The following is a 72,089-nucleotide window of genomic DNA, read 5'->3' as shown; positions in this document are numbered from 1 at the left end:
TTTATGGAGAAGCGTAAGAATTATTTATACTAAATATAATGTCATTTTCGTTGTATTACTATATATTTGGCCAATTATAATTTGAAGCATTAATTTAAATGCAATAATATTTTTCTTTATGTTTTCTATTTACATTCGCATACCTTAAAAATGAAATACGCTCGTGATGGCGAAGCTCAAGACCCAAACTACTGGCGGTTAGGGATTAATTAATAAATGTAATATTATTCTTAATAGCCAGTAACTGCAAAACACAAAGTTCAAATTTCAAACTATCCATAGAACAAGTATACTGAACCCTCAATAAGTATATCCAACCCACACTTGGCCGTATTTTCACTAACCGTTTTTAAAGCAGATAGGTAATGACGTACTTTTAAACAAAAACCCAGGCTGTGGTCAAAGCCAAAAAATCCTCGCAAAATGGACGTTTAAAATCTGTTAAAGGGAAGGCAACTGAGTGGAAAATCAAGCCGGTGTAGCGGCCATTTTTCACCAAAACACGGCTTTTGGTGACGATTTTGTAATTATTCTGGTAAGTGGGATTTCTGGTTCTGAACTTGAGTTGTTTCTGGTTAATTTAATTATAATCAAGTATTTATTTATAATACGAAATTTGGTTTATACTTAATTAATAAAATGTTTTAAAAAATAATAAAAAAGGTTTTAAATAAACGGTATATTCTATACTAATAAAGCTGAAGTGTTTGTTTGTTTCAACGCACTAATCTTGAAACCGTTTTTTCTATTCCACGAACGTGGTAATCTTTAAAGCGAATTTAATTTTTGTCACCAATAGGAAGTTACTTTACTCCTGACTGTTATTATTATAGGCTACTTTTTATCCCTGAAAAACTTTTTTATGCAGCCGAAAATCCAGTATCAAATAAAATCATCTATATATATAAAAATGAATCTCTATTTCCCTTGGTTATTGCATCACACGTGAACGGGTGGACCGATTTCACTATTTTTTTTTGTTGTGTTTGTTATTGTCAGGAGAAGATTCTTATGAAAGAAAAAATTGCGCGGAAAATTTGAAAATTTTACGAAAATATTAATTTTATATAACTGTCAATTCTTTGAAATAACTGTTAGCGATTGACAGAATGCGAGCTGCAAATTCATTGTTAAGACGGGACTACGTCTGTCGGTTCAACTAGTTAATAATAATATGGTTTCACCTTGCGCTTATTAAAACAAAAATGAATTAAAACGTATTTTTTTTTGTTATATATTATTAGTTATTTTATCCTAATTTGTTTTATATTTTATGTTTTAATACTTTAGTACATCATATTTCCAATCCATTTTATTACTTAATATTGACCGCCCGCTCGTTTCGTTCCTAGTTATTTTAAAATCATCCAAAGGTTTTCTGGAAGAAATCACCTATATCAATGAGACCGCCATTTGTACTTCCTGTTTGTTCATTATCTCTGTTGTATATTTACCTTTCTATACGATTTGATGTACAATAAAGATTTTAAATAAATAAATACAACGTAGAGAAGTGTTGCATAAAATTTTTTATTCCACTTTCGAACGTACCTTCTTCAACCTAACTTAGAAACCTACCGTGAACAAAATATTCTTAAAAAAGGTCCATAATGAAGACTCTCACGTACCATTTCAAGTGTTTTGTTTCTCGAATGTGTAATGCAGGGACAGTACGGCGTCATAAAGTCGTAAATGAATTATAAAGTTACTGTTGTACCTTCTTCAAGGGCGTAGGTACCGCCATATCAGCCGTATCAATGATATAGGGCCCCCGAACTTTAGTGGCCCCTATTGGCCCATACCTACATTAAACTAAGCAGGCTCCCAAATATTCGCACTGCCCTGGAGGGCCCTAAATTTTTTTGATATGGGGCTCCTCTATGGCAAGCCAATCTACTGACCTTGGATTTATATGAATTTTAAAAATGTATGTTAATATTTTTATCGGCTTCATAGGATAAATACACCTATTTAAACAAAAAAGACCTTTATATTCACGGTATTAGAGGTTATGTTGCATCAGCTTGTGTTTATAAATAGACATAGGATTTTCTGAAATGATGGTTTGACTTTTATTAGACGTTAAAAATATAAGTTATTCTAACATAAACATAGTTGGAACATTATATTTTGGTTCATTCCGTCGTATATAGTTAATTTTTATTTATAAATAATTTATTTCACGTTTAGCCACAAAACGTTAAACCAGTGGCAAAACCAGATTCCTGTCGGCTTCCTTTTATGTAGAATTTATTATCAGAATGATTTGCAGACCGCATTTATGCATATAAGAATCTATTGTTTTGTCGGATTCTCTAACGCAAAATTTCACCCTTCACAACTGTAAATTACTTGAATCAACAACATTTTACTACTGGTTTGTTACTATAACAAAAATGTAGTTCATCAAGAGACAATTCTTATGGTACACCATCAAGTAAGCAGTAAACGAATATTGTACTTTAAAAATAATAAATCCCTGGATGTTGAAGTAAAATATCCCTCGTAAGTTGTTTTCCAACCTTCATAAGATTCCGTTTTTATTGTTATACATTTAATATTCTACCGATCTGTTTTCTGGCACCTTATGATTTTTTTATAACGTTAAAGGTCTTGCCTCGTGTTTTATTAAACACGCGAGCTTGTACAATTATATTGTAGGGTTTCTGCCAGCCTGTCGGAGATTTGAAATCACGAAAGATTTTTTGGGGACGGATTTAGTGTTATACTGGGGTCAAGTCAATGTTAAGAATGAAAGCTGCAAATAATTATGATAGTTATTGGCTTCACCTTTTACAATATGATTAATTTAATATTCTATGTATAAATTATATGACGCATGGAATATGATAAAACAAAGTACAACAAGCAAATAACCTATTTATAAAGCTGAAGAGTTTGTTTGTTTGTTTGAACGCAATAGTCTCAGGAACTACTAAACCAATATAAAGAGTCCCTAATAGGAAGCTACATTACTCCTGAGTGCTGCTTTTTATTCCGACAAAACTTTTTCATGCGGCCGGAGCCGTAAGCAACACCTAGTAACTTATAAAATTTTAATGTCATTAACAAATCATTTTCTGAGCATACCGAAAGTATATATTATACTAGCGACCCGCCCCGGCTTCGCACGGGTGCAATTCTGATACTAAATACACTACAGAAAAACTGTGAACGTTGTATATAAAAACATAGCGGCCCGCTCTGGCTTCGCACGGGTATAACATAACAAAATAACAGTATTTCTCCACTATTTAATGGATGTTATTATACATATAAACCTTCCTCTTGAATCACTCTATCTATTAAAAACCGCATCAAAATCCGTTGCGTAGTTTTAAAGATTTAAGCATGCTAAGGGACATAGGGACAGAAAAAGCGACTTTGTTTTATACTATGTAGTGATATATATAATATCATTTATTCATTGAATAAAATTTTTTGGGCTAAAAAATGTGACATAGGGCTTTATTGCATACAAAAAATATTAAAAACATCAAAAAAAAGTTCTGCGCTTGACCAAAAGTTGCATAAAATTTAAAGGTTTCAATTATTTACCCCATAAACAGAATCGGCCCCTGATTTAACGCAAACATAACATTACGTGGTTATTACATTTTAGTTTTCGTTACAAAGTCACGGTCAACAAACCACGCAACGTTTCTATTGTTTCTAATTATGATTTGATCGCCATAATTGGGCAATTTTGTGTTTAAATTGATATTATATTATAGAACAACTAATATAAATATTGGGTAGGTATAGAAAGTCTGTCTAAATAGCATAACTTTGTCTTTCAAAGTACAACAGGATCTAGATTTTTCTAACATTGACCGAATCTTCAATATATGGCTTTATCATAAAAGAGAAAACCTAACGTTGCGAAGGCTGAAATTTTACGAAACGGAACTCGACACGATGAATAACAACTAATATGCATAAATAAATTCTACAAATTGTTCTAATCATAATTCATTTTTTCATAAATTGCGAAAGTGAAGCCGATAGTAATCGGGTTATACCGACCCTTCGCAATTGAAATCTTAACAAAATCCTTTCTACATACTTTAAAGTATATCATGACCCACACAAATTAATGCTATAAATAATACATACCATTGTGTTATAAAGCTTGTGCCAATGGTGTAAATAGGTGTGGATCTGTTCACGTCCAAACTTGTCTCAGTAGAATTCATTCCGAAAGCTGCTCTTATTGTCTACGTTACTGATTCTCACTGCATCTGCAAAGAAGTGAGAAGTGAGACAATGGTACAACTACTTAGGCTAATAAACCTAGGTGATTAGATCAGGCCGCTCTTAGCGTGTTACAGGGCTTGTTTCACTTAGTTGGATCATTATTTACCATTATCGGCGTATGGATACGTAAATAGATTTGTAGTGGAATTTAATTATAAATTAATTGTTACAATCATGGTATTATGGTGTGGCAAAATAATATATACACTATCAACTAATTGGCGAGAAATAATATTATAAAATTAACCGATCTTTTAGCAACTTTGCTTTCAGTTCTATAGTGGAGTAAAAGATTTGTGTTAAACTTAATAAAATTACAGCCGCCATGTGTGTCTAGTTAGATCTGGATTTAACTAAGAAGGTTATATAAAAAGTAATTACTGTTAGTTCTAATTCCTAATGTATCTCAAGAGTCGTATAAAAAACTGATTAAATTCAATAAAAAGAAAATTAAGAATTCATTCACAATTCTTTTTATTTTATCTCGAAATTAATTATGTAAAGATATAGACAAGGAGTTCGAAACAATAATTGTCCATTTCCCTCCATACCAATAGTGGATAAACGTATCTTCATTCGTATAATAATATCAGCCCTGTATTATATACTTGCCCACTGCTGAGCACGGGCCTCCTCTACTACTGAGAGGGATTAGGCCTTAGTCCACCACGCTGGCCTAGTGCGGATTGGTAGACTTCACACACCTTCGAAATTCCTATAGAGAACTTCTCAGATGTGCAGGTTTCCTCACGATGTTTTCCTTCACCGTTAAAGCGAACGATAAATTCACAAAGAATACACACATGATTTTTTAGAAAAGTCAGAGGTGTGTGCCCTTGGGATTTGAACCTGCGGAAATTCGTCTTGGCAGACCGTTCCACACCCAACTAGGCTCTCGCCGCGTGTTCATTCATATATACAGTAATAATAGTTCTAAACTCACCAGATAAGGCCTCCGTGGTCGGTATCCCGCGCCATGAGTTCAGCTTGTTTCATCTGAAAATCAGACTGCGTTTGATCTCTAACGTCTGTGTTTAATTGGATTTCAATTTATACAAATTATATTCACGCATCGTTTGATGTTTAGATTTTAGTTAACATTTATTTTTAATATTTGTTATTGATATGATTAATTAGTTTGGAATATTACAGGTTTCAGGAGTTCGTACACAGTTTTTGGTACTTCGTGGTGTTTGCATGATTATGAACTTCAATTAATAGTTTACGATTTTCAGCTACAACTGACAAACCACTATATACAAAATTTACCAGTGTTTTTGAATTTCATACTATCCATAGTAATTTTGTAGATTCTGATAAATAATTCTACTACTTAGTGAGTAAGTGCACGATATAACAATGCATGTATTCGAAAGCTTTTAATATAATTTGCATTAAAACTCAAAAATGGACGTTTTGTTCTTTACAAAGTTTGAATCAAGGTTACAATAGCCGATATTGAAACCAATAAGAAGACAAGGACATTTCGCACACGCGGCCGAGTATAGATATTTTTCCCTTCAAGTTATTGTTATTGCGATGCTGCTTCAGTGATCAGGCGCGCTCGGATGGAAACCAGCACTAGGTACGCTTTGGTTATTTTATATATACACTCTTTTTTATATCGGCTACGATTTTCGAAAATAGAATATGAAAATAGCCTATTCTTTTTTATAAATTTTAAAATAATAATAATATCAGCCCTGTATTATACCTATACTGTCCCACTGTTGGGCACGGGCCTCCTCTACTACTGAGAGGGATTAGGCCTTAGTCCACCACGCTGGCCTAGTGCGGATTGGTAGACTTCACACACTCTCGAAAATTCCTAATAGAGAATTTCTTAGGTGTGCAGGTTTCCTCACGATGTTTTCCTTCACTGTTAAAGCAAACGATTATTCACAAAGAATACACACATTTTTTTTTGAAAAGTCAGAGGTGTGCCCTTGGGATTTGAACCTGCGGACATTCGTCTCGGTAGTCCGTTCCACAACCAACTAGCTAATTTTAAAATACGAACTAATTTTTGAAAGTTGAATTTAAGAAAAATGCTGGGGACAAGAAAATTGTAGTAATAGTAAATAACTAATTTCTTCAACCATATTACTTTGATGAGTGTGCAGGAATATGTTTCCCTTCAATTTATTGTTTACTACGATGCTGCATCAGTAATCGAGCGCGCTCGGTTGGAAGCCGCCTCTAGGTATGCTTTGCTTCTTTTATAAACACAGTTTGTCTTTTTTTTATATAAGCATCGATTTTTAAAAATGGAATATGAAGAGTGTAGTCTAATGAATCTAGAAAAAGGATGATAGATACTAGGAGAAGGGTAAAAATGTGTAGCCATAGCCATGTGTGGGAGCCATATTTCTTGATGTATTTTTTATACGAGCATAGTAGTGTCCCCACTACATCTAATGGTAAGTGGAGTAGGCTCCAGAGTGTTAACTGACGAGAGCTAATAATTATCCTATACCATTAGACGGATGCCGGCTTATTTGAAACGCAATTTGATTTATTAATATTAGTGATTATGTTCAAATATTAATGTATTCATTAGAATATACAAATCAAATGGGTTCATATGAAAGGTTGGTATTTCTAAAACCTGTATTACATTAAAAACTTTATTCCTCAAGAGCGCACAACGGTTTCTGATTCCCGGAAAAATCTCTTACACGGTCCCTACCACGACCAAAAGTACTTATTAATATGTTCCAAATGGTTACATAATTAGGACGTATTGGAAAATTTAAACCTTAATATAATATTAAGACGGTTTGTTGTTAATAAAATATTTCTGAAATGTTGAACAGCAATTTGATATTCCCGAAACAGGGATTTGTCATCAAAATCCCTTTTCGGAAGCAATTAAAACTATTTTTGGTAACGTAACTGCCGAACAATAATTTGAAAGCTTGATTAATTATACTGAATCAATATTTATTACTCTTCCCTTCAATTGGACTGAGATTAGTTTTGATTTCATTATAATTACTTTTGCTTACAGCGGCAGCTATTTAATAATCAGTTGAGATGAAAATTATCTATCTATAATGCTCAGGAGAAATAAGTTTAGAAATTGTAAATATCAGAATTAGTCCATTTGATGATCTTATATTGCATTGGTTTTTTCGGTTGTTGTCTATCAAAGGGAACGAAGAGCAAGATCTTGCTATGTGATTGAGGTTTCCAGGTGTTTTATTATAGTTTCGACTTAAAATTCCGAAAAGTAATTCCTACATCCATACACAACAATAAGCTTAATAAACAAACAATACTTTATTAAAATTAAACTAATTTTCGGATTCTATCGCGGTTTTAGTATTTTTTATTTTCTCCCGACGTTTCGAAGACTTTGCAGCCTTCATGGTCACGGGGGGGACTGACGTGTTGTTCATCCGTAAAGTCAAAGTTACAATATCTACCTAAATTTTACAATTATACAACTTTTTAAAATTTTAGCTGTTGGTGGTCCGATCTACGCAGAATGAGCTTACAGTGTCTTGAAGTCTGGCAGCCAAAAAAATAGTTTAATTTCAATGTCTAACATTCGCGTAAACGTAAGAAATCATTAAACAATACTTTAGTATAAAATTCGAGATGTTTCTTAGAGTTTGGACTTACATTCAAATCATTATTGACATGCATACCAGTATGGATGTCTCGAAACTACCTGCTGAAATATGAACGAAACAATACAAGCGGACAAGTTATTCAATACACCTGCATAATTCTGTCGGCAGTGACCTTCGGGGGCTCTTTATTTCGAGTCGCTTGCGGTCGATTACACATTTTGCGATTGCGTGGGGACGCGGTGCCTTCAAGCTAAAAATACGTTGTGAAGGCAAAACCTATCATTAGGAGATAATTTCTTTGAACCGATTTGCTCAAGTTAAACCGAGCTTTATGGATTTCCATGAGGCTTTGTGGATATAAAATGATTATTTTAAAATTATACAAAAGGAAGAATTACTAGTGTGCTATTATGATATGTTTTCTAAATAGGTATAAGATTTAAATTACATTAAATTAAAAATGGTTGGTTGTCATTTTATAATAGGTCAAAGCCGTAGTCTAAAACAAAAGCCTTTGTCCATCCATCCACAAGATCGTTTGAAGAACGAAGATGTTTATCAAGTCTTCCTAACTTTCTGTTCGTATGTTCAAATAAAAACAATTGAAATTCATAATGATGTTTCCAGTTATTATTTGCCTCTAGATGCTATGAATATATCTTATCTAACTAATAAAAAATACGAATGATTGTGAAAACGTTTGGATGTCTGTTAGAATAAAATACTTTTTTTATATGCTTTTGTGACGAGCAAAAAGATTTAAGTGTATTAAATTTGTAATTACCTATATCATGTAATTTTGCTTGTTACAAATAAATATTTTCTTTCTTTGATATGTGCACGACAAAGTGACGTCACTGCACCTGATGGTAAGAAGAGTGGGGTCCAATAGAATTTTGACTGACGAGAAATAATCATCTCTCGTCAGTCAACATTCTATTGGACCCCATTTCACTTACCATCAGGTGCAGTAAGATCACTTTGCTGTGCACATATGAAAAAATCTGTAACCTGACGAATCTTCATTGCCATCTTGAATTAGTATAGCGTAGGTATAAGTAGGTATAACGTATTGCTTTTGCAAAGTTCCTGCTCTTGAGGAAGTCGGACCACCGATCCAGTCAAGCAGTCCTACTTCACCTGAGTCGTACGGTTGAGTGGCCTTATCTAATACCGATAACACTCAAAGTAGATCTGCAACATGTATTCTCTAATAGAGGTACTTGCAACGTACCTGTGGAAAAAGTATATTACTTCGTTAGATTAGTGAAAATACAAAGACGGAATACTCAGTACAAAATTCAAATCATTACAGCGTTTTAACCAAAATGTAGGCTATTTTGTTCCGAAATGTGCTGTAAATGGAAAGCTTTATTATTTCAACTTTCCTGATTAACAATGTCTCAAAGAAACGCCATTAGGCTCTCATAAATCATTGAAGGTTGCATAATGACAATCACTAAGAGATATTGTATAAATTATTCAATCGGAGCTGAGGGTGTCTATTCCAAAAACTGAAAACTTCAAATGAAATCCGAATGATCAAAAACCTAATCTCAAACAGTTTTAGATTTACTTTTCAACTTCGTTCCCTCATAAACAAAATTATGTGTCATCGATTTATGCGTCATCGCCACAAATTCTAGCGAACGCTAAACCGATCTTCGGAATAACCACCCAGGTAATTCTAGAATCTTCGCTTTGAATTTAAATGATTATGAAATATTAATTGTAGATCCGGGCAGCTCATTAGCTTTGACGAATCTTCGGAGTCGCTGGCGCGTGAATATCACAATGGTGGTTTGCTTCAAAAGATCGGTCGAGGCGTTCGTCCTTTAATATTTAAACATTAATGAATTCTTTAACGTTGTCCATGGTAACAAGGCTGTCTGGAGATTATTTTAGTATGCTAGTGAATTTCATTTTCTAGGATACAATGGTTGGAAGCTTGCACAAGCCTTTTTTTTGGTTTCGCGTAGAAAGTCTCTTACTAAAGCTTGCACAAGCCTGGCGTCTTGTTATACATTTAATTGAATCAGAACCCAAAAGAAAGTCTGCTAGACTTCAAGACACTGTGAGCGCATTCTACGTAAATCATAGATCAGCAATTTCTTTTTAATTTATTGTATAATTGTACAATACAGATAGATTTTATAACCATAATTTTTCGGACAAACGATAACTCAGTCCACCCCGCCACCATGAAGGCTGCAGTCTTCGAAACGTGGGACGAAAGTTAGAACACAAAACCGCCATAAAATCTGTAAATTAGTTTATTTCAATAACTAACATTCCCCTAATATAAAATATCATCAACGATCTTCACAAACATCCACATTAATAATAGATAAAAACCGTCGCAGAAATAAAACGCATAGACAAAAAAACCTTGATCGAAGAATACATCACAGCACAACCTAATCACCATAACAGACTTAAAATTCCAATCATTCATCAAAAACTGAAAGTTGTTAAGCACACAACATTATCTGAAATAAGACGGCTTGAGTTAGCAATAATATTTGATATTGGCAAAAGTTCCAGCAAGTTAAATTAGTTGGGCAAGAATTTTTAATGAGGTGCTGCAGTGGTTCGGAGATAATAACGATAAGAGCGGAGTTTAACAAGTATCTAGGATCATACAGCGTTTATATTATGGAATATTACTTGTTAATGGAAAATGTAATGTAGTTTTAAATTTTTTTGAACGAGACGTTCGTTTTTAATACGTTTGCTTATCTAAGTACAAAAAAAAGATTATCAATTCCACGCGTATTTTTTAAAATTTATGAATCGACATTGATTTTTATATGAAAGAATGTGCATCCAGATTGGTCACACAGATTTTTTCATAATAGGTACAGTAGTTACATAGATTTGCAGCTATAAACAAACTAATAAACTTTTTCCTTTTAATTATATAAGCATAGATTAGGAAAGGTACTTCCCACTTATAGGCCGATAATTTGCTATAGGATACTTTTTGTTCCGGGAAAGGTTTCCACGCGGGAAAAATATAGAAGGAAAAATAAAAGGACTTAAAATTCATACCAAGCAGCGTCTCGGTAACGTGTGGTGTCAAAAGTGTCTTGGCTGTCCGCCGTGCCGACACACCACGTGTAGCGCCTAGTCGCAGTTAATCTTACTTCAAGCTGGATTTTGCTATAAATTTCTTAAAGGTGACAAAATGTAGTAGCAGCGATATAGTGCAGGAATTTTGTTTGCTAATCAATTTACACACGACCGTCTTTTTAATTCGTTTGTACTTTAATCTACTAACTTTTATTAGATGCTTGAGAATCAAGAATAATGTCACTGTTTGTGCAGAAACATACAAAATATTACTATAGCTCACAATGCCCAAGTAAGTACAATACTCAGATTATGATGTTGATATTAAGACCTGAAACAATCCACTGTATCATATACTGCTTTATTAATAGTGTAATTACCCCATTTGTGTGTGAATTAATTAAATTACAGTACATACAAGTGTAATCAACACAAAACCCAAGATTAGCTTCACATCAGCGCCTATCCTGTTAATATCGCAACTCGCTTTACATGCAAATTTAGAAGGTTAACAATTAAGGAGTACTTAAATATTAGTATTGGGAAACGGGGATGTGATATCAGCATTTTGTGTCGCGTTTTGGGATCGGCCTGTATAACCGGTTTCGTGCAGCCGGCAAAATTGTGTCGACTGGCGAGAGATAATCATGTCGTCAATACTCTATCTGGAAGCTACTACGTTTACCATTAAATTTAGTGGAGTCCTATTGCTATGATAAGTAACAAAATGATTAAGGTGACGACTATTATATACTATTATTAATTTGAGATTGAATTCTTAGCTTAGTAACTAAACAAGTGATATTTGAAAGAGATTTTTTAAACCTTTTTTTGTAAAGGCACAATCACGGTATGCTTGTGTTAATTCTATAAGGTAGTGACAGAAAACCAGTGTCAACAAAGAAGATTGCTAGTGGTCCATTAAACATTCTCCTTTTCAAATCCCCAATTTCTTTAAAGGGTGACAACTCACCCACAATTTGCCGATCGGCGAGGCTCTTTATTGATGTTAACGATCTTTCATCACCAGAGACGTAACATTCTTTTGCTTACCTAGTGTTAAGAATTTCAAGTTATTTACCACACTTTTGGATTTTTTTTAACATGGCGAAATCAGTTTACGACTGTTTGTCGGACTCGCCGGTTTAAAACATATCACCAACTAAAGCCCCGCCATCAGTGGCCAAAGGTGAAATTTCCTAAAAGGGCACCCGATGCAACATATAGGTACTAATATGCATAAATGCGGTTTGCAAATCCTTCTGATAGTAATTAGAATCTATACAAATTCTACATAATGGACAGTTGGCAGGAATCGAATTCTATGGACCTTTTGCCACTGCCCGCCATACTAGTCTTTCTTTCTTATATCAAAGGTGGTGATATACCTATAAACAGGTAATGAATGCTTTCGTACTAGTAAAACAATTACTGTCAATGTATCTTATTGACTAACCGTTTTAAATGAAACCATACTAGAACAAACAACGAATATTTCCACTTTTATCACCATTGTAAAATAAATCTAGTAAAAACCAAAAGCTAAAACGCAGCCATTTTTTGTAGGATAGCAGGCGTTTCAAATGGATGCAAATCGCGTAAGGGACCTTTCATACTGTCGGGGTGCGATCGTGCGTTTTAGAAATACCACTTTAATGGATGAATAGAGAATGCCTATGAATGAATGAATATCTCCTGGCCGAATTTCGACTACACCCACCAATTTTAACAAAGATCTTCCAGGTACGCAAAAGATGATATAATATTATATAAAAGTTTTTGCCCAATACATTGGTGCACTCTCTGTTCCTTCACCCTCATAGTCCGGTGAGACGGCAATCCGACATGATGAGAGAGAGATCAGGCGCATAACCAACGGCTTTACGTGATTTCGAGGCACGTGGGTATTACACCATTAACTTCCTAACTCCGCGCTGTGAATGAGTAATTTTTAAGATAGGAAAACTCAGCTACAATTATATTTGAACCGATCCGGGATACGAACCCAGCACCTCAGCGCGGTAGTCATACATACCGCGTACGCATTTCGCTGAGGCATTCGAAAATGCACGTATTCTAATAGAATATATTTAGTAATATACTAACTAATCTTAGTATCATACCAAAACAAATGATTTTTTCTAGTGTACTGATTCCAATGACATTGGTCAGTCCAATTTTAAGTAATATGCGATTGAAAATAATATGAAAAGTCTCAGAGTGGGGATGGCAGTTGCCCATTCTCATACAGGCTATAAATTAATGTTTTGGGTGCTAACAATTCTGTTTATATACAGTTAAACTAGTTGACATTATACGAGCAAAGTAAACAGCAAGCACGATGATACGAACAGAAAGAACGTTGCGTTTATTAGCTTCAATCGTTAACGCGCGACATTAATTCACCAGTGTAACCACTCCTTTAAATTGTTAAATGGATTTGAAATATCGCAATTTATTTTAGAAAGAACTTTATTCGATTTCAAATGTTGCTATTTTAAGCGATTGCAAAGTGCTCTGTAATTAAGTTATTCAAAAGGCTTTCCGAATGTAGGCATTTTTTGTCAGGTTAGGTCGAAATAGAAAATGACACCTCTGGTATTATTTATAGATAATACCTATTCATGAATAACTAAAAAAAATATTTTAGTAGCTTTTGCTAGCTTCGTCATGGAAAAAATCCATCCCGGAATAAAAGTCATATGCACTTTTCTCGGATAGAAGTAGCCTGTATGAAGTCTAGGACCGAGTCTATTTGTGGCCCAAAATTTCATTCAAATCTAACAAGTTTCTGCTTTTACGTCTAAGAAACATCAAAACATTCGGATGCTGGCTGCGAAATTTAGACGGTAATGTTTGTATGGCACAACCCCGTTTACCTTTGTTAGACCCCATGTTATAGGGGATTTTATTCCATTCACCGGGCACATTTCTAAATTCCGAATTAATATTAAGTAGAAAAACCGACTAATTTTAACCAACCCTAAATTCGAACCTACACCAAAAACTACGCCACCGAGGCTCAAGGCTGCCCTTAAAAGCTATAATTGACAATCATTACACACGCGACATATTCTCTTCCATACATTTTGATATAACATAGGTGAATAATAAAAAAAATATAAATACGTTCTCTATGATTGCTAAGATAAGGCTTAATTTCTTCTAACACACGACTCTTACACGGCTCACGTAAATTCCGCCGCACCGCGACATACAATCATACAAATGCATACAGTCGAAACTAATAATATTAATCCGTCGCGTAATAAAGTCGGTTCGACTCCCAGCGAGTTAATTAAAGCCGATTCGCTATTGAAAGGCCAAGTTAGATTTTCTGCTGCACAATGGGGAATTAAGTTCCACCCATTAATATCGGCCAATATTGGCTTATTGTTCCTCAAAGGGTTTGGTTATAGCTAATATAAGTCAATTTATTCCTATTAATGATAAAATCACCGTATATACATGTATAAGGTCGAATTTCATTTACTGTTGTTTCGAAACATGCGTAGTCAGTAAAGAATATTTTATTTAATAAGGCAAATAAAAATTACAACAATCATGGACTTAATCAAGTCTGACTTTTTTATAATGTCAAATTTACTTTATGTTTGTTGTTTTTTATATTGTTAGATATTTGCATTAATCTACAAGTTTGATATATTGTGGGTCAGCAGACTACATTTATTTTTATTATTTTATTTGTACTAGACATTATGATACTGATTACTGAATAACCAAAGGGGTTGAATAAAGTGTATTGTACAGACTGGAGACTGGACATTGGTGTATAAATATTGTACAAACTACATTCGTTTGGACTATAAGTAGTCAAAAGAAGATAACAAAAAAGTTTTTCATGTAGCTATCTGTTTAAAAAAACGTATTATTTATTTCTGCCGCTATGCAGGGTGCATTATCATATTCCTATTTAAAAAAACATTATAAAAATCAATATTGAAATCGTTAAATGTTTACAAGAATATCATTTAATTTTTATTACTAAGACTTTTAGTCCATATTTATAATGATTATAGTTGTTAACGTTAATGTAGATGCAGCATAATAGTTTTCTACTTTGTAAATGTAAAATGCATTTCGTGCTACCAACTTTTACAAACAATTATACGGTCTGCATAAAAGTTAAGAAAAATGAAGCAAAACAAATCAAGTGCTGTTCTATAAAACATAGAAGTTATTATATGCACGCCAATTTGACCCCACTACACATGATGGTAAGTGGAGGAGAGTCCAATAGAATGTCGTCTGACGAGAGATGATTACCCCACGACAGTCGACATAATTATGCCGGCCTGTTGGAACCGGATATATACAGGCTGATCCCAGAACGCGACACACTTACGTGGGCACTATGGCGGGTTCTAACACCTAGTGTATGGTGGTCGCTATCCGGACAGATATAAAATATATCCTACAACCAGCATATACAATAGAAAGAATACGCAAAGGAACAAAAACTATTTGCAGTAAAACACTTGGCCATTAAGACTATGTAAATGCACACTGCGCTCTAAACTATACGTTTAGTTCTCCGAGCCATCTGACACTCGCGTACTTTGCATTTTACGAGTACACTCAACAGTATCGATTTTTATTAAAATCGATTTCGTGTAGCAGTTACGGAGGGCCCATATTTAACCCGATTCTTACTGGCTTCTCTTTATGTAGAATCTAATTATCATTAAGATGATTTGCAGACCGCATTTATACATTTTACAATTATTTGTTTTTGGTATTTTTTTTCGGTTTTGACGGTCCGATATACACAGAATGACCTCACGGTGTCTTTAAGTCTGGCAGTCGGTCCATGAGCACTGCAAAGTCTTCGAAATGGCGGGAGAAAATTGTAATTAAAAAAGCGACAAAATCAAAAGTATTGTTTTATTTCTAAATGCGCTGATTTTTTAAACAGAAAGTTTTTAATCGATTTTGAATATATGGTTATTATGGATATATAATTTTTTTTAATGAAATAAAAAAAAATATATGTCCATATTAAATATTATAGCGAGTCACTATACCTTAGTATGTATGGGACGGTAATCGATAGTGCCAGTCCATTCGTGTTAGACAAATATGTCGACAGCGTGGACCCACCATAGGCACTATAAAGCTATGATTACACCTAATCTAAATAAATAAAATTCCTATCGATTATGCAATCGATATCAATGAACATTCCAAACAATAAATTGAATCTATTCGAATAAACTTTGTTCTGGTACGAAGATTTTATTTTTTTTCCAGCGCAATAAAAGAGCGAGGTCTTAAATTCAATTCCGAACAGCTCAAGATTAATGGTAAACAAAAATTTAAGTCAATTGTCTTTCTTCCAGGGTATATAGTTTTAAAGTCAATTATTAAGTTAGAATTGTGCATGGCAATGTATAACTGCTACTGTTGATGTTAAGGCATCGCGCAGACGCTGTGGGGTCCGCACTAGACACATGACACATGTCATAACCCTATTTAATAGTTGTTATAATAAAATATGAAATATATTGTGTATAAATATGAAATAAATATAAATAACGGTACATTGTTTTTGCATTGTAAAATCTTTATATTTAAAATAAAACTGCGATTTTTTATCAGTACAAAAACCAAAACGCGGCAGCCATGATTGATCAAGTGTCCTAGTAACTTTTTGCTTTGTTTATTCAATATAATATAGCATTTCATTATTATAGCTTATATTTACTGCTCCGTCTGCGTGGATTTTTTTCGAGAAAAATATTTTCCCGTTATAAAACTAGCCTATAGCACTCAGGTAATATACAGTATAAAAATCAAAATCTTTTAGTAGTTATTTAGATTAGCACGTTGAAACAAACAAACTCTTCAACTTTATATATTAGTATAGATAAATTCTTGCAATAAGCTGACGAAACACCGTAAAAGCATTGCAGATGTATCTTGCAATCTTTTTAAATGTCTCTTTAACTATCTCAGACTTAAGAAACATTTAACTCAAAGAGCAACACTGAAATCTGTTCGTTCGCAAGATATCGTAAGTTTAACGCGAGTTGCAATCGTGCAAGTTCGCGGAACGTCGTTATGTCGGCAACTTGTTTCGATATATCACTGAAGTTGATTACTCGGCTGTAAGTTAGATATTGCAGATGATTAAAAAATGCGTTTAAATTGTTGGATAGCCATCCACCGGACTTCAAAATAAATAAAAAAAGACCGACTATTTATTATAAATATAAATTTAATTGCTTTATTTATTACCAATTTTGTTATTCTTTTAAATTTTAAATATCATTTCGTTTGTTTTTGTTTTAAGTTTGCTGTTTCATATATGTAATATTTTCTTTAAATTTAAATATCATTTCGTTTGTTTTGTCTTAAGTTTGTTGTATAACTTATGTTATATCATTCTCAATATGTTTATTTACCGAAAAAAATACACGTTATTATGTGTGCATGCTGTGACAACTTAAAGTGTTGTACATTGAATTATATTTTTTGTAACGATTTTTGTATCCATGCTACAATGTAACAACTACTGTTTGTCCAAATAAAGAAAAAAAGAAATATACTGTCTTACAGCCAGTAGTAAGATAGTATATAATAAATAGTCCCACGGGCCTCTGCTATTCAGGGGGTTAAGGATTTAGTCCATCCCGCTAACCTAGTGCGTGTTGGCAAATTTCATATTACGAGAATTAATTATTTCATAACAATAAGCGGCGATAGCCTAGTTGGGTGTGGAACGGACTGTTGAGACGAATGTCCGCAGGTTCAAATCCCAAATGCACACACCTCTGACTTTTCTAAAAAATAATGTGTGTATTCTTTGTGAATTTATCGTTCGCTTTAACGGTGAAGGAAAACATCGTGAGGAAACCTGCACATCTGAGAAGTTCTCTATAGGAATTTCGAAGGTGTGTGAAGTCTACCAATCCGCACTAGGCCAGCGTGGTGGACTAAGGCCTAATCCCTCTCAGTAGTAGAGGAGGCCCGTGCTCAGCAGTGGGCAAGTATATAATACAGGGCTGATATTATTATTATATATATTATTAACTATTTCATATAAGGAACAGAAGGGTGATTCATTTAAAAACAAGTGAATACCCATGTATTGGTTTTGAAAATAGCAAATAATATTCCTACTTTGTGAACGAAACCAGGCAAATTGGCTACTTCGTCATTAGAATAAAAATTATATTTTTCATTAAAATAAACAGTATCAAATGCATTTACAACGCTGGATTTTAGATTACTCCGTCCAACACGAATTGCTTGGTAGCACATAATGGTGCCCAGGGGACGTGAAGCGGGGCAGCTTGTACTATAAAAAGGTTTCAAGCAAGGAAATTAATGGTTTAGCTCCAAGGATGCATAGTCCAGTCACTTGTCTAAAGGGAATAGTTGACATATTTCAGAACGTTGCTTTAATATACAAAACATAAATTGCATGCATGCTGATTGCAGACCGAAAAGTAAGCTATGGTTGGCTTAGCTTTGAAAAAAATATTACATGACTTAATTTACATAGTTTAGTGTCATAAGCATCTTAGTAGGCCGGCATGATTGTGCCGAATGGCATGCCATAGCCATCTGTTGCCATTCGGTACTGAATCTGGATAGCATCGCGCTTACTATCTGGTGCAGGGCCCTTAATCTGTATGATAGTGTAAACGCGTAACGAGGCCGTGTCATGTTATCTTCGAGAAATGTGCGTGGAATGGTATTCAGTAAGTCAATTTCTATAGTCCAAAACATAATGCCTTATGTTACGTGCTTGTTACGTTCTGTTAAAATAACATGCGGGATAGAGAATAAGGCCCCAGTGCAGTTACTTTGCCGTGCCATGAATAAAAAATAAAACATAATATAAATAATTTGCACTGAAATATGAAAAAGAATCTCGGTTAATCGAGCCAGGATAAATTTGCTTTTGATTTGAAATAGGTATGAATAGGTATATCAAGCGTTATTAAAATTAAAGACAGAGAATGCACGGAACATCTTCGCAAAATTTGAGCATGTCAAAGCGACAAGGCGATTAATGTGTTTGTTTTGTAGGCCAATAGATAATATTTTCTATTGTAGGCTAACCGACATATTTGTCTTAAAATTTTCTTCTAGTTGACTTATAGATTAAGAAGGAATTTTCTGTATGTATTAGAATAAGAATAAGAATAAGGATTAATTAATAAAGCAATGTACGCTGTATACAACAGAATTAGTACAAAAGTAAATTTTTGAAAATACGTGCGATAATAGGCAATTTTATCGCTAAAAACTCTTGTTAGTATGTGAGAGTTATTATACCAAATAAAGAGGGTGGTTTATTCTTAACAATTTTATTCAACTACAGGCAATTTAGAGCTCTATCATGGCTATCTTAAGAAATAAATTTTCATAGCTCCCAGTCACAAATATAAAGACGGTTTTCATTCTAAAAAAATACTTATAAATACGCTATAGATATTAAACTTTAGCCTTTATGAAACAGCACTGAAAATACATTTTAATACATTGTAAACAGAAGTGAATTTTGCTAGAAACCCTTTGTGTAACCAGTTTGCTTTCAAGTGTAAATATGAGCGCAAAAATACGGGCGCAGTGAACACAAAAGCTTTACAAACAAAAATCTTGATAATACGCGAAGGTGTTTTGTTTATCCTTTTTAAGGCTTGTAAACGACCAAGGTATTATAGTTAGTATTTTTTCCTTGAAAAGATTGGTTGTCAGAAGGAAAATCCTGAATGAATTTTAATGATATAAGATCAAGTCCTTGATTTATACTTTTACCATTAGAAAAGTATTTAGAATGTCTTTCATACAAAACTATTTCATAAGAGGGATACCACGAGCAGCTTCTAGTATTTTTTATTTTATATGTGTACCTTAAAGTAACCTCACTGCACCTGATGGTAAGTGGAAAGAGGTCCAATAGAATGTCGACTCACCAGAGACGATTACCTTTCAGCAGTCGACACAATTATGCCGGCCTGTTGGAACCGGATATACACTAGCTAATCCCGGAACGCGACACACTTATGTGAGCCATTATGACGGGTTTTAACAACTTTTTAGATATTATTTTAAGTCATCTTACAACGTATACAATGTATAATATGTATAGATAGATCCCTTTACTTAAAACAACACTGTTATTAATAAAGATAATGTAATAAAAACCTAGATTGCATGCGATAAAAGTAATTAATGTAAAGTGCTACTGATAAGTGTTAAAAATTATTTAGTGTATACATACACGCAACTAAGAAGGATACAACATTAGAATTGAAACGGGATTATTTCAAAATAGGTTAGTAAAACACTGACAGTAAACGCTACGACTGCCCAAAAACATTGGCCTTATAAACCAGAGCTCCGTGTTGTACTTTATGATACTGCGATTGTCACCTTAAGACGTTAGAGATAGTGTAATAATGGTCAGTTATTAAAATTGCTATAATGTCCTTACTACCGGAACTTAACTATTTTTGAACACTGATTCGCGTAAGGAATAAATACAGCTGTATAACGACATAATTGTTGTTATACAGCTGTGTTGCTCCCCATTTCGCCCGTGAGCAAAGCCTTTCTCGCTACAAAACGCACTCTTAATAAAATAATAACCTATTCCAAAATTGTCAATTTGTGGGAATCGTCAAACAACCAATTTCTGTTTGCGACCTTTTAGATTTTTCCCTTTTTTTTTCATGCTAAAGGTTTCATTTTTTACTTATCTTTAATAAGCTCAATTTTATAGCAACTTCAAAAAAAAGGTAGCAAACAAAAATTAGTTTTCTGAAGACTGCCACAAATAATCAATTTTGAAATAAGTCATTATTTTATTAAGAGTGCGAAAAGTCCCTGAAACACCATATTTCATAGTCCACCTGTACGATGCTAGCTCCATATATTTAAAAAAGTATCCGATATTTCCCAACGGACTAAATTACTGAAATAAAAGTAACCTATCTGTTAATTCAGGACATAGTCTACTCATATGCAAATTTTTATCCAAATCCGTTAATCGCTTTCTGCGTTTACTTCTAACAAACATCCAAAGGTTTTCACTTAATTTCCTTTTTATAATATTAATAGGACGTAAGATTGTAAGATGAAGAATTGTAGTAAGGCCGTAAACAAGATACTTTATACATTCGTTAACAGAAACTTTACATGTATGGGAAAACATATCCCACTGATAACTCTATCGCTAGAATATGCAATTCTTATACATTTGATTGTTTTCTATAAGCGTTAATGATTGTAAAAAGGTCATATCTACGGCCGCTGTGCAAAACGCGATATCAAAATAAAATAAAAAAAAAATCCTAATAAAAATTCCGACTTCAAAAACCAAAAAATAATTTCACATAACAGGTATATACTGGTTACCAATTTTGGAGTCGGTGATTTATTTCTAAGTCAGTATAAAAGCCCGATATTTGGCTACAAAACATACATGATCCCAAAACTTCTTTCTAAGAAAACTAAAAGAGAATTTCAAACAAGCCGTATACAAAATTACTTTCCACGTGTTTTAAATATTTAAAACCAAACATGCTTTCGAATAGGGCGCCATTTTGTGTAGAATGGACCGCAGTTCTCGAGGGATATCTATTTGAAATGGGCTTGATACTGGAGATGCAAGAACGTTCCGATGTAACAAGGTACCTTGGACGGGTCGTAAGACCGGTGAACTAACATAACCGTTCCGCTCTACCTCCAAGTGGCGGTAGCAATAAAGCGTATTATCCCGTGAAAAAAAAGTGTCGTGGACGCCGAAATTAAGCAAGTATAGAGTTTATACCGGAGAGTACACGTTAACTTATTACTAGCTATACAACACTAGTATTTGGCTATTTGACAGTTATAATAATATCAAATGTGGTGCACATGGTGGTTAAAACGCTAATAATTATATTTAAAGATTAGCTTTTGCACAAATATAAATTGCCAATATTTTATTTTAGCGAAATAATATGCATTTTTTTTATTAATACAAGAAATAATTACTGAAAGGAAGACGGGCTTGATTCAACTACATGTGATGTGAAATTGTACATTTGACGACGTAGTATTTTAGTTTCATTTTTGTTTCGTTTATTTATTACGTTACGTCACATTTATGACGTTACGTGACCTATTGTTTTCGCAAGATATTTCAAATCAATTACTATTTTTTTTATCATGTCGGATTTCGACACAAACATAATTATAAGGTATATAAATAAGCATGTGTATTTTCTAAAATACTTTTCCGAACACTATCAAGTATCCAATTGTTGAAGTTGCTGATTATGTTGGAGTAACTTTCCCATAGTAGTGTTTTTTTTAATAGTAAATAAACACCGTTTGCGCGTTGCCTAAATATACGATTTTATAATTGCTGTGATATAACTAAGGAAGTTTCTAAAGGCAATGTGACTATTAACATAATGATAAATTTCTCAAGGGTTAATGAGAAGCGCAACTAATGCACTTCATAATTTCAAATAGCTCAAAAGTACGAAAATCCCACACAAGTATACCAGCCCGGAATCGAACCTCGCAGAACATGTGCGCAGATGTATCTGGATAAAACATTGTCCACATAGAAGCCTAGGCGTGTGATTGACAGTCCATCTTCGGACATAATCAGAGCTAGATAGGCCCCGGATATTGGATCGGGTCGCTGATTGCTGCTATCGGCTTAACTACTAACAATTGATGTGGAATCGGACTTTACTGTGGCTGTATGTGCTTTTATGTGGAGTTGATTTGTTGTTTTATTGATATAGTAGTTTTGCACGCGAATCCGCCTGAGTGAAAGAGTTACAGGATATTTTCCCGGCATGAAAATTACTCTGTACCTTCCTATTAATATAAATTAGGTTTAGTAGTTCCTGAGATTAACGCGTACAAACCTTTTCTCTTTATTATAATGTAATAGTATAGATTAGTACGAATTTCCGCAATAGAATTGAGATAAAGCGAACTATATTGTTAATTAATTATACAAATAAGTATATCGAGTAAGTTATGAGTAATTAAAAACTGTGGCCTTGGACTTGACATTAAATTATGAAATGCTCAAAAATATGTTCTGAGGCTGTTGTAAAATCCCTACTTTTTATCCAGCTACGCCGCAAGATGTGATTATATAAACTTACATATTGCTTGGTGGTAGTATTAGAAACTGTTTTAACTACAAAGGATCTCACTTATAACTTATCTTTGATTCAAAAGGGAAAATGTTATTATAAAAATCACAGAGGCGAACGTTTGCTATGACGGTATGCTGGTGGTAGGATATACTTTATATCCCCTAGTGTAACAACCAACGTACACAAGATATTGACCCGCCATCATGGCCCATGTATGTCGCGTTCCGTGATCAGCCTGTGCTTATCCGGTTCTAACAGGCCGGCATAATAGGGTACCGGACTCATTTTTGTTCTTTACTATTATCAAATATTTACATAATATAAATTATAATACAGAAGGAATTATTAAAATCCGGTAAAAAATCAACAAGTTATAAGTCTTTGAATTTCGGTGGAAGGGGTAATTAACAAGAAACAGAAAAGAGACGAAATATCCACACGTGACGTCATCGGGAATTACGACGCGTGCGAAAAAAAAGAGATGAAGCGATATCCCCACATCGCGCCCACTTCTGCACGTTACAATATTTTAAATATGAATTACTCGCTCATTTTTTTAACCAATTGTTATGCAGTTTTCGCAGGAGTGCTTCTTTTTCGTATTATTAACCATTACATATAGAATAATGTACAAAATCAAGCATAGGCCGGTCCCCTATTGTGTCGATTGTCGAGGTAATCATCTCTCGTCAGTCGTCATTCTATTAGACCCCACTCCCTTCACCATCAGGTGCAGTGGGGTTGATTTTTCATATAAAAAAACCTATCTCTCTATCGAGCGCAATACAACTAACAAGTACTTTACAACAAATTAATTTTCCCTGAGACTCGCCGAGCTTCACTGCTCGGTGTCATAAAATGCGTGCCACTGCTGATTCTAGCTTACAGGAGTTGTAGTGGTGGGTGTGAGGGCGGGAAAGTCTCGTGTAAGTACTTTACAACCTAGAGAAATGCTGTTTCCGAATCTGTACCAAAGCTTACACGATAGCTATTTACGTTCGCACGTATCCTTTGTGTTCCCGCCACCCAACCGCACCAATACCTATTAGTGAAGTTACAGTTCAAGTGACTAAGGCTGAAAAAATTCAAAAGGAAGTAAATGCTTTTACTTCTCAATCTCTGTTGTGAAATATATAATAAATCGATATTATATACTATCCCACTGCTGGAGACAGGCCTTCTCTACTACTGAGAGGGAATAGTCCTTAGTCCACCACGCTGGATTAGTGCGGATTGCTAGACTTCATATACTTTCGAAATTATTATGGAGAACTTTTCAGGTACGCAGATTTCTTCACGATATATTTCTTCACCGTCAAAGCTAGTGATAATTCACAAAGAATACACACATAACTTTTCTTTACAACAGTCAGAGCTGTTGGGTTTTGAACTTGCGGAGATTCGTCTCGGCAGTCCGTTTTACTCCCTACTAGGAAACGACCGAAACGGTCACGAAAAGAAAGATGTGTCTAGTGTTTTGAGTATGGTTAAGAAGGTCCACTGCACATTATCGTAGTAAAGTGGAGTCTAGAAAATCCACTAACGGATTACCCTTTGCCAATCAATATATTTATAGGGACCTTTTTGATACCGGAAGTCAGATACAATGTGATCGAAGAACAGCTTTGCTACCTGTTTGTGAACACAGGCAATCATTTGTCTTGTTCATAAAATAGTGCACTTTACATTTCTAATGGTTACACTTACACCTTATTCATAGGCTTTATCTAAGGACGGAGCATTGCTGTGATAACAAGTCCGTTACTCAGTTTTGTTTATTTGACAGCTTGCTGTTTGTTCAGCTTTGTTTATCTGACAGCCAACTAGATTCAAGTTGTATCTCAATATTAGCCAATCACAACGGCCCTATGTCTACATTGCGAAGGCTGCCATGCCGTCAACACTGAGAAACAGACTTGTTATCACAGCAATACTCCATCCTTAGATAAAAAAAAGTCTATGAATAAAGGGGTTAATGTTTTACATTAATATTATTTTCACCGAAATATCCAGTTGTCTATATCCGTCACGGGTGCCTGGAGACTGTTAATATCGCGTCAGACATATTAACAGTCTCCAACGTATACGATTAGCCGTCGAGTTCCGATAACAGCACGTGCAAATGAAATTCATGCAGATAATTTTAGAAGCTAATCAAATTGATATTCATGCTGATTTTAAAATCGAAGCGAGAGAAGCATGCCAGAATCGGGAAAAATGGCAATCCATAGTCTCTGTTTACCCTTATGAGATAGAATACACGTGTATTCTAGTTCTCCTTTGTAGTTCTTCGTCAAATTATTACCAGGCTAAATACACAGTTCAAACAATTTATTATATATAATATCATAATTGTAATATCTAATTTGTTTATGTTGTGTTTTATCCTAGAATATTTCTCGCTTGATAATTGAAAAATCTACTCTAAACATCTTATAGTTTGGAGCCTTCTTCCCAATGTTCAGCAACTACAGAGTTCGTAGAGTGTTGGTATATATTGTATAATTGTTAAATGTAGGTACATATTAATTTTGACTTTTGGGCGACTTACACCTCAGTCCACTCCGCGACCATGAAGCTTGTAGTCTTCGAAACGTCTGGAGAAAATAGAATATAATAAACCGCGATGAAATCCAATATTTGCTTTATTTCGATCACTTTCTTATACCGGCACGCTAAAATTACTTTACTGCACCTGATGGTAAGTAGAGTGGACAATTATGCCGGCCTGGGGCCTTATTCTTTATCCCGCACGTTATTTTAACAGTGCGTAACAAGCACTAACACAACGCATCATGTTTAGGACTATAGAAATTTGGCTTACAGAATACCATTCCACGCACATTTCTCGAAGTTAACATGACACGGCCGCGTTACGCGTTTACACTATCATACAGAATAAGGGCCCTGTTGGAACCGAATATACACAGGCTGATCCCGGAACGCGACACATTTACGTGGAACGCTATGGCGGATTTTAACACCTTGTGTACGGTGATTGCCTCGGTGGCGTAGTTGTACTGCATGCGCGGTACGGCAGCGCTCTGAGGTCCTGGGTTCGAATCCCGGGTCGGGCAAAGTGATATTTGGGTTTTTCTGCTCAGTGTCAGCCCGGAGTCTGGAATTTGTCCCCGATATGGCGATAGGCTCGCCCCCTATTACATCATGGGACGGAACACACTTGGCGAAAAGTGGGTGCCATGGTTGCGCCTCTGCATACCCCTTAGGGGATAAAATGCGTGATGTTGTGTGTGTGTACGGTGGTCGCTATCCGGGCGGACATAAAATATATTATCCCGCCATCATCATTAGAAAGCATTTCAAAAGAAACTTTAATAATGGTTGAATTTCGTATTCACTTGAATATAGCGATTGAGATCAATTCTAAATGGTACGAAGTTAATTTACCATATCGAGCACATATACCAACCTTGGGCGATTCATGTATTTTTTTATATTGCAAAATTCACATGTCTGGATCAAACCTAAGGCCTCGCCAGTTTTATAACCTTTTTACTACCAACCTCCATTGTACCTCGTATTAGTATTATAAAATAACTAACCAAGGCCAAGATATTGTAGTCAAGTGGATTGTTAGTTTAACGACCTGACGTGAACGACATGCTCAAACTCAGAAAATCAACATTTATGATAAATATTATCATGATTTGTCCTCATATCCATTCTGAGCGTTTTTGAGTTAGTTAAGACTGTCAAGATATTAGAAAATCCCTGCCAGTCTTTTGTTAAGAATGACATATTACCACTGACATATCGAAGTTGTAAATGGAACAGATTCACAGTAGGTAGTCAAAGACAATCTATGCCACTATAAGGCCTGAACTCTCTCAGTCGTAGAGGAATTCCATATCCAAAATTGAGACAGTGAGCAAGCCTGAAATTATTATAAGGAAGCATATTTTAATATTACTTCCAGCTTATTAGGCTTCTTAGCGCTAAACATGAGCAATGTGCACATTTCTAGTTTCAGAAGCGCTGTAGGGACAAAGGAGACCTGGAAGTTCTACTTTTTATTTAACTTTCCACATTGCGTGCTACTTTGCCCACATACCACTGAATATTACTTTTTTAATCACAGTGTAGGGAGCACAGAAGGCACTTCTAATATAGGTTATGCCTAACCGAACGCGGACGACTGTTTTTGTTTGCGAATTACAAAGTACGGCAAGTAATCATGCAATACTTATTTCATGACGTCATCCCGAGAAATAAGTTAGGTTTATAAACTTTGCCTTAGTTTTAAAATCCTTAAAAATGTACCACTAATGGATACGTTTTGTGGTAGAGTTTAAAGGCTGAAAGTTTTTTTTTAATAATTCATAAGAAATATAGTATTTGCTGTATAAAAATATAGTATAACAATAGCTCAAATACAATAGATATTTTTCAAATGCTTAAAAATCCTAGAGCTACGAAACACAGATCAAACGACGCAGAAAAATCTAGCAATTCAAAATAAGTATTACTTTTTTCAGTATATTTATCGCGTAGATTACATTTCAAGCATCGATATTAATTCTCATTTCCACAAAATTCAGTAACGTAACAATAAAGAATCATGAAGAATTTTGCGTCTTTATTAACAAAATATTACGTGAGGTAATAATGTGCCTCTACCGAACACGAATTCACATTATTCTTTGAATAAAAAGGTGTCTCTAGAACACCAAGGGAAACATATAAAAAATAACTCTTAGAAACTGCGAGTTAATCAGAAACCACTGGTCAGAAATAAATATCAACCGCGTTGGAAATATTTAATTCAAAACGTAATTAACTGGGATTACAAATAGTCACCGGGGGCAGAGAGACTGTGCTTAGTTTGTCGCAGACTGGTGGATTCATTTTGCCTCAAAATAAGGCAGACTTAACAGCCCATTTGATGGTAAGTGGTCACCGTCACTCATAGACATTGCCAATGCAGGGATACAACTAAGCCGCTGCCTGCCTAGATTCGTAGAGTTTGCTCTACCACGTGTATTTTCAGCATTACCTACGCTATGAAAGGCAAGATGATATGTATATTTTCTTCAGGGCCTTTAGCAATTACTTATTTATGATTGGCTGAAGCTATGACTAGTTCATTCACAATTCACTATAAGATTTTTATTTTAATTTATCAATCGATTTTTTTGACTATACCATCTGCGACATGACATGTTACGTCTCCCAATACCCAACATTTACACTAGCCACAATTTTTAATTCAATGCACGAATGATTTTACCATATATAACTTCCACACTTAAAGCTATCTAGCAAGTCGCGACGGACACGATGTTTAAATGAGCAAGAAGGTCACAAAAAGCTCGGCAAAAACAAATCAAATTATTTTTAATGATTGTCAAAGAGAATAACTCGTCAACCATGAGCAATACTTTCAATGATATTAACTCCAAGAATTTCTCTGAAATAAGCTCCAATGTTTTCAAATTATCTCACACTAAGACCTTACCTTGATATTGATGTCGTTAACGAGGTTCAGTAACTAATACGCTGCATAGCTTGTAAGCTCTATAATTTAGTTTCTGCATGGATTTTGTGACGTACAAAAACATCAATATAGAAGTGGCGAAAAGTAAAATTTTCCTAAAGGGAAATCCACACATCATATATGTACTAATATATATGCATGAATGCGATTTGTAAATCTTTCTAATGATAATTCGATTCTACATAAATTCTACATAAAGGGTGGCCGACAGGAATCGGGTTATATAGACCCTTCGCACATTCAATATAGCTAATGATATATCCGAATAATTAAGGAAATAAAAATATTCTAACTCATTTTCTGGTATTATGTTCATGGGCTGTAGAGATCAACCATGACGAATGACCTAATTGCTCACTTGTAGTGTAAACCTTGAGATTACTTATAAACTTGGGTTAAAGACCCTAGATGTACACGATATAATAATTATCAAAAGTTGTAGAAGTAATCAAAATAAAACTGATATAATTAAGGATCAAAAATCCTTTTATCTCCTGACGGAAAAAGAGGACCGATATAAGTTTAAGGTGTGTGTCTTTGTGTCTATGTGTCCGTCTGTCTGTTTGTGGCATCGTCACCCTCAAACGAATGAACCAATTTTGATGATTTTTTTTGTTTTAATACAAATTACATGGACTAACTAAACCTATCTTCAACATAGAAATTACTAAGCCATGAGTTATTTTTCTCTATTTCTCTACATTTTCATTAGATATTAAGTGTTTTAGTTTCAAATAATCCTGACTAGGTATACAGCTTAGACCCCGAGAGGTTTGAAGTTAATCAATCCGGTCGAAGAAAATAGGCCTGCATCATGATTGGAAAGGTATTTTGGACCACACATAGTGGAATAAGGGAAGATAGAAGTATAATATTATTACCTTTACAGATCCCCTGAGAGAATTCAAAGATAATAACTACTGGATGATTTTAAATTACTTATTAAGAAAAAAAAATAGCACAGATAGTCTTGCATAGATAAATTTGAAAAAGAATTATTAACAAATACATACATAATTAGTATTTAAAAAGAAATTACAAATACATAAGGTAATATTTATGTAACAAAAAATATGTATATAAAATGTCTGTCTGTCTAAATGCAATAAACTCAAAATATCGAATGGATTTCGATGTTTAGTATGGAGATAATTTGAGATCTTGGAAAGGACATAGGCTTTTATACCGAGAGAATATGTAGCAGGACTTTTACCCTATAACTCCCTCACGCAGTTGAAATTGCGAGCAAAAGCTAGGTGCTTATAGATAATTTAATTTTTTTAATATTCCGGTCATATTATTGACCTACTTCACAAACATTTGTAAAAATATATTATATAACGTAGGCTACAAGCGTTTTAGAGTTATTATTGTCGGTAGTTTCAACGTTTTGTAAACATTTTCGTCTGAACGAGGCCGACTCATTAAAAATCGTTTAAGACTAAAAAAAGCAACGTCGCCAAAATTATTTATGGTTTGGTACCAATGTTTGTTCAACAGTTGATAGGGAGGTAGTAATGGCAATGTATAAATTGTAAGTTTAAATAGAGGAAGTATGGAACTTGTAATTTATTTAAACGTGCCCGACTTTAAAAATATATACTTTTAATATTATATATTGACTTTTTGATTTACTTAATCAATTTCGTCACATTTTTTAAACGTATCTAAACTCAAAAAAATATACTTTTAATATTATATAGACTATTTGACTAATATTTCGTCACATTTTTGTATTTTAAATCTGCTTGCTTTTTGTCACGTTAGTTTTTAGAAATTAGAATTTTGAAATATATCGATGTTGAAGGAAAGTGTGAATTTATTGCACTACCCACTATGAAATATTTTTGTAATAAAAAATATTGTACCAAAAACTAATGTATTTCCTTACCATAAATAAAAAAAATACTCGATAACTATAATAGAGCCAAATTAAAAGTTTCAGTGTCAACCTTTATCAGTAAATCAACCCCCACTGATATCAACCCTTCATTAAAATTAATCTATAGTTTGGTGATTGATTGCTACTGGTTTAATTAAAATAAAATAGTCTTACCCGGATCGATAAAAAAGCTTTTAATTCACAATTTTAACATTAAATATTTCCATATACTTTTTTTTTATTATTAAATTGAAAGTTAGTCGTCTTTAAACATTGTTACGCCTACAAATAACTTTAAGTAAAGTACTCACCAAATAAATAAGTTCCAACAAATTGCATAATTTTAAAACAACTGGCCACTAAAATAAATTATCCATTTAAAATTCGAACTAATTTGTATTTTGAAAATTACGCACTGAGAACGGACGAATGAAAAGTAGGTTAGTACAGTGAGCGGAGGAACGATACGCGGGCGGAAAGTATGAGACGCGCCAGATAACTGGCTACGAACCGTAGCGGTGCTACGGTGCTACGCGGCTACGACGCAACAGGCAACCTGGTTGTCCATTAAAACTCTACCGACGAGGCTTTATTTGACGCATTTATTTAATTATTAATGAGTTATTGGATGAGTGCTTATTGATAATGAGCCAATCGAATAAAACATATGAATTGAGTGCAGTTCAATGAGTCATTTATAACTTCAAGCCAGTGAAATGAATACAATATATTTGGTAATGTCGCTTTATTAATTCATTATTTTGTCGCAACAGAATATATAGGATACTTATATCGAATGTGTTTTGATACAGGTACTTTTAAGTATCCGAAAAGTTATATTCCTATAAAGTTGACAAGATTATGTTTATTTAATTTATAAATACGTCATCGTATAGCAGTGGCGTAGGGTCCCTATTACCCGATTCCTGCCGACTTCCTTTTACGTAGAATTTAATTATCATTAGAACGATGGTAGACCGTCTTTATACGTATTAGTACCTGTATGTTGTGTCGGGTTACTTTTTAGCAAAACTCGCCTTTCTCCATTGTCGTAGATAGATTTAGACGGGTAATTTTTTTAAAATCTTTATTTAAAGAACTTGGTCGTTGACGGATCAGTTATTTCTAGCAATCTTCTTATGCAATAATGGCTTAAAAAAGTTACCTCGTTTGAAAATGGGTGATGGCAAGTTATTCTTCCTCCGGTTGACGTGTACAATCTTGATTGAAATTGCTAGCAATATTTGCGTTCGAATATTGATTGCAGTAATTGATGCATCTTAATGAGGTTTCAGATAGTGACGATCTAATTGGATGAAAGAATTTGTTTTGAAACACACAAATCTAGATTTAATTCTGAGAATCTAAGGTCTAGGTTTGTATAAATATCATTCCTCTGTCGTGTAAGCGATCGAGGAATTTTACGTTTAAATATTTTACTTTGTTAAGTTTACCTGGACACGGGCCTCCTCCTACTACTGAGAGGGATTAGGCCTTAATCTACCACACTGGCCTAGTGCGGATTGGTAGACTTCAGATACTTAAAAATTCTTAACGAATTTGTTAGGGATTCAGGTTTCCTCAGAATGTTTTCTTTCACCTTTAAATCAAGCGATATTTCACTAAAAATACTCACAAAACTTTATAAAAGTCAGAGGTGTGTCCTTGGGTTTTGAACCTGCGGACATTCGTCTCGGCAGGCGATTTATTTATTTATTTAAGGACCTCCAACGAAGGATACATGGCATATTATATATACAATGTCATATTGTGTGTCGTCATATTGTTAATTGTACAATGGTTGTACAATTCACAATATGACGTGCCTCTTTAAATATAGGAGACCACAGCATGCAAATTTATGTGTTAGTACAGCGGCAATAATAATAATATTTGTTACTAATATTATTTAGATATATTAGTAGAAACTTAAAACAGACAAAAAGGATAAAACATAATAAGAAGTGACAGAACATAACATAATTTAGCTCCAATAACTGTCGCCACTTTTATTATTGTGTTACTCTACATTATATTCTTTCTGGAACCACTGCTCCATTTAATTGAAAAACCACATTATTCCTGCTTTAGGCTTTGTCTCTAAACAGACGTATGCTGGTTGATCTTTGTGTTATAATATATACATAAAGGTTTTTTGTCTGACTAACAGTCTAATGGTACGGTTTGAAATGAAAGCTCGAGTCAAGACTCAGCGAACAGCGCTTCGTAGCGTCTTTTATTCACTTCTCTCAGCTCTTCAAGATTTTGGTTTACATCATAGAAGTGCGCTACGAGTAAGCCAATAGCTAAGAGTAAGCTTGTATTTGAATTAGGGATTGCTTCGGTGTAGGATAAGTAATATACATTTGATAATTATCAATATTGCTAATTTAGCCTAAAAACTCAGGCAGTTAGTAGTTTCTAATAGTTTCATCAATCGTTATTAGGGTTTCGGTAAAAATAGTTGGCATCGATGAATACCATTTATTACGGAACGTAGGTAACATCATGATTTTCATATTTGGTCATCTCATATTACATTTCATCAGTAGTTTAGACGTTATGAGAAAGTCGCTTGATCTGGTCACGTTCGGGAATGGGTTCCTATCATTGATCTTCAATATATAATAATAATAATAATATAACGGCCCTGTATTATATACTTTTGCCCACTGCTGAGCACGGGCCTCCTCTACTACTGAGAGGGATTAGGCCTTAGTCCACCACGCTGGCCTAGTGCGGATTGGTAGACTTCACATACCCTCGAAATTTCTATAGAGAACTTCTCAGGTATGCAGGTTTCCTCACGATGTTTTCCTTCACCGTTAATGCAAGCGATAATTCACAAAGAATACACACATATTTTTTTAGAAAAATCGGAGGTGTGTGCCCTTGGGATTTGAACCTGCGGACATTCGTCTCGGCAGACCGTTCCACAACCAACTAGGCTATCGCCGCTTTGATCTTCAATAACTTTAATATAAATTTAGTTGCAGTGAACACGAGCTGTAACGCGAGTTACCGGGTTGCTTTCCTGGATAAATTGAATTGTGTTTTATTTACAGAAATATGTGTCATTTTCCCGGATTCCATTCAATAGTTATGTCATGTACTCGCCAATACTTCACGAAAGTAAGTCATTTTCTCTAATACCATTTCATAGTTGTGTGATAAACTCGCTGCCAATGTTTTATGAAAGTGTGGGTATAGGCTCGCCTCTGCCCGACCTACCGGTGATTGAAGTGTGTGTTTATGTATATAGTAAATCTCATCGATATATAGTACTAATCTTATCGATATTATCTTCTTCAATATGATTTTTTTTGTAACATTTTTTTTATATTGTCTTAACGTCAAAGGAAAATTTATTTGTTAATATTTCCAAGCTACAACATGATTAGATTGATTATACGTAAGAGCGTTATTTATAATTTTCGGCTTACTCAGCTGTGAAATCCGTTTGTGTTCGAATTTTCTATTATTATAATATGTGAGATATTGATTTCAAAAGTTCAACCTTCTTGTCTAGATATATACATATTACATAGGTACAAAATGGAGACATTTAAACTTTTTTTTAAAAAACAATTTATTGCTTTGAATGACGAGACGAGTTTGCCATTCGCTTGATTATAAGCGATACGATGGCCCATAAACATTTGAATTGAATTACAAACTATTGTTGGTATTCCACTGCACTCGCCATCCTGAGACATGAGATGTTAAGTTTCATTATGTCCAGAACACTCGCTACAAACTTCAAAAAAATTAGCAAGGTAGTTCCTATACGTAAAAAATACAGCTAGTTTATTATTATAATATTAAATTACGTAAACCAGCGACATTGTAAACGTTGTCACACCCCAGTAACTTGTGTTAATCAAATTATTCCAGATCGGCGGTCACACGGCACCGCCGAATTTTATACGATATTGAGCCAATGCTCTAAATTGGCACGTTACGAAGCGGTCTCAACGTAGTTTTTACACTAACTTTTACACGCAACTCTTATACATTTTATGGTTTGTGTATTAAGAATAAAAGTGTTTTTTTTTTTATTAAGCCACGGCAAAGTGATCTTACTGAACTAGAGAATAAGAAGGGTCAAGATATAGAGACTTTCCCGCCCTCACACCCACCACTACAACTCCTGTAAGCCAGGATCAGCAGTGGCACGCATTTTATGACTTCGAGCAGTAAAGTTCGGCGCGTCTCAGGGGACACTAATTTGTCATTATCCCGCAACGAAATTAATCTAACAGAAAGATAGGGAGGAGTTGGAAATGTTAATTGTCCACTTCCCTCCATAGCAAAGCGGGAGACAAAATAATTAAATAAGGAAGCGTTTAACCTCAAGGATAAGGACGTTTACAACTAGATAAGCTAATTATAAAGCACCACAGACAAAATTAAAAGAAAGGGGTCCTATGCGTCTATAAAGGGTCCAGAAATAACATCAAATGGCGACAGAATATTATGATTACCTCCCATCAGTTGACACAATTATATCTGTTTGAAACTGGATGTACACCAGTGGCGAATGATGAAATTTTCCGAAAGAAAACCCAATAAAACATAAGTACTAAAATGCATGAAAACTGTCTACAAATCTTTCTAATGATCATTTAATTTTACCTAAATTATAATAGAGAAGTTGGCAGGAATCGGGTTATGTAGAACTTCAGCCATTGTCAGGTACATTCGGGTGATTTTTCTGTGGCAGTATAAAAAAATACTATGATTAATTTTAGTAATCTCAGTATTATTAACATGCGAGTCGATACGACATGCCTTATCTATGTCCATTGTGGACTATCTTATTCTGCGGCATTGTTACAATAATTTTATATTGTTCGCTGCTTGCTGAAGTACCGGTATTGTTCACTAGATGGCGTTATACGTATATTATCCACACTATAAATCTTACCGTACTAAATTTTACATCTAGATGTGTGTTATTTGTGTTGTTTGGTACGAAACCAAGTTCTGGGTTAGATTTATGGGTGAGATTATAATCTAATAGTATTGTAGAAAATAAAATTATTAATGCTTTATTCATCACGTAGGCGAACATAGTTGCACTTATGATAAGTCAAGGTACATGAAAATGTACCTTGACTTAAAATTATAATGCTCTGCGAATCCAATATAATAACGCATTTAGATTGTTGTTGGGTTTCTCTCGTTTTTGTAGTGCGTCGGGGATGTTCGCCGGTATGCATACAGACGATTTTAGTGCGATAATGCGAAAGCGCGCGACATCACTGATGCGCAGGGTTTGGGGTGCGCCCAACAGCATTGTAGCCCTTGTAAGCAATGACTGTACAAGCGATTTTGTGAGACACTGGTTTGAGCTGCATAAGCCTGTTGCTCAGCTGGTGGGTCAGTGAATCGCACGCTGTAATGTTTTGTCTTATTATTGAGTTTTGTTATATGTGTAACTGTACGTACTAACATTTAATATAATATAATTATTGTAATTTACTAACACTATGGGTGTATACTATCCTGAAATAAATGTATTGAATTGAATTTAATTGAATTGAAAATATTTAACTATTTAAATAAAGTCGGTTATATAACTAAAGACATTTAAAATGGATATAAAAAAAGACTATAAAGTAATTAAAGAAGCCAGCTCGGGCTGGCAGGAAGAAGAAATAGAAAAGATGTATATAATCTTAATAAAGATAAATTCTAGTTTAATATTAATATTATTAATATCTAGTAATTGGATTTTTCTATTCGGTATCACCCATGAGTCAGTATTATGCCCGATCTGGCGATAGGCTAACCTTCTATCATATCATGGGATGGAATAACCATGTCGATATCCGTTTATTCAATACGAATAATCCGTAACTCCTCCCGCGTACATAAAATCTAATCAAAGCTTTAAACCCAATTGAAATTCCTTAAAATGACAATCAATTTCCGAAATCCGGCTTTAATGAAAGAAAGTTTTTACTCTGCCCAACTGTTAAAACTACATGAAAATTCGCTCAGTAGTTTCGGAGTCGTGCGGTAACAAATAAACAGAAAAGAATTAAAAAACAATTATTCACACAATAATAGAACAACAATCGTTGTATTCTATTACTAATGTTTAGTCATCGCTTTATTTATTACTAATCATTGAATGTACTGACGCATCGTGATCTGCTGTTTTATTATATTATATACACATAGCAAATAAAACAACAAGTTACAGTAAGTAATAACAAAATACATTTAACTCTCAATATTTCGCAACATCGCTTAAATTTTTCTGTGTATTTCGTAGAGGTTTCGGAGATTAAACGTGCGATCACACCAAATGGCAAAACCTAAACTTGTATCTATTTAGTCAATATCAGAGGTCATTGGCGTTTCGGCGTCGAGCAAATTTTCATATAAATCTCCCTGTCCACAGTACCGTGTTCTTTTCTTATAAAACTAAACGACGTGGGGAAACAGAAACATCGCATGTGGTAGTAAATGGAGTGAGTTGCATATATTATAAGGTTAATTGACGAGAGATGATTATCCCTCGCCAGTCGACGCAACTATGCCGGCCCATATGACACACTACAAATCGGTCCCGGAAATCGAATCAATCACGTGGGCTTCTATGACGTGAATAAACCTTGTGTACGGTGGTTACTATCCAGACATATCTGCCACACCATGCCTTTAAGTAGTTTAATATCATTAAAATCACTGAATAGATGAACACAGTCTTAGAAAATGTTGGATCGACCTCGAAAGTCGGATAAAGGGATATTGAATTTTTCTCCTCATTATTAGCCCGAAGTCTTTGTCTGTGCTTCATAGATGACAATACGTCCGTCCCTTATTACATGGGACCAAAAATAGATAGAGAGAGAGAATAGATTTATCGTAAGTAGGTATCGAGCCCAAAGGATATCCATGAAGTGTTTATAATTCAAAGGTCTTAATAATGTCACTATTATTGACGATGGCCCATCAGACCTCATAATTTAGATGTGAAAAAATCTGAACAACTAAGGTAAACTGATGATTACAAGCCAGACCTCGTTAGCCACGTGCGGTTATACAGTTATATTATATATTGCGGCAGAGTTGCGTAAGAGTGGCGGGATGAATGTGGACTTAAAATTGCTGGGTATTTGTGGTTGTGTTACACCTCTGACTATCCCTGAAAAGTGAAAAGCTTGATGTTATTTTATCATCATCATTAGCCGCAAGAAACACATTGCTCCTCCATACATTTCCAGATCGACTTATTGGAAGCAGCTCGCTTCCAGCAACTTCCAGCGACTTTTACTAGGTCATCTGTCCACCTCGTGGGTGGACGTCCGACGCTGTTTGCCAGCTCGTGACCTCCGCTCCAGAACCTTCGTGCCCCATCAGCCATCAGTTCTGCGAGCTATATGCCCTGCCCACTGTTGCTACAGCTTACTAATCCGATGGACTATGTCGGGGACTTTTGTTTTTTACGGATTTCCTTATTTCTAATTTGATCACGTAGATGCGGATTACGATAGGCTCGCACCCTATCACGGGACGGAACACACTTGGCGAAAAGAGGGTGTCTTGGTTACGCCTCTGCATACTCCTTCGGGGATAAATGCGTAATGATGTGTGTGTGTGTGTGTGATGCTATGTTTAAATATTTTAAACATGAAGTAATTCTTTTAATGTATCTATTACATTATTTATGACCACCAGTTTCGATTTTTCCTTATAGATATCGTTGACGTCTTGATCCTAATACTCCAATAAATGTATTATATTTAACTATAATATGACAAGATTTATAAGTAGGCACGTTTTTTCCTCCTCTTGTGCTTGGTAACTAACTGGCCTAAATATGAAGTATGATTTCTATTTTTATGTATAAACTAACCGGGAAAATAAATGACTTGGTTCGGGTACGCTACTTCTGCGGTTTTGGTTTTGAAAGTACAAGAAATTAGTTCTACGCTTTACCAAAACCTGTTTTTTTGTTTTCTTGATCAGGGTATCACTATTGTACCTATTGAAATAAAACTATTTTACGGATTTTATCACGGTTTTTATATTATAGTTTTCTCCCGATGTTTCGAAGACTGAAGCCTTCATGGTCACGGGGCGGCTAAAATCCGTAAAATAGTTTTATTTTAATGTCTAACGCGTAAACATAAGAAATCATTATTGTACCTATGTTATAAGACAAAGATTTAATTTTTCCCAAGGCGAGCCTCAATCGTAAATTGACCGAAAATTTTCGATTAACTATCCTACAACGAACCTACAATTTCACCAGTTTCATAATCTCTAAACCATAGGTTAATGTCCTATGCAGAATGAAACTATATGTTTACATAATCTATTATAACTCCGTTCTCCACTCTATCCAACAAATTGCCTGTTTTTTTAAGAAAAGATGTTGATGTTTAGAATATTCACCAAGCATTGCAAATCACGTTACTTTCTGCCTTTTCAAGTTATACTCGAACAAATTTCTCCTGTACATTTGTTATCTTTTCTTTATCTATATCTCCCGGTCTAATTGAATTATGTGGTGTTTTGATATAAGAATTCTGGCTGACACGCACTTTTTCATTTGACTTTATCCCAAAATAATTGAGGTGGAACATTCATCTTGCCTTTAAATATGTATTTTAAATTAGAAATATATAAGAGCGTTATTTCTATGTAATGATGAAAAGTAAAAGTCCTTTAAAGCAGTATTATAATATATAGATGTAATAATAAAAGGTATTGACGAAGCATGATGAGACGAAAATATATCATGCCTCATATCATGACTCTTATGACTGAGGCAGTCCAACCAAAGTACAGTCCAAAGACCTGACATCCGCCAACTAAAATCTATAAAGTAAAGAGACTTAATAGTGAGTGATAAGATAGAAAGATTCTAAATGTTTCAATGAATGAAACGTGAGCCGACTGAGATGTCAGTGAAGATCATCGAAAAGTCAAGTCATGACAAAGGCAGCAAACTTTAACATGACGCATTAGACGTTAGAACAAAAAAAATATGTAGTAATCTATATAGATTTTGTAGCGTCATCTGATGAAATTATACTGCTTAGTGACGTAAACTATGGACTAAAAGTAACAACACCAACAGATTGAATTTCAAGTCACTAAATATCACTGAACTCTTAATCTCACTCCTTATCATGATAGTTACATGCATACAAACATACACAGATAACATCATTTCCCTCTTTAGGCGCAGGCAGAGTTTAAGAGACTCCCACCCTCACACATACCACCTCACACGCAACTCCAAACAGGATTGACAGGAGCACGCATTTTGTGTCACTGAGCGGTAAAACTTGGCCGATGTTGTAAGTTGAAATTATCTTTTAATTGCGATATTCTGTTTCCTTCTTGTAATATCTTTTTAAGTAACGAGTATTAAAACGGGAACCTAAATTAGAGTTAACATTTTTTTTCATTTTGTTTACCCTATAATCTCTCCTCACGTCTTCCCTTAGAAATAACCGAAATTGCTCGATATACCTTAATTTATATTGATGCTATGTCCCTGGTTGTAACACACACATCTCAATAAATATTAGGTCTACTATTTATCATGTATAATTTAGACTACGGACCCATACTGAGGATAAATTACTTTACTCTACCTGTCAATCGAAGCCAAAACATCAATACAGTATTCGTATAATATGTAATAAAACGTCACGGAGCTAGTCCATGACATCTTAGGCAAAATATTATGTTCTTACATATCATAATGTGGATGGATTACATCTCTACCTACCTAAAAGGGATAATGGTGTGATGTTATTTTAATGTCTCATATAATGATGAGCGGTGCAATCTAATATTAAAATAATTGATTTAAATGTGTTTCACCGACGTCCAAAAAAGGGGGAAGATTTTGATTTGTTGCTTTATATACTTTTTACATAACTCTGAGAGTTGAGGTCGAATTTCTGTGATCTCTTTTTTATTTATTAATAAAATTCTTGTAATTATTCCATTACAATATATCGTTTTTTTTAGTTCAATATATTTTTTTAAAACAAATGTACCGTGTGCAAGTGTCCTTATTGAATAAGTGGTCCGAACTAAAGTTAATATTTGAGGCAGAGCCCGGGGGTTGCTACCCGATACCGCTGCAATATGGATGACACGGGATGCGAGCGCGGCGAATACCAACTAACTTCAACCCAACGAATATAGTTGGATATTGGCGTTAATTTCCTTTGCCATTACTTTTTTTCGAAATAACTTTACACGGTTAATGTATGAAATAGGGTTTGTTTCTTTTTGTTTTGTTGATGGCTAGTATTTTTTTACGATTGTATTTAATTGTACCTACTTTAATGTTTCATTTTACATGTTAGACTGAATTGCTTGAAGATATTCAATTAAGAGGATTAATACTTCATTATTTTCACGTCTTTTAAAGTGACACAACTAACAAACAATTACATTGATTAACTTATAATTACTAGGCTTGGGCTGTTTTAAGTTAACAGATTGTTTGAAACATTCTGCATTTAGTTTAAATATTTCAGGTCCATTGACTTCGCTTACTTTTCGGATATAATATGACTTGTTGAGAGCAAGTTTAGCAACAGGTTAATACAATAAGTACTAAGCATTTGTGATCGCCATCTAAGGAAACTGACATTACAATGTGCGTGAAAATAAAGAAGGAGGAAGGATCAATGGGTTTCTTGTAATCTACATGAGTCCTGTAATATATGAAACACAATAGTTGTTAATTCACGAATTTTTTATGAAGCGACTATCGCAATTAAGTTATTCTCATAATAATGATTATACCAGTCATATATTATATACTGTCCTTCTGCTAGGCACGGGTCTCCTCTACTACTGAGAGGGTTTAGGCCATGCCAATCTATAGTTAGCAGACTTCACAAACCCTCGAAATTCTTATGGAGAAGTTCTTAGATATGCATGTTTAATCGATGTTTCATTCACCGTTAAAGTAAGCGATATTTTACAAAGAACATACATAACTCTGGAAAAGTATGAGCTGTGTGTCCTTGGGGTTTGAACCTGCTGACATTCGATTCGACAGTCCGTTCCACTCCCAAATAGGCTATCGCCGCTTCGTTCAATTCTTGTTGTAGAATAATAAGCCACGTAACGTAGTTTAAGTTACGTCACACTCAAAGTTTTTAAAATCCTGTAACATATATTTAAGTCATGAAATGACAAAAACCAGTTTAAGCAGTATTTAATCATCATCATCATCATCAGCCGCAGAATGTCCACGGCTCAACGTGGGCCTGCCCCAAAGATTTCCAGATCGATCCATTGGAAGCGGCATCCAGCGATTTTTATTAGGTCATATTGCATCCACCTCGTGGGACGTCCGTCACTGCGCTTGCCAGTTCGTGGCTTCCACTCCAGAACCTTCGTGCCCCATCCACCATTATTTCTGGGTCTTTATCTGTTACCTTACTCATGTGCCCTGCCCACTGCCACTTAATAATAATACAGTTAATACCGCTTATTAAATTATTAGTAAAAATAATCTTATGATTAATGATAATAAATTGTGTTATTTGGCTCGTGTCCTCAGTGCAAGTGAATATCGCCCTTATCATATCTATAGATATCGTTTGAAACTAATCCTAAGATTATGATATCAATCGAATAATAACCACAAGCAAATTAAAATATAATAATTTGTAAGATTTGCAAATGATTATATTTTAATTAATCTTTATAAAATTAGCAAAAATAATTTTGCATTTAATTAATCTAATCGTTATCAACTTCGTGTGATAGGATAAGGACATGATAGAAGGTTATAGTTTCGAGTTTTATAGTTTTAAGTGTTGTTTTTAATAATCTTTGCGCTCACTTACAGAGACAAAGGACTAGCTAGAGACTTTCCCGCCCTCACACCCATCACTACAATTCCTGTAAGCCAGGATCAGCAGTGCCACGCATTTTATGACACCGAGCAGTGAAGCTCGGCGAGTCTCAGTGAAAACTAATATGTCATTATCCCGCAACGAAATTAGTTAAATAGAAAGATAGGGGGTTGGAAATATTAATTGTCAAAAACAAAGGACTAGACTGATGGCTACGAAAGGATAAAATTTTGCACCCGAGGTCCTTTACCTATAGCACATACACTCACGATTTTTATCTCCAAAGGAATCGGCAGAGGCCCAAATAGTGCACGTTTATATGTATTATCCCATGATTTTATGGGAGCGAGCCTATCGTCATATCGGGCACTAATTCCAGACAAGGTTTTGATTCAGAATATTACTTTACCCGACCCGAACTTGAGATTTCAGCACTGTAGTCGTTTTTTTTTACTGCTTTGAATCACGAGACAAGCTTGCTGTTCACCTGATGGTAAGCAATACGACCGCCCATAGACAGTAGAAACGCCACCCAGCACCTTGAATAAAAAGTATTGTTTGGTATTACACTGCGCTCGCCATCCTGAGACACAAGATGTAAAGTCTTAAGTCCAGTAGTTACACTGGCTACAATGTCCTTCAAACCGAAATACAACAGTGACTACACACTGTTGCTTGACCGTAGAAATAGACATTGCGGTGGTTCCTACCCAGGCGGACTCTCACATATGAAAGACCTACCACCGGTATAACTCTAACTCAGGTAAACTCGATATGAGTTGTTGTTATGAAGCCTATATTTGAATTGTTTTTTGGTCTTGCAGAGACAGTGATATCTTAACGATTACCAGCCAGCCTTAAGGGTCATTGGATAGTTTTGTTAAGTTCGGCGGACTTACAAACCAGCGTTTAGCTGTCCGGATCATAGGTAAATATTGGAAGTTTGGGTCGTTTCCCTAACATTGATTTCTACATGCAAGAATACCGGATTTGATGACAAAAATGTTTCCGATGAGTAATAGTTTACAAAGGCCAGTCATTTTCCAAATCACAGCGATGGCTATCATTTGTAAGTTAATTAATATAAATAAGGCTGGACACTAGCTATTAAGACGGAGATTTTATTCTTCGGGTCGTCATCACTTAGGTAGCCATTGAAAGGCTGGTAGGTTAGCTAGGCTCATGTCCTCACCGGTGAGGATCGCGACGCGTTATCCCTTTATTTCCCCCTACCTGCCAGCCCGAGCTGGCTACTTTGCTTCGTACCTTGTATTCTTTATAAATTTTATCCCTAATTTTAAATGTTCATAGTTATATAACTAACTTTAATTGCTATTTAGTAATAATCATTATTATTCTTATACATTGTTTTGACGTATCATAAGTGCAACTTTGTTCGCCCACGTGATAAATAAAGTATTGTATTTTTTTATATTTTCATTGTTTTTCCAATTAGGATGAACGCACTATCTGAATGTAGTAATTTTATTTGTTAAGTTTAATAGATATTCAGGACTGTTTGTAACAATACATTATCGCCTTGTGGTTACACCTGTAATGGTATGTCTTTAAATTTAATATATAGATAAATAAATGATTGGAAATTGCAAGCGATACCTGTCGATAAGCATATAAAAATTAAAGCGAAATCGAGTTGAAAGCTAACGCCTCCGATCATATGAAATACGTTATGAAACATTTTTGACATAAAAAAATTTACACTAATTGCTTAAACGGCTGGATATCGGCTACCATTCAACAACGTATTGCCAGTACAATTAAACTATTTTACGGATTTTATCGCAGTTTTAATTATTTTAGTTATCTCCCGACGTTTTGAAGACTGCAGCCTTCATGGTCACGGGAGGTACTGAGGTGTTGTTCATCCGCAAAGTTACAATATCTACCTACATTTTACAATTATATAACTTTTTAATTTTTTTAGCTGTTGGTAGTCCGATCCACGCAGAATGAGCTCACAGTGTTTTGAAGTCTGGCAGACGGTCTTTGGGTTCCGATTTAATTAAATGTAAACTGGGATACCAGGCTTGTGCAAGCTTCCAACAATCTTCCCTATTGAAATTAGAATTAGATTCGTGTAAACATAAGAAATCATAACGTATTGCCAGCCTTAGGCGCCTACAAGCATCCTGCATTACAAATTAATTTATTCTTCAAGTAGACGTTATCTGAAACAAAAGTATGTTTTTCGATAATCGATTTTATTGCGTGCTAGATAAGGGAGATTAAAATAATCAAGACTCGTCTTTTAAATATTATGGATGCACATCGCAGTGGTTATTTAGTAGTGTTGTTGTGAATACATATACAGTGAGTATTTTTTAAACTAATTATTAAATATTAATTTAATATTTATTTATTACGACGTTTTGTTTGAAACATAGTCAGTGGGACTCTTTATTTTCGTATTAGTTTTCCGGATAAAAATCAGCTTATAATTAGAACTTGGCCGATACGTGTGCCAAATTTCATTCAATTCTACACCGCTTTCTGTGTTTACAGCTTCATAAATATTCGCATTTATAAATAAAGTAGGACTAACTTAAGGAGGATCATAACACCTGAATTCTAGAATAAATTTGTTAATAATTTCGTAATTTAAAACCATATATCAATAAATGCTGTCCGCCATTTAACATCACGCATCTAAAGTAGATATTAATAATTTCATATAATTTAATTGGTACCAAAGTAGACAGCGTGATATAATTTAGTATTCATATTATAATAAATAATGTAGATAGTACTAATTTAATCCACATTGTAAAATAACGCATGATTGATGACAAAGATTGAAAGAATAAGAAGAGGATGAACGAAAGACTGGTCACAATAGTTAAATTTATCGAATGAATGTGAATGGTGTGACTGGAAGATGGCGTTTGATGATAAAATAAAAAAGGGCACGGCAGGAGTACCCGCCCACAACTACCGAAAATTCATAAGTATGAATGTGGAAGATGTGACAGAGGTGTGTCAAGTACGTATCATATGGTGCACCGTAGTTTTTGTCTACCCTCATGGGATAAGGCAGTGGGTGTGTATGTATGTGCGTTTTTTTTTTACTATTTGACAGCGTTCTTCTTGTATTTTATTTTACATTTGATGAGTATTTATTTAAACGTAATAAAGCAGGGGACTCCAAAGGTCGCATAAGTTAACACAAAACATAGCTCTGTTATCAGCAACGACTCGTGCCATACAGTGTACAAAATATATAGACCTGATTATAAGCATATCTAATCGTGTTAATGGGCTAATGCTATTTGTCAACTGATGAGGTCCTGGGTTTGATTGCCTGTTTGACAAATAATTATGTAATATGGAGAGAACTGTCGGCTATGTTCTTGAAGGTAATAAGGTTGGCGAACCGTTGGGGCAGTAGTTAGTAATTAAACTTCTATTGATCATATAAGGACCGACGACCTGGTGAGAGTCGCTAGAGTCCGATGGATGAGGGCGGCCCAGAACTGGTCCCTATGGCGCTCAATGGGGGAGGCCTATGTCCAGCAGTGGACGATTCCCGGCTGAAAATCGGTATATCGACGGCGCACGTGGCAGTGCATCAATTTTCAAGCATGTAATGACCAGGTTTAATTTTTACAAACTGTCTGATGTCAACTACCTCTAGGAGAGTACATAAACGTCAAGTAAAATAGCAGTTTTATTTATTAAAACAGTTTTTAGAACAAATTTGAAAATTTCTAATTCCGTAATTTGAAGTAGGTAACATTTTTTTTTTTATTATTAGATTTCAAACATTATATGGTATTCATTACCCAGATATTTATTTGGACATCCCCTGAAAGTAGGTATGCCATTTATTAAATAACATAATGACGATAAAACAATAATTTAAATCCGACAGCAATACAGTGTCATAAATTTTAACCGGATTAATTTATCTAATGTCGTAAATAATTATTGTTATAAAACGTTATTTGTATCAAACGAAACGCCTCGCGACACGTTTTATTTTAAGTTCATAAGTTTTTATATAATTTATTTATTTATTAACATAGGACAGTCAGTAGTTGTTACAATATTAGGTACATTATATTTTTCCAAAAAAATATTTAAAAATAACATCTGTTTAAGGCGGTCACAACATTTGCGAAACATTAGCAATTTTTCATAATGACAAGAACACAATATAAGAAAACAAAAATTAAAAATGGAAACCTTGAACAAAGAACACAACTGAGAGGTCACTATATGCAATTAAACTACTAACAGTTTTTAAATAACCACGTAAATTACATTAGAAAACAAAAATCAAAACTAAAAGGAACTAAAATAACTACATAATATTTTGTTTTAGGTTATAGTTATTAGAAATTTAATCAGACAAATGATGAACTGCAATGCAATATCAATTCGCCCATAAAGTATTTCAAAAGAGTTTTGATATGCATTGCAGTGGCGAAAGGTGAAATTTCTGATAGGGAACTGGACATATACGTACATAGATGAATGCGGTCTACAAATTGTTATCATGATAAATAGACTCTACGTAATGGGAACTCAGCAGGAATCGGGTTATATGGACCTTGGTGTGTACTGTCGGTTTTGGATAACACTCCTGGAGCTCTATGCAGATTAGGTCTCTCACAAACGAAGTTTTATGGAACTGAAAGACGCTACCTCATGCTGATTTAGTTGTACAACGATCAAGCTGACTCATGAATGCCGGCAAAATTATTTGATTAGATGTACCGAAATTCCTTATCACATAACTAGCTTGTACACATTATTTCGTGTATCTATGAGTTTGTCTAAATCTATCGCCAATTTGTTATCTATGTGCGGTTTAAAAACGTACTAAACACACACAACATCACGCATTTATCCCCGAAGGGGTATGGATAGGAGAAACCAGGGCACCCACTTTTCGCCAAGTGTGTTCCGTCCCATGACGTGATAGGGAGCGAGCCTATCGCCATATCGGGCACAAATTCCAGACTCCGGGCTGATACTGAACAGAAAAACCCAAATATTACTTTGTCCGACCCGGGATTCGAACCTAGGACTTTAGAGCGCTGTCGTACCATGCATGTAGTACATCTATGCCACCGATGCACTCAAAACGTACTAAGAAGCATCAAATAACTTGAGCGAACCATGCTATGGAATAATTTCAATAACAAGATGCATTTATTTGTCAAGCATATGTATGTCATTTAACATTGGAAATGCAAATGGATGTAACAATAAAAAATATATGTGCCTTAAGTCCTGGTCTAGAAGTCTTTAATTAATAGATAGCTACTATTGGTTCTCGCTCGGGCCATTCTAAAAAGGACTCTATTAACCGTCGAAATGAAAATATTAGGCAAGTTACACGTCCCTACATTCAATATTGGGTCTGGAACAAGTGTTCCTACACTGGACGCAAGCCAAACTAATAATATTTGTACTGAAGTTAGAAATGTCTTTTGGTTTTGCAGAATTTTATTGGGCAAGATATTTTTATACCTTCTGCTTTTCGCTCGTGGTTCTGCTTACTTAAAAGTCATCTAGGACAATAATCTCACTGTGAATTATTTTATGATAAATAGACTTTTAAGATTTTGGACTTCAACTACTAAATGTCCAATGTCAACCAAATCTAACCACCAGTTGATGAGATTACTTGTAACATCTAAACTTCTTCACAAACTTTTACAAGAATTATAAAATTTTCATAAACTAAAAATTTCTGTACGTGATTTAGTACACATTTTTACTACTTAAACGTAAAACAATCAAGAATGTACTGCCAGGTTTTAAGAATAAGGAATTGACAGGAATTATTTACCCAATTTAAAAAGTTTATCGCACATTTAAGATAGAAACAAATTCAGCAAATTCATCATCATCATCCATTTACGCCCAGGGAGAGGCAGAGAAGGGACCAGGGCACATATTTTTCGCCTTGTGTGTTCCTTACATCACATTACAGGGGGCGAGCTTATCGCCGTATCGAGCATATATTCCATATTCCAGGTTGATATTGAGCAGAAAATTTCAATATCATTTAAATATTTTTAAAATTAATAATACATAACGTAAGCAATGTCACAATAACTGAGTTGTTGCATCACTCACAATGATAGAAATTAGTCAAGATATAATAATTATTATCATAGATAGTACAGAAGATCAATACCACAGACCAATACATCATATTTAGTTTTAAAATATTTTGACTATTATACAATCTCAACAAATTCAATTACCTTACAATCTTATTTACAGCAAATTTTCCTCAATTTTTCCTAACAATTAAAGAATATTAATCCCTACTAATCCGAAAATGTAGGGCATATCGTTTGAGCAATTTATGCTTAGGTAACACCGACCATCAAGTGGATTTGAATTAAGACTATCTTATCATATTGATAGAGAAAACCGGCGTATATTGATAATATTTGCGGGCGACACTAGGTAAATACGTTCTATTAGAGATTACCGTTATCGTTAACGCATGAAACTTTGGTTAAGAAAATAACAATTGGGTATAATCCGCCATAGAAGCTTTGGGTAATCCGATTTTCTGCCTATTGGTGTTTAAGTGGCGACAATTATCTGGGAGTTGTTTGCTATAAGCCTGATTATTGGACATTCATGTACATTAATTTAAAGTGATGCATTAACCTAGATATAAATAGTTATACCATGTCCAATGTAAAACTTATGTTAAATTAAATTGACAACCAAATTCTAATCTTAATCTAATACATATTATAAGTAATGTTTGCCCTAACCTAATTAATTAATTTTCTTTTATTATTATACACATCAAAATTTGCATGTCAATAAATTTGAAAAAAGTTGATTGATCAGAAATGACTATTTAAGATTCTATACTGTACCAACTTTTTTGCAAATAAAGGATTTACTATTACTATTTACTATTTAAAACAACATCTTAGATCGCCGCTTCGCACCGCAAGAAACAGTGTTGCGCTACAGTGCCGCACTACCCGTGTGGTACCCTTTATAATAATAATATCAGCCCTGTATTATATACTTTGCCCACTGCTGAGCACGGGCCTCCTATACTACTGAGAGGGATTAGGCCTTAGTCCACCACGCTGGCCTAGTGCGGATTGGTAGACTTCACACACCTTCGAAATTCCTATAGAGAACTTCTCGGATGTGCAGGTTTCCTCACGATGTTTTCCTTCACCGTTAAAGCGAACGATAAATTCACAAAGAATACACACATGATTTTTTAGATAAGTCAGAGGTGTGTGCCCTTGGGATTTGAACCTGCGGACATTCGTCTTGGCAGACCGTTCCACACCCAACTAGGCTATCGCCGCTTTTTAACCCTGTGGCACTCTTTATCTGGAATATATTACGGTGGGTTACTGCAACTTACCTTTAACGCACCGTGTGGTGTCGTTCGTAAGGAACGGCTGCCTTGGCGGCGTAGATGTATTGTGTGCGCAGTACGACTGCCGCTCTGAGGTGCCGAGTTCGAATTCTGCGTCAGGCTAGCTGATGGTTGTTTCTGCTCAATATCAGCCAGGAGTCTAGACTTTGTGCCCGATATCCATCGGCATGGATGGGCTTAATAAGGGGCGAGCCTATCGAGGCTAGCCTTGCCATCATGGGGCGGAACACCTTGCGGAAAGTTGGTGCTCTGGCCCCCACCTTTTCCTACTCCTTCGTATAAAGAGGCGTGATTTGTAATTATCGAAAGCATGAGGACAAGTTTTTTCTACGGTTATGAACAGACATCCAAAAATTTTGCCCGATAATAACACATGCCTGGTAAAAATGGCTAGAAATTGGAATCACACATTACAAGGCATTAGATTGGTATACATTGTTCACCATATTGTGTAATGAAATGTACTTATGCTAATATTATAAACTGAACTCTTGTCTGTGTGAACAAACTAATTCCCAAAATTACTACTGGGATTCTAAAAATGCTTTTGCTAATAGAAAGCAATTTATTCCTAAGATTATTTCTTATCTGATATATCTATACTCTATACTATTATATAAAGCTGAAGAGTTTGTTTGTTTGTTTGTTTGAACGCGCTAATCTCAGGAACTACCGGTCCAAACTGAAAAATTATTTTTGCGTTGGATAGCCCTTTGTTCGTGGAGTGCTATAGGCTATATATCATCACGCTATACCCAATAGGAGCGGAGCAGTAATGGCTAATCTCAGGAACTACCGGTCCAAACTGAAAAATTATTTTTGCGTTGGATAGCCCTTTGTTCGTGGAGTACTATAGGCTATATATCATCACGCTATGACCAATAGGAGCGGAGCAGTAATAAAACATGTTGCAAAAACGGGGAACAATTATTAGTTTTGAGAGCTTCCGCTGCGTGCGCTGCGTAAACGGTTAAAGTTATGCAACAATGATGTATGACGGGATTGTTCCTCTTAAAAAGTTCTAAAAAAATATATTATAAAACAAAGTCCCTCGCTGCATCTGTCTGCCTGAACGTGTTAAACTCAAAAACTACCCAACGTTTTAAGATGAAATTTGGTATGGAAACAGTTTGAGACCCTGGGAAGAACATAGGCTCCCGGGAAACTACTACTTTTACAACGGAAACTTTTGCCTGAAAAACTTTATAACGCGGGCGGAGCCGCGGGCAAAAGCTAGAACAATATAAAGGGTAAACCCATTAATTTTAAATTAAATTTAACAATAGCAAATTTATTCACTTTATTTGTCAACAAGGGTTTATGACACGTGTAAAATTACAATAAAAAAAGCAATTGCAATTATAAAAACAAGGTACATATGTTAATTATCAGAGCTGATTGAATGTTTCTAATCCAAATGCCTTCAAAGATAAGATAGAAAATGGTAATTATCGTAGCACGTGAAATTAGCTTTCATATTAACTGATTTGAATCAATTTTGTTATCAGCTGTGTATAAATTAGCATTATAATTAATTCCTAGGTAATCCATTATATATCATTATCATCATCATTTCCATGAAATCCATTATATATGCTTAGGTTATAATTTTTATATTTTCAATTAAATAGTTATTTGAATTATTATAATATTACGATTATATTTAATACAGTATAAAACTGCAAAATAATCTATACCTTAATTAGTAACTCCTCAAAACGATCGATATAAACTAATTGTTTTATCGTCAACATTTGCGTGATGATTAAAATTAAGATGTTAAATCCTTCATGGATTAGAAATTTATATTCAAAATTGGTTTATATGATCACCAGTTTTAAAGACAACGAAATAGAGCAAATGAATTAACGGGTCCATTTAATTTCAGATATGTATTCACTAATATTCTTGGCTCTCATCGGAGCGGCGTTTGGTGTCCCACTGAGCACCAACGAAGACAGCACTAGAAACCAAAACCTAGCTGCGCTATACGTCTTGCCTCAGACTTCCTACCCGACGTTCTATGACGTCCGTCTCTTCATCGATCCTGGATACACCGAAGCATTCCATGGAAACGTTTCCATCAGGATAATCCCCAACATCAACATTGATCAGATCACCATCCATGCCATGGCTATGAGAATCGACTCGATCAGAGTTGTCAGTGATGTTAATCCTAATGAGGACCTCTTCTCTGACTTCACGCTGGCTACTGACGACACCCATCTCTTGACTATCAGGCTGACGAGGAACATCACCGCTTTACAACCCCATGTTATCCATATTGATTATGTTGCACAATATGCCGATGACATGTTTGGCGTCTACGTTTCTACTTATGAGGAGAATGGTAGGACAGTGTAAGTATTGATAATTAACTTGTTAATAACAAAAATTAAGTCACAAATTATTTTAAACTCATATAATAATAATCTAAGCAACAACGAAATTAATAATCAGCAATCATTCTTCTCACACCTATATAAAATTAAACTGTATGAATGGATTACCTTGCTTGTCTGAAATTGCGCATATGATGTGTTGAAAAATATATAAAATTTATCAATTATGAATCAAAAGTTTTTTTTTATAGTTAATCTTATTAACTTTTATATTATCGCTAATTGATAATATCAATTAAGAAAGTATAGCACGAGAAACTGTATTTCAAACGAAACCAAATTAATATTATTTAATTTCCAGAAACCTCGTGACATCTCAACTGCAGCCTACTTTCGCCCGCCGTGCGTTCCCCTGCTACGATGAGCCGGCTTTAAAAGCCGTTTTCAGAACCACCATCTACGCCCCAGCGGCTTACGCCACAGTCAGAAGCAACACTCCTGAAAGGCGTGATTCCCTCAAGTAAGTTTATGGCATGACCAGAATGAATGATGATATTTTAAACTAAGACACCAACAAGATATCAAGACTTTCATGTTTGAGGTTTAAATTAGAAATTTAAGTACAAGCACATAATTTTATTGGCTGGTAGCTATATCGGTAATATTCATTGTACCCGTCCGAATAGCGACCACCGTACACGCGATGTAAAACCCGCCCGGCTATCTAAATTTTTTTCGCATTCCGGGATCGTCTTATCTAGATCCGGTACCAAACAAACAGGCATAACTCTGTTAACTGGCGAGAGGTCATCCCTCTTCAGTCGATAATAACTTTGCCATGTCCCTATAAAAGATATATAATGTCATACTTTAAAATTCAACTAAATATCTTCAATCAATTTCAGACCTAATGAGCCTGGCTACGTCAAGCACGAGTTCGAAGACACCCTGGTCATGTCCACCTACCTCATTGCCTACCTGGTCTCCAACTTTAACTACATCGAGAATTCCCAGAACCCCATCTATCCTATTCCCTTTAGAGTCTACTCTAGGCCTGGTACTCAGAATACCGCTGAGTTCGCCCTCGAGTTTGGCCAGCAAAACATGATTGCTCTGGAGGAGTACACCGAATTCCCGTACGCTTTCCCCAAAATCGACAAGGCTGCCGTTCCTGACTTTGCTGCTGGTGCCATGGAGAACTGGGGACTGGTTATTTACAGGTGAGAAAGAGATTCAATACCAAAATACTAGTAGGATGTATTAGAAATATGTTTACTATCGATGGTTTAAGATGATGATAGATAGATATTGATATAGATAGATTATAGTCTCTATAAAAAAGGATTTGATGGAAATCGCGGTCAAAGCTACCATTTTTATTAGCGACACCATATTTCCCTTTTTATTTTCATGAATATAAATATTTAAACAAGTAATCTGTTGTATGGGTGTAAAGATCTTCAGACGCCCCGAATCATCTACCTTATCATCCAAATATTACAGTCCAAACTCACATAGTACGAGAAACGGATAAAAAAATTTGTCGTTAGAAAGAGCGGGGATCTAATCCAGTAAAATATTTTACTATGGGCTATAAATGATGCTACTTTACGATCGTCTTATCGTAAAATTATCGTATTTAGTTCCAAAAGGTCGAAACTACGTAGGCCGAAGACTTTTCAGGAACTGTACATAAAACAGCTGTCATTAAGCCGTAAAATTCTAAAAGTGTGAAATCCTGGTATTCGGCAATATATAGATTAGTTCCAATTGCATCTTAAATATCAAAATACTCCCTTTGCACATATGATTTGTAAATAAGATGATTTCCTTTATCATCAAGATTAAAAGACCCTGTGGTCTTGTAAAGCTATTGTATTTACTTATAACAATAAATCTACCTAAACCTACATCGCATTCTGATAAACATCTACTGACCTATAACTTCTGCAACAATGCCCCGATATAAACATAAAAGGGTTCAGTACTTACAAAACATTAAGGATATTAAAGTTCAGAAGTGCGGCTAATCGTAAATTATAAGTCATGCTATATCGCCACGGTGGCACGACTTCAGTGATAAAGTCCCGACGCGATTCGTTGAGTCTATTTAAGAGCCAGACTCACTTATCTTAATTAACATTGAAGAAAGTATGAAAGTGAACATAATAATCAGCCTAATGCAGAAGTACTATACCTTAGTACAGCGCAAATATTGTTAATCTGTAGTACTAGACTTAATAATAAATAAATATAATCAATTAAATTCTTTATTTCAGACAAAACAGATCCGTTGTATTAGTAAAATAATAATTACTTAAGGACTAATGTTAGTATCAGAACAATAATGATTTTGTTTCGTGAAATGTGGAGGATGAGAGAGGAGAAATTTATCCAAATTTAGGTTATCTACACGAAATGCCTTATGCAGCAAAGAAAAGCCAAAAGACAGAAATTTTAGTAGAATTACGAGTATGGTTTCGTTGAATATAGGTTTGAGGTTAAAATTTAAAACTCTAGTTTAACAGTGACATATGAATTGTGGATGATGATGATGATGATGTTCTGACTCTTCATATCAGTTTCATATGAAGCTGAGGACCCTAGAAGAGCATACATATTTATTTATTCACATTGAAGCTAATTAAACTAATTTTTCTATCCATAGATTCTTTAAAATAATATTTTAGAATACGCATACTTTAAAAATTAAACTCGTTCAAAACATTGGCCAATTTATTACAAAATTTCAAATAGTTTAATCTGCAAACGTAAAATTTCGCAGGCGAATTCACAAGCTTCCGTCAAGAATAACTAGTAAAAATCCCAATCCCAAGAGAATTACTTTGATGCAAGCAAATCTGCGAGCAAAAGCTCGTAACTTTTCCAATGATAGACTAGCTTCTTAGCTTCAAAAGCTTCCTATTCAAGCTCACAAGGGGTTGGTTACTTACTCGTTCGTCTTCATTGATCATTTGTCGTTCGAGATTACACGTCCGTTTCTGTTAACGTGTTGGTTTCTGAGATATATTTTACCAGCGAAACGTCATTTGGGTTCCATTTGAAATATTTAGTTTAAAATCAATAGCTTGCAGCGTCTTATTTATGGATGGTCTCTCATAACGGCGTCTTGTCTATTGGCTTAAGGCTGTCATTTTCACGGAAATAGGCATATTATAATATATTCCCTATTTGACATTAACATTTAACTCTAGACGCTTTTATATGAATCCTGATACGTGAGCATTCGTCTCCAGAGCGTAGTTATTTTGCCGTACTCAGATTTAAAAAGACTTATTACAGTATACAAGTGGCGAAAGGTCCATGTAACCCGATTCATGCTGGCTTAATTTATGTAGAATCTAATTATCATTAGAAAGATTAGCAGAGCGCATTTATGCACATCAGTACCTATGTGTTGTGTCGGGTTCCCCTTCGGCAAATTTCCCTTTCGCCACTGCAATACTAATTAATTTAGTTATGATGTATTAATATAAGTTTTTAATATTATATATTTTTTTAAATCTACTCACAAATAAAAAAGTTAATACCAAACAAGAACTTAATATCCGTTCTCACTCCGTACATAATTAATTTAATTAAAACTTCCGGGAAGAGAAAAAGTACCAGAGTTTTTCTAAAAATGATATTACCGAGGTAAATACTCAGTGGCTGGCTCTTAAGTGAAAGCAGTAGAAAATAACGAGCTCTTTTTAAATTAGCCTCGAGTGGCTTGATAGCGTTCTTTATGAGAAATTCTACCTTTAAACACTCCCGCGACTGTATCATGAATGTCAAAAAGACGTGAGAAATTGTGATGGAATGTTTCCACATATATTATAATTCTCTTTGATGGAATGTCACCGACTTTGTGTTATATAAGAAGGCGAAAATAAAAATGATAATATTTCAATGGCGTCAATATTGACGCGAACCGTGTTTAATTTTGTTAATGAAAATACTAAATTAAAGTCAATATATACAAAAATCAATAAAATAATTACGTAGTCTCTTCGTTGGTACTAAGATTACTTCTTTTAAAAATCAACATTTCCCGTACGATATATTAGTTTCAACAATTTCAGATGCAAATATTCACTACAAATTACATATTTTAAATAGATATATAAGCCATTGCCTTAGTTGATGGTTATCAAATCAAACTTAAAAATATTAAAGATTATTTATGATTGCTTTTCAGAGAGGTAGCCCTTCTCGTAAGGGAAGGTGTGACGACAACGTCGGTGAAGCAGAACATTGGCAGGATCATTTGCCACGAAAACACCCACATGTGGTTTGGAAACGAAGTCGGACCTATGTCCTGGACCTACACTTGGCTCAACGAAGGATTCGCTAACTTCTTTGAGAACTACGCTACTGATTTTGTAAGTTACATAGTTATTTTTATTGAATTCTAAAACTTTGTTAGCCATTGAACTAACCACACTCGTCTTTCGAGATATTAGATGATATTTTGACATGCCTGTTACTGTATTCTAGATAATATAGTCTGGTTTAGATTCATAACTACAATTTAATATCTTCTAATATCTAGAAAAGTCATAAGGGCTTGGGAATGATGCAACACTTATTACATTATCAAAGAATTGTACAAACCAAATTGCCAGACTCGAGAATATTTCACACTCCAATAAACCCTGAGTATTCAAAGTCTGCGGGAATCGCTTCTCCTGCAATTAGATTATATTTTTGTTCGTGATAAGGATCTTTGTTAAAATAGCATTAAACATGATTAAAATAAGTCTACAACTTATCCAACAATAACAACTAAGGCTAGTAACCGGTATTGAAGAGAAACGAGCGAAGTGACAGGACATAAAAATAAATACTTCATAGATGCCAGTTCGCTCTTCCAAATGGGCGCGCTTTATTTATTTGAGACCTTATTTCCTTATTTCCAACAAAACACATAAGAAAAGAATAAGTTTGATGTAATATTTTCACACCAGGTCAGGCCGCAGTGGCGCATGATGGATCAGTTTGTGATCGCCATGCAGAACGTGTTCCAGTCAGACGCTGTTCTAAGTGTCAACCCCATGACGCACCCGGTCTATACTCCTTCCCAGATCATCGGTACTTTCAACGCCGTCGCTTACCAGAAGTGTGAGTATTTTGATGAACTCATCAAAATTGTTTTTCAGTTTTAAAAGGAATTTTATAGAAACTGTATAGTCTTGAGTTGTTTGCATAATTTTCTACCTTGAAAATTAAAAAAACGATTAGTTAACTTTTACGATAAAATTAAACATATTAAACATATTAGTCAACGTAAATCAAGATTTAAATCTAAGGCGAATAGAAATAACAACTAACATAATGTACCGTATTCTAGATAAGTCTATTTTCCGATGTCCTAAGGGCGATCGGGTGGAAGGTGATCTGAACTTTAATGTAGTAACCGTTATTTATGGATTGTAGATTCTTTATCAATTTCCACTCAAGTCAGTAAAAACAGTCCATTTTGGCATGACTGATAATGCAAACGATTTCCGTTAGATCATAGATATTTACATTTTTTTTTTGTTGAGTAAATAAATCTCGTGTCAAAATTTAGGTGACGAATGATTCATATCGATTATCGAGTCACGCGAACGTGTTGTGGCTAGAAAATAAGAGTTATTACTTGGCAACTGTTTGTTCGACAGACCCTTTGAATTAGTAGTTTTCTTTTATTTATTTTCGGGCGTTCTAATCGAAGGAATATATTGAGCCTACAACTATGTTCATACCCGGTTTAAATATAAAAAGCATTTTAAACGTACCAGAAAACCAAATTCAGTGTCTCTCTGATGTATACTCTTAAGTATTGTATTAAAAGAGCCCGTGAAATATTTTTTCGCGACAAAAGGAGAAGCTATAATATATTCTTACCTACCTTTACTATAATTCAAACTTTCCACATCGACGTTAGAGTAAATAAATAAACTTATCAGCGGAAATATATGACATAATGGTAGTTGTATAATACGCTGTGACAGATCCAGCGTATCCGACAACCTAATCAGTATTCTTAATGCCATTCATAATTTCAGTTTAGGTATAAACATAAGTCGAAAATTGTTTTTGAATCCATTTATTTCCTGTGGTATGAATGACTCGGTTTGGCTGTTTTTATACCTTGAAAGGCACGATTTGAGGCGTTCTACCACAAAAATACAAGGTGAAAAATGTTCGTAGTCAATTTTAATGTTAGACCGCAATATTTTTATTGCTTTCTTCAAATATTCATAACGCATATACGGTAGTGGTATTATATTTTATCCTAATGTTTGGCAGTAACGTCTGGGGCGCAAGCAGCTCGCGTTATTTAAAACGACTTAATATGCACGCACTTAATAATTGTTGTAAATCAAAAACATTAGTATAGAATATTTAAGCCTTAACGATTAAGGTGAATTTATAAGTATATAACCTCATTCCATTATCCAGGAACGATTAGGAAGAAGCTCAAGTATTTTATCTACGTTTTTGGGCCACAATTCGCAACCTTGATATAGCGTAGTGGCCTTTATTGTTCACGCGGCTTCGTCCGCGTGAAAGAATTTTCCGGAATAAAAGTCCCGCTATATATTTTCCCGGTATAGAATGTAACTTTGCACCAAAGGCCTAAAAATATCTCCATAGCAAATTTCATCGATATCCGTTGGGTAGTTTTTGAGTTTATCGCGTTCAGACAGGCATAGATGCGGCGGGGGACTTTGTTTTGTAATATATATTTTAGAAGTATTTATAAATAGTATTCCGTCATATATGTTTGTTGTATAACTTTAACCGTTTATACAGCGCATGCAACGAAAACTTTCAAAAGGAATACTATTTCCGTTTTTGCAACATTTTTCTACACTGCTCCGCTCCTATTGGTCATATGAAGGTCATGTTATATAGCCTATAGCCCACTCGATAAATAGGCTTTCCAACACTTAAATATTTTTCAAATCGAACTAGTAGTTCCCGAGATTAACACGTTCAAACAAACAAACTCTTCAGCTTTATATAATAGTGTAGAAGTATAAATTATGTATAGTAAAATTGAAATTTTCAAAATTAATATATAAGGCAAAATTAACTGAAGCTTGCATAAAAAATAATCTTGAATGACTTATGTAGGAAATAAATTTTCAATATTAAAATTCTAGAATCTAGCCTTGATATATAAATAAACATTTTCAAAATGTCTCTAGCTACGCTTCCAGGCACTTCATTATTGTTTTTTTTTCAGCTGGTTCCGTTATTCGGATGTTGCAGCATTTCATGACACCTGAGATTTTCAGGAGAGGTCTGGTTATCTACATCAAAGCCAAGTAAGTTATCTTAATAATTGTTAATCTTATTCATTCTATACTAACTATAAATTAATTTTATTTATCTAATCGATGAATATAATTTTTGTTTAATTTAAACTAGAATGTAACTTACCCCACTTATTCCGTCTTTTATATTGAAATTGCTATAGAGTTCAAAATCCTAAAGCAAGTTTTGTTCACAGCTCTCGCGCCGCTGCCGCTCCCTCAGATCTCTACGTTGCCCTCCAACAAGCCCTCGATGAGTCCAGTCACAGAATCCCCAAACCCATCTCGACTATCATGACTGAATGGAGCACTCAGGGAGGCTTCCCTGTCCTCACTGTTAGGAGGACGGCGCCCAATGCTGACTCCGTGTTTGTAGCCCAGGTAAATATTAGATTAGTGGAATTTTTCAAATCTCACATTTAGTTTATAGTAGATTTAGGGTTTTTACATTTATTTACTAGATAAATTAACACAGAACCAAAATAGTGATTATTACTTATGACAAAAACTTTACTAATTTACAAAAGAAAATAATTTGAATCAAATTAACAAATAATCAAGAACACAAAAATATAGCTAGCGAAATGATTGCGACCGTCCGTCCGATCCAACAATTAATGATAGCTGAAAGTGTATCGGCGACGCAGTGGTCCGCGCGAGCTGGCCATTTTAAACCAAAGAGGATATAATCCTACGTTATAGTTGCAGCTAAGCTACGCCTCCCGGTCTTCTAGTAATATTTTGCTAATTGTAGACTATTATAACAAGATAGATATCAAGGAAAACTATAAATTTCTTCTGTATTTACTATAAAGCTCTTTTTAATTTCTAAACGGAGATCAAACTCTGATCATCGCCGATATCGTATAGAAAAAGCACTAAGCAATTGACTTAATGACATAGCTTATTAACATACTTGACAAACTTCATATTTTAGTATCGTTTATGAGTTTAAAATTGAAATTATATTTGCGAATTTATTTATAATATTTCCGATAACCTCATGCTCAACCATTTAAAACAATCCTTGTATAATCTAAGCCAGGTGTTAAAACAACTTTATCGTCGTCAAATATATTTTTGTTTTATGTCTTTGTCGAAATGCAAACCATTTAATTAACCATTACCTTTCTCTTCATACTTCTAATTCCTTAAGAATTTATAATATGATATCTAAGAAATTTAATTTGTGATATTAATATAATTTTATACTTAATGTAGTAAATGGTCTAGTTAGATCATTTTCTTTTAATTGACTTGTTTTAATTGACTTGTCTATACATTTTAAGCAAATATGCGATAAAAATAAATAAAATTTAAATTTAAATTAATAACTCATTAATTTAAACAAATTCTTTGAACTTACATCTAAATCTCAATTACATGATACTCACGCCTATAACAAATCCAAGTGTAACAAAAAATGTAAAGAGCGAAGCAAAATTATCTCTCATTCCACTACACAAAGAGATTTTAACTCTCGTTAAAGTTAATAAGCTTGTGTTGGATGAAGCCGACGCGACGGAACCAAGTACCGGAATGCTGACGATTGAAATTCGAGGATTATTACCAACACGACAAAAACAATTTCTTCCCGTTTAATTTGTTCGTAATGGGACAAAATTGTGTGTTAACTCAGTTCATGAATTGTCACTGTCAACCTTCGAGAAATTAATTTAAATTACGTTAAATTATTAATGGCGTCTGACGATGATTGGCACTTTGTAATGATTAATTCCCACTTGCTTGAAATTTATCTTATTCATTTAATAATTACTACTGTCACATTGTGTATAATCAAAGTAGTTAGTAATCCTTCTTTCTACTACTTTCATCTATCATTGTAATTAAGGTAACAAGCCAACTAACTAGTCATTGGAGAATGGATATACCTTATTAAGTTGTTTTATTTTTAGGAACGTTACCTCACCGACCGGTCTCTGACATCCACTGATCGCTGGCACGTGCCTGTAAACTGGGTTATATCCTCAAACGTGAACTTCAGTGATACCAGCCCTCAAGCCTGGATCCTGCCGACCTTCCCCGCCACCGCCGTTGACGTTCCTGGCCTCTCCAATGCTGATTGGTACATCTTCAACAAGCAGCAGACTGGTGAGATAGCTATTGTTTTTTTTAAATAATTAAGATAAACTATAATAATTGAAATCGTTATCCAAGGATCCTATCACGTAAAATAGAGTGCATCGATAGCCAAATCATTATCATAAGAAATATAATTAGAATAGGAAGTCTACTTATTAGATGGCAAATATTGTTAATAATAGTCAATTAATATCTTCATGACCCTTGATTTGTTCTTGTCTTAGGCTACTACCGTGTCAACTACGACGTCGAAAACTGGGTCGCTCTGGCGCGAGTCCTCAATAACTCTCACGAGATCATCCATGTCCTCAACCGTGCTCAGATTGTCGACGACGCATTCAACTTGGCCAGGAACGGACGTCTGGTAAATATAATCATTTAATTATTTACATTTGGAAAGAAAATCCGTAAAATCAAATCCAATGGATTGCTGTAGTTGAAAATGTGGCACACCTATATCATTGAAACTTTACTTAGGCTACCTGTATTTACCTGTCAAGAATTGAAATTTTCAAGTCCTCGGATTAGCTTCCATTGATAAAGTCCATAACGAACGTTGTTACTGATTCAAGCAATGATAAATTGAAGACATCGTTATAAATGTACGATGGCGTAATTTATGGAAGTCAGATCTCAAGTTTGGATTACGATAAAAATTTATCAAGACTTGAAGGCAATATTATTGCTACTTCCTTTCTAAGATCGTAGATACTGAAATGCAGAAACGCTTCGATACTATCTAGATAAATGAAGTTCCTGACTTTTATTCCGGATATTACTATACAAATATTTTGGAAGACAACAGCTAGTACCTCATGTTCAATCCATTAACATCTTAATTTTATAGTAAAACAAAAACGCTCACTAAAATGCAGAGCCGTCCATATTTGGTCGAGGAAATAAAGGTCTGTGCCGGTGTTGGGGAGTCAAAATAATACAATTATGTCGGTAGGAATGAACTTAGAACGCCTATGGTCATTACAAGTATTATTGGGAATCGATTAGTCTATTTGTTGCTGCAAAACTCGTAACAGGCGTAGCCATGAATAGCCAGCATACTGTAATAGTTGTAATTTTACAATCTGCCTTGTCTTTTTATTGAGATCATTGGCAGTTACCAGTTGGAACGTAATCAGCGGGATATTTACTAAATCCTAGCCTAATCGACATTTGATAATATTGAAAATACTGCATACCGCAATTAAATTGTAGTGTTATTCGTATACTCAAAGCCGTTTTTAAAGCCAATCAAATTTTACAATCAGGATCGTCGAAAGAATGAACGAGGCAGATTTTAAAAGAATGTATGAATTTGTTGATGGCATTGCTATTTGTGATCAGTTATGGCGTTTCATTGGAGGAATGTTACTCGTCTCTTTATTCACAAATATATATATATATATATTTTATACCAAAATTACGCCACTGCACCTAAAGGTAAGTAGAGTGGGGTCTAATAGAATGTCGACTGACGAGGGATGATTACGTCTCGACAGTTGACACATTTATGCTGGCCTGTTGGAACTGGATATACACAGGCTGATCCCGGAACGTGACACACTTACGTGGGTCGCTATCCAGGCGGATATAAAATATACAACCACCAGCAAATGGCATACTATTGTTATACGCGAACGTTCCCAATGAGTTTTCAACTAAAAAGTATTGTGTGTAGACAGTGGTAGTCCTAAATGGCGAAAACAAAAAAAACAAGGCCCAGGGCGGTTGCCCGGTTTGCCTCTTCCTAAGCCCGCCTCTGTGTGCAGAAACAATACCGTAAAATGTATCCGAAGTGCTTCCGAGAAATGCAAGGCAATTTCAATATTGAAGATAATTGGAGTGGAATAAAACAGTATCATGGTTATTAACTACAGTTTGCGAATACGACACGATAGTAGCTCGGGTTTTGGTTGTGTACCAATGTATGAGAGAGGGAGTTTGGAATTTCAATCGAAGGAGTTCAAGCTCAAAGAAGTAATGACGAGTTTCTTGTCTTGATGAAGGAATTTAAGATATGAGAGGTCTAGGATGGTATAGAATCGGAATTTGGGCTTATGCGATGTTCAGGGAAGGTGAATGAATGAATCTTCTAAATTATTTATAAAACGATGGGTTTAATCTATTTAAAGCATTAATTCACAATTATAATTATCTTTTAATAATCAATATTAGCGGTTTACGAACGTTACGGTATATAAGAATCTTTGTGTTATTATTTCTATGGAATAATTTAAATTATCATAAAATTAATTTTCGGTTTACCAGTGCTTATCGTTTCTAACTTACACCATCAGTCTGAGTCGAGTTTAAACCTATTTTGATATACCTGATGCATTAACAACCAGCGATCCACTTACTTTATTTGTATTATAATTGATACAAAATTTTCTTATATTTTGCAATCACGGAGGGAGTAATTGTGTAAGTATTTTTTATGAACTTTTTAAACGAGCATGACAAAGCGCCTCACAGTGCCTGATAGACAGAGAACTAGGGTCAAGATAGAATGTTGACTGACGTGAATTAACACAATTATCTGTAACAGTATAAGATATTGTAACCCAATTCTACAATTTTTTTTCTTTATATAAACAAGTGAAAACTCGTACAGCAATCAAAACTATATTTATTTGGGAGAAAACAATTACTTAGGAGACAAATATGTATACATCACACGGGGCTAGTCGTGCGCGCCCTGTCATCCACCGCCACCTTTTGACAGAGTTCACACGTAAGCATCACGTCATCGGGAGCCAATGGCAGTGCGTTATTCGTACGAGTCCGCGAAGAGCTCGAGATTTAAATCGAAAGCGGATACCTTCGTTACATTTATTTATTTATTTTTCTCACACACAGTTATTACAAAAGTATTCCAATGCGACAATGTGGGGTACCTATAATTAATTTAAAATTAAAAAACAATCATAAACATTATTAAAACATAGAACAAAATAACTTAAAATTAATAAATATTAATTGTTAGGTGTAACATAGAATAAATAACAAAATCTTTGCCAATCCACTCTACTTACATGACAAAATATCTTTTTTGGCATGTACCCCATTAATGGTTCTATGGTGAAAGCCGCTTTTGCCAAGATATATGAATGTGATCTAAATAGATCTCACTAGCACACCCACAATACTAAAAATGTTAACCTCATCATCACGACCTAAAAGAGGCGAACCTATCATAATATCAGATACAAACCCAATCTACACATATAATAAAGAAGTAGAACCCAGTGTGACTGTACATTGAAAGAGAAGAAATAAAAAGTAAGACGATAACTAAATAAAAATCAAAGATTTTTCTGTTTGGTAGCGCATAACTCCGAAACTATTAGACATATTGTCATGCAGTTTTCACAGTTGGATAGAGTGAGAGCAAAAGACACCTTCTAAGTACTGGTACATTCGCAAACAGTTTTAAGTTTGTTAACGTTTTATTTTACGCATTTTCCAGCCCCATAATAGTGTCGCCCGGAGTTATGCCACTGATTTGCACGTACTAAGTCGCGAATACATCTAGTAATAAATAAATAAACCATTGACATATATTTTACCAACTACATATATATCGATGAAATCAACTGATTTTTTTCGAGTCTAAATCTACGATATATGTTCATACACAAATCGGTGGCAACCACACAGGTTTCGGGGACAAGAAACACCTTAGTATAAAAATAGATGAATCAAATGAAAGCCAAATAAACCTTCCCTCACTAAGTAATAACTCCCATATCTCGTAATGAACAGCAAAGATCACAACCCTGCAAAATTAGTATTCCTTAATAAACATCAAGATAACGTTCATGTTATCGACAACTATATTATTTTACTGAATATTCAGCATCAGTATCAGTTTGCGAACCAAATCGAACCGGCCGAGGTAGTCTAAGCAAATACTCGTGCTATCGAAGTTCATGATATTGGATGACTGTCTCGGTGACGTAGTTGTACTGCATACGCGGTACAGCGCTTTGAGGTGCTGGGTTCAAATCCTGGGTTGACCAAAGTGATATTTGGGTTTTTTGCCCAGTATCAGCCCGTAGGTAGGAATTTGTGGCCGACATGGCGATAGGCTCGCCCCCCATCACATCATGGGACGGAACACACTTGGCAAAAATTGGGTGTCCTGGTTGCGCCTCTGCATACTCCTTCGGGAATAAATGCTTAATGTGTCTGTGTGTATGACATTGGATGTTTCGCCTCGGAAATTTATTTTATGCGGAAAATCTGTAACATCACATGGCTTTGCTACTTCGTAAATTGCACGAAGAGGTTATCTGTTACTGACTATGTGATGTCGTTGTGGCTGCTGTTTGATAAATTTATTTTGCTGTCATGAAACCCGGAATAAACATTTCGAAATTATAAAGAATACATTTCGTAAGATAACCCGCCAAGCTGCAACATCTCTCTTAAGTCTGCACTAATTTGGATTAAGTTACTTCGCATCACGTTTAGTAATAACCGAGCTAGAAGATAAAAACTTAATAATGTTAATGAAATAATTTGATAAATAAATTTGAGCTGATACTTTCAGCTCTCTACCCATAAAACCCGTCTACACGGCGATATAGGCCTCGGATTTTTTTAAACTATTAGTTTTTTTATTTGTTCAGCTATTTTGTGACCTAAGAGTCTACTTCGAAAAACGAAATCCGTAGTTTCGGCTGACGGATCGCACGTTTTGTTACTACGAAGTGTTACGGATCCGATGACGGATTCGACAGCGTATCCGATCCGTTCATTGCAATATTTCAAACATGAAATTTGTAAGAACTTATAGGGCTTCGCCATTCCTTTTTAAAACCACCTGCGAGGACAATGTTCCACTTCTTTCTTTCAAAAAAGAAATATGGGGAATTGATGCTACCACCAAGCTAAGCTACAGAACCGTGACGAATCCGAAGGAATTTGGTAGTAAAGTTAAATCCGAAGTTCGTCATTTCTTCGTTTCGGACCGACGTTTCGACGTTCGTTTTTCGAAGTAGACCCTAAGCTCCTCACGTTGGATAGGATTAATTATTCAGTATTTATTATAAGGTACTCTAATGCTAGTATCCTAACGTACTATAAAAATACCTATATTTACAGCACTACAAAAACGCCTTCGAAATCTCAAGATACTTGGAGATGGAAAAAGATTACATCCCATGGGCTGCTGCCAACCCTGCCTTCAACTACTTGGACATCGTCCTTAGTGGCGCCAATTCCTACAATCTGTACAGGGTAAGTTATACCATAAAATAATTTCCTTGCTTTGTTAATATTAATAATAATATCAGCCCTGTGTTGTATACTGGCATACTGCTGGACCTCTACTACTGAGAAGGATTTGACACCACGCTGGCCAAGTACGGCCTAGTTACCCTCAAAATTTCTATAGTGAACTTCTCAGGTTGCAAGTTTGCTCAATAAGTTTCCTTCACCGTTAAAGCAAGCGATTTCACAAAAGATACATATGATTTTTAGTAAAGTCCTCTGACTGTCTGCAGACCTACAAAGATTCGTCTCAGCAGTCCATTCCAGGCTCCTAACTAGGCTATCATTAGTAGGATACTGCTCTAGTTAATTTTAATGATCTGACATGTGACATCCATTGAAAGAATATTGCTAAAAATTTAAATAGCTCCGAAACGTACGAGATTTCGAATTCTGCAGCTGAATTAAACTCCCTTAAGAGGCTGGTTGTGTGTTTAAGCTAAAGTAAATAAATGACTTCTGATGTATTGAAAGCAAAAGAACCGCACGATGAAAGTATCTAAAGTGTTAAACTAAATTTTCTTTTTAGTACTACCTGCTCAACCTTACTGCTCCTATGTTCGAGGACCTTGGCTTTGATGTGAAATCTGGCGAAGAGTTCGTCACTCCTTACCACAGGAACATTATTCTGGACATTAACTGCCGTTTTGGCAACCAGCGGTGCATCAGCAGGGCCCAGGAAATCCTGCAAGCTTTCAAGAATAACCCTAGTAAGTGTTGTTACCTAATTAGTTTTTTCCAGGGAATTTGCTTTACTGCTTCGTACCTAAAATTCTAGTCATTGATAAAATTTACTTTTGGATTTGTGTATTTTGTAACGATATTGAGTCTTCACTGATTCTATTACCTCACCGTCTAAACTCAATAAGTTAACTACTTAGGAATAAAAACATAACATTTTTCATTTAACACTTACTAAGTTGTATAATTTAAGCACTAACTTCATTAATATTATTGTTTAAGTGTCTTATAACAATATCTAGTAAATATCGGATTCTCATTTAGTAGTTGTCAACAAAAAGATTGTTGTTTCATATCTTTTGCTTGTAGCATATATGATTGAACATCATTTTTGTAACAAAAAAACCCAGTCATATCTACGCTCAGAGCGTGGTTTAGGTAAACACGAACCATCAATCTGAGAAGATATTACGTCACTGCTTCTATGTAGTATAGAATAAATAGAAGCAGTAAGCGATATAATTAGAGGTTATAAAATATTATGAAAATAATGTAGTAAATTATTCCGACTTCTTTGAAAACGCCAAAATATTTATTATGTTTATTATAATATATATTACGCCAAAATTCTTTGCTAGTTTTTTTATAAATTTACTATTAACTCTTGGTCTCTCGTGAATCGCCGGCGAGCCAAGACAGCTACATGACATTTGCGTGTGTCACGGGATTATAACCTTATATACTACATATATACTACATAATAAGGTTATTTTTCCGTCACACGCGTAGCTGTCAATGTTTGCCGGCAAACATTCAGCTACCTCACGGGTTAATATTTATTATGGATCTGAGTATTTTAAGGTTGTTAAGTATTGACAATATTTAATACATCATAACAAATATTCTCAAATATATCAATATTCGGGTGTGTAATATAAATTTATTTATCACAGACCAGCGCCCCAACCCTGACATCCAGACCTTGGTCTACTGCTCCAGTCTACGCGCCGGTAACGTGGAGAACTTCAACTTCCTCTGGAACATGTATCTAGGCACGTCCGACTCCAGCGAGCAGAGCATCTTGCTTAGTGCCCTGGGATGCACTAGCAATGCTGAACGTCGTAACTTGTAAGTATAGGAACTGCTGCAAATATTTCTTTGGATTAATTTCTTTTCTTTTCATAAGATTCTGGTATTGTACAAGGTAAAATTATTTTCCCAGCTATCTGAACCAAATCATCGATGACAACTCTGCAGTGCGAGAGCAGGACAGACACTCAATCGCCGTCTCCGTCATCAACTCCAGCCCTGAAGGCATGAACGTCGCTTTGGACTTTGTCGTTGAAAACTTCCACAGAATACAACCCAGGTATACACCATCACCATAATGTACGATCATTAGATATTATAAGATATAAAAGAATTTTACTATACGTAATAACAAATTAAATTAAGAAGTGAAAAATGCTTACCTGTTTTACTGGTGGTGGTAGGTCTCCCAAATGTGAGAGTCCGCCTGGGTAGGTACCACCGCAATGTCAATTTCTGTCGCCAAGCAGCAGTGTGAAGTCGCCGTTGTGTTCCGGTTTGAAGGACATTGCAGCTGGTGTAACTACTGGACATAATGAGACTTAATATCTCACGTTTCAAGATGGCGAGTGCAGTAGAATTCCAAAAGTGGTTCCTAATTTTTATCGGCGGTCGTATCGCTTACCATCAGTCGAACAGCAAGCTCATCTCGTCATTCACAGCAATAAAAAAATGGAAATCAATACATATGGTATTTATACGATTCTGGTGTATAAGTTGTATGCAACAAAACATTTTGTCAAATAAATCAAAGTGTTAAATGCTCAGTGACAAGCAAAGAATTTGATCAAAGTGTACGTTGAGATAAGATACGTCAAACTTTGATTTATCTGTTCATACTTTAACAGAATATACTGCAAACAGCGCAGTGGCTATAATAAACTCTCCAATTTTTTTGCAATCCAATTGTTATCTGTATTTATCGAAGTATTTTGATCTCATTTCTATATTAATATATGTCTTTTGTCTTTAGGGTCCAGGGCCTTACAGGAACAACCAACATTCTGAACACCTTTGCAAGACGACTGACCACAAGCGCTCATAATGAAAAAGTAAGTTTCCAATTGCAATTTATGACACAATGCATTTTTTACGAATTACGAATTTATTTAGCGTTTTAGTTAAATGTAAATATTTCTTTTTTACCAGAAAACGGATGTGCGTGATTGATTTGAAAGGAAATTAAAGGTTTTGGTCACATTTTTCTCAACTATTGTATCTTCGTGTTTTACACAAGGAAAAACCCAAAGATATCTGAATTACAAATGTTAGATGGATTACTAAATTATATAACATAATAACATCAGCCCTGTATTATACTGTCCCACTGCCGGGCACGAGCCTCCTTTAACTATTGAGAGGGATTAGGCCTTAGTCCACCACGCTGGCCTAGTACGGATTGGTAGACTTCACACATCTTTAAAATTCCCATAGAGAATTTTTAAGGTGTGCAGGTTTCCTCCCGATGTCTTTCTTCACCGATAAAGCACGCTTGCTTTATCGGTGAAGAAAGAGCAATTATCGCTATAATTCACAAAGAATACACACATACATAATCTTAGAAAAGTCAAGGTGTGTGCGCTTGGGATTTGAACCCGCGGACATTCGTCTCGGCAGTCCGTTCCACAACCAGCTAGGCTATCGTCGCTTACTAAATTATACTCTATGATATTTAAATAAAACTATTTTGCCCGTAACCATGAAGTGCAACGTCTTCCAAACGTTGGGAGAAAATTATAATATATAAAAAACCGTGATAAAATCCAAAATCATCATACCCTATGATTTAGATTCTATCATTATTAGCTGTAACACAAAATAATATGGCATTATTTTTCTACAGATCGATGAGCTGGTCAGGCGACACGAGAGCATCTTCTCAGCCGGAGAGCGTGCGTCCATCGCCGCTATTAGAGAGAATATCGCAGCCTCCATCGCTTGGAGCAATAGCAATGCAGGCATCGTCGAAAATTGGCTGAAAGAGAATTACGGGCCACCCAGTGGCGCCAAATCCTTAACCGCTGGATTACTTGTTCTCATCTCTCTCTTTGTGGCTATTTTCAATCATTAGAATTTACTTATTGTAATTTTATATTTATTTTATAATAATTTTACGATAAAATATTTTTATACTTAATTTTATATTTTTTATACTTAATCTACTAATTTGTGTAAATAAAATATTTATAATATTTTTCGTTGTGTGATTAATTTAATATGAACTAAAGATTATGCGCAATGTTTTTATACTTAATCTACATGCGAAATTGTTTAAGAAGTTATCGGAATGTCCAATAAAGTTAAAACAACTTTTTGTTTCGGACACAAGTAATGTTGAACGCTGAGGCTGGCTATACTAGGATTAGTTATAGTCGCTGCGATCGTAACAACGTTTAGTTCCATACTAAATGTATTTAAATCAAGAAGCTTAAAGTAAAATTACAAGCCACATATAAAACTCATAATAAAATTATGTAAAGCCAAAATGAACTCAAATAAACTCTAATGAGGCGTTGTTCATTCCCTTCTTTAGAGAGTAAAACAGCAACAATTATATATCGTCTTCAGTTAAGTTTTACCGTAACCACCGCTTTTTCTTTTAAGTTCGTGATAAAAACAAAATTTTCGCAGCTGACTATCCTCTTAATAATCTATGTTGATTCGAGAGAGTATTAACCACGAAATGTTATCATTATTTTTGAGTGCATATATAAATACACGAATATATAATATAATATAAAGTACACGATGAATATACAATATTTAGGCGGGTGTACACCGTCATTATTTAATCCGTGATAACTTTTATCTAAATGTAAGTAGATAATTATAAAAGCAGATAAATTTCTCAAAGAAATTTTGCATAGTCTAACTTAGAAAGCAAATTGACTAGCAGATTTTCTGTTGTGTTTCGTACACATGTTCCAGAAGCAAATAAAGCGTTCCCGTCCCATAACTGTTCTACTCCTAAAATGACGAATAGATAAGTGTAAATATGGTTTGACTATTCAACATTATTAGATATTTTATTTTATTTTGGGCTGCTAACAACTATCAATAGCCCACAAATATAGGACGACCTAAACACAACAGTTTTTATTGCTTTAAATTACGAGACGAACTTGCCGTTCGCCTGATACGACCTGATACGACCGCCCATAAACAGTAGAAACACCATTCAACACTTTGAAATACAAAGTATTCTTTGGTATTCCACTGCGGTCGCCATCCTGAGACGTGAGATATTAAGTCACATTATGTCCAGTAGTTACACTGGCTACAATGTCGTTCAAACCGGAACACAACAGTGACTACACACTGCTGCTTGGCGGCAGTAATAGACATTGCGGTGGTACCTACCCAGGCGGACTCTGACATAATATGAGAGACCTACCACCAGTAAAGTTAAGTAAAGCCAATTACGAGCCGTTGCAGATATAAGAAGTACACCCGCTGATTTTGGTATGAGCCTCACATATCCATGGTATTTATAACACATTTCGTTTTATGTTGTGTAATTCTAAACAAGTAATGCGAAATTGTATAACCATTGTCGTTAAATGTTTTGATTGATAGGTTCAAC

General features: G+C 34.8%; 2 protein-coding genes across 2 annotated transcripts in view; one reads left to right on the top strand and one right to left on the bottom strand.

Annotated features, from left to right (window-relative positions):
• The window catches only part of LOC115449134 (probable muscarinic acetylcholine receptor gar-1), a 19,956-nt gene extending 15,730 nt beyond the window's left edge, over positions 1-4,226 (bottom strand). Inside the window, exon 1 of the mRNA XM_030176859.2 lies at positions 4,117-4,226. Coding sequence (XP_030032719.2) covers positions 4,117-4,196 — 80 coding nt within the window. The 5' untranslated portion in view covers positions 4,197-4,226. The remainder of the gene's footprint in view (positions 1-4,116) is intronic.
• A 40,271-nt stretch (positions 4,227-44,497) lies between these two features.
• LOC115449131 (aminopeptidase N-like) lies at positions 44,498-70,695 on the top strand. The gene is made up of 16 exons (XM_030176857.2): positions 44,498-44,636; positions 51,596-52,067; positions 52,411-52,569; positions 52,955-53,269; positions 56,251-56,434; positions 57,020-57,173; positions 59,290-59,371; positions 59,557-59,740; positions 61,276-61,471; positions 61,687-61,826; positions 66,569-66,703; positions 67,266-67,446; positions 68,371-68,545; positions 68,640-68,786; positions 69,480-69,558; positions 70,350-70,695. The coding sequence occupies exons 2-16, from the start codon at positions 51,598-51,600 to the stop codon at positions 70,575-70,577; spliced, it is 2,829 nt and encodes a 942-aa protein (XP_030032717.1). The 5' UTR covers positions 44,498-44,636; positions 51,596-51,597; the 3' UTR covers positions 70,578-70,695.
• Positions 70,696-72,089: the final 1,394 nt, after the last annotated feature.

This window comes from Manduca sexta, chromosome 20 (genome assembly GCF_014839805.1).
Source record: "Manduca sexta isolate Smith_Timp_Sample1 chromosome 20, JHU_Msex_v1.0, whole genome shotgun sequence".
Lineage (NCBI taxonomy): Eukaryota > Metazoa > Arthropoda > Insecta > Lepidoptera > Sphingidae > Manduca > Manduca sexta.
This window is presented reverse-complemented; position numbering and strand designations above follow the sequence as displayed.

Bases quoted from the DNA above. Each gene is read 5' to 3' on its own strand.
- LOC115449131 (XM_030176857.2), top strand. From the start codon at position 51,598: ATGTATTCACTAATATTCTTGGCTCTCATCGGAGCGGCGTTTGGTGTC. The intron at 52,570-52,954 runs GTAAGTTTATGG...AATCAATTTCAG, and splicing joins GAAAGGCGTGATTCCCTCAA to ACCTAATGAGCCTGGCTACG. The intron at 59,741-61,275 runs GTAAATATTAGA...TTTTATTTTTAG, and splicing joins ACTCCGTGTTTGTAGCCCAG to GAACGTTACCTCACCGACCG.